Raw genomic sequence first — 66,822 nt, forward strand, 5'->3', positions numbered from 1 at the left:
GTCCACCTTTTGACTATTACAACAACAATCTAAACCCCAAAATCGTGATGTTCTTGATAATACTGCTGGAGATGACGGTGGTGTTGGTGAAACTGTTGTTAGCACTGGTGAATCTATTGCATCAAAATCATATTCTTCATCTGACGATGATTCGTATATTTCTGTTTCAGCATCGGATATTGCTTCAGTGTTAACCTCGTAGTGTTCTTCTTTCTCAAAGAGATGCATGGTGTCTCTATATATATTTTCCGGTATGACTCGTATTTAAAGTATTTTCATAGCCACAAGGCAATCACGTGTTCATCATTCGCCGCGCAAAACTTCTTTTCTATTACCAATTAGCATAGGGGCATGATTCAACATGTTTACCTACCACAACCTCAATCTTCTTTGTATTCTTCGCCGACAATGTCTTGTGTTCACCTACCCTGGCGCCAAACTTGTTTTTATTACTCTGTCGGCACTCTGTGATGTGTACTAAACGTGTCGTCGGTTTTCCTTTGTATTTGTCTTCATGTTTTAACACGCACCTGTTACCCAACAACGCCATCTTTCCCTGTTGCACAACGAGTTTCCAAAAAAGCGCGCGAAAAGTTCAGTTCATGTCTTAAGTTCGGCAGCAAAAGACGTACGAAAACCACGCTCTGTATATGTACCAGCAATGCTTATCATACCGCAGTATACATATTCTATACACGAAATTTCTAGTATGCTCACCGAGTATGCTATGCATACGATCCGTCAAATTAAAAAGTCCCGCATGAATAAAGTTTATTCCCTCCAATTTATTAGGAAAATACAAATAAGAAAGACCTTCTAATGAAGCGAAAGAATAAAGAATTAATATAATCACAATCAAATTTAACAACGAGTTTGCACAGCAAACAATCCAATAAATAAGCAGAGTATGCTTTAGCATACGATTTGTGAAAAAAAAATAATAAGGAGCTTGCTTAGCAAGCAATCCAATAGAAATTGTTCCAATTAATTTATTAGGAGAATGCAAATAAGAATGAGCTTCTAATGAAGCGAATTAATTAATATAATCACAATCAGAGATTGTTCTATGGAGTATGCTTTAGCATACAATCCAATAAATAAGGAGCTTGCTTAGCAAGCGAACCAATACAAATTGTTCCAATTAATTTATTAAAAAATACAAATAAAAGAATAATTAATTTGATCATAGCATAGCTGTTAGAAACAACCTTATCAAAATCACGTGATACATGTCCTTCAACCTCTTTTCTAGAAACTACTCCATCCCTCCTAACACTCAACCTTTTCCAGGAACCCGTCTAACCACCTAACAAACAGGGTAATAAAACCACCTCCCCCTAAAACCTCCCCAAGGCCGACACGGCCATATTGACATCAAATGTACACTGTCATAAAAGCAATTAAGGGGGCAATAAAATCTATTGTGGTGTACAATCCTAGACAAGGCTACTCACTATTAATATATATGAGGCTTTTCAGATTATGCGGCCACGGTGCGCCCCTTTCGGCAGCCGTAAACATCACGGCACCCGTCAAGACACGGTGCCGTGCCGTGCAGAATGTGTTGATTACTATTGTCACTTATGGTTCTCTGCAGATTAGATGGCGTGCGCCTGACAAAATTCTATTTGCTAGTTTTTTTTTAAAGATGCTTGAAGTAGTTCTTTTGTTTATAAATGGATTGCATGAAAGATATAGAAATATTAATAGATTGTAGAGGAAAGGCCCATACTGTGGGACAATTTTTTGTATTCATACAAGTCCGAAGTAGCTCAAGTGGTAGAGCGTTGGCTTCGCATTCGGGAGGTCGTGGGTTCGAATGCCGCTGCCGACCATCCTGACTGAGGTTTTCCAGGGTTTCCCTCAGTTTTACCAGGCAAATGCCGGGATGGTACCTACTAAACAGGCCCTGGCCAATACCTTCCCAAATCCTTTCCATTGTTGTTGTTGTTGTTGTTGTTGGATATCCAGTGTAAAATGGCCTCTGAGCTGTATCTGGTGATTGTTAAATAAATAAAATAAATAAATAAACAAAGTCCAAGAAGGAACGAACAGTTTCTTGGAGGGAGGTTTGCAGCAGATTGAATTCCAATTTTGAGAATTTGAGCGACAGTGAGAAAAACAAATAATGTTCTTTTGATGAAGTACAATGTGTGTTTTGTATTGCATTTATTCTTTGCATAAATTACGCAAAAATTAAGAAAAGTATATTATACCATTTAGTTTAATCTTGTAGGCTATTATTAATACTTAGGAGAATGTGGTTTACAACCTTTTTTAAAAATTAAATTTGATATTGTATTACTTGAGATATATATTTTCAAAACCAAGTTACAATTGGATTCAAATGTGTAAATATGAAGATCAAACACTTTCGAAACGTAGAATTTCCAATTACTTTACTTAGAGTTATATCAAGTCTATCAGTCGGTGAAATGGCTTATCTTAATTAAGTGGGCATTTTGCCTTAAATTGTGTCTTTTGTTTTCACTAACAACTCATGAAAGGTTGCTATCGACATACGAAAAAAATTTTAAAAACTTCGTTTCATTACTTATTAAGTCACTAAATAATAGCACAAATGCACCAGCTGCAGGTATTTGAATATTCAAGAAATGAACCCATTTTCTTCCTCTGTGCCTTTGTCTTTTAGATTTTAAGTAGATCCAGTACAAATGTAGTTACATATCTCGATTATCAATACTGTCTCCATTGTAGAAACGAAAAATCATTTTAGCCAGCAAAAAAAAAAAAAACTGCCGTAATGTTCATGACAAAAGCCATATGTTTCACGGTTCGGTACACACGGTGTGGCGCCGTAAACGACACAGCGTGTAGTGTGAAACAGGCCTAAAAGGAAAAGAAAGAAATGCTGAAGTTAATTATTTAAAATGCAACATATGCATATACATCATGTCTTTTAGATCAGAAAAGTAGTATTAGATATTTAAGGCCGCGAAGAAAACCAAAAATTTTAAGTTTCGTTGCCGGAAATCAATAGATAATGATACTTATAATCTATCCAAAAATGGCGCGCTAAATTTAACTCAAAATGTAGGTAAATTTATACCTAACATAACTCAAGAATATTATTTTTATTTCGCTGTTATGTACCAACAGATTGTAAGGAACATAGATTTTGTCGCAGTGGAAATTAGAGATTCAAGTTGGATTCGGCAATCATTTTACCCGAACATTTTCAAAACCATTAAACTGTGACGCTTCCAATATAATCTATCAAATTAATGGAATATAAGTGGAATTACTGTTTTGAAATATGGTACAAATGAATAAAGAATTGTTTTGTTAGGGAAATGTTCAATAGATTTGTATCTATAGTAATTTGTAGTGATAATAGAAAAAATTCTTATTGTTGCACGTAATGAATACACATTTGAAACTCAAGAAGAAATTATGTAATATATTTTCTTACTGAAAATGTACTTAATTTAGTCTAGCTTATTATCATCCGTTCTGTAAATAAATGTTTCCAGCTTACAGGGGACTCAAGTACACACGACACGTCGGTAACCATTAATAAATCCAATTACAAAGCTTAAAGTAAAATACGGTAGTACAATCATTACAAAATTACAAACATTAATAAAATAATAGCAGCACAGATTACACCAAAAATACGTACATGGTTTACGATTTTCAAAAACACTGAGATTTATATAGAGAAAATACATTATACTTGAATTTCTTTGTGTTCTTTAATATTCTTAAGATAGATACTGAGGTAAGTGATAATATAATCTTATACCCCATGTCAGGTCACATACCATGATACATGAGGTATACACTATTTTTTGTTGAGGAATAATTTTGTTTGGAAATTTGTACATGCATGACTTGTCTTGTTTTATGTGAATGCATATCAGAAGAACGGTAAAAGCGTCATTTCGCTTTGTGAAGACAATGTTTATGTATATGTACAGAGATAAAAGCGTTAGTATTTTATGGAATTTAAATATCTCTCTATAAGATTTTGATTTCAAGTTTAAAATAATTCATTTGGCTTTTTTCTATATGCAAAAGGTAGATAAAGCAAGGTGCGATGATCATCAAAAGATCATTCCGAAACCAAGAAATGAATAAGAAATAAACTATCTTGTCATAGTAGGCTATAATAAAAGCAAAGTATGACAGTACCTTCAGCCTGTATAAAACCATACTTAAAATGCATAGTTTACTGATTAATTTTTGAAATGTGTTCTTCGCAGACTAATCTATCTTGAATGGTTGATCCCAAGAAATTTACCGAGTACTATAAGTAATTTGACATGAAAGAATGGTTTTCATGAATGGCGCTTTTGACATTCTAGGTGATAAATGAAAGTATAGCACATTGGATTTCTCTACATTTATCTTTAAGTTGTTACCCGATTCCCACGTTGTCAATTTCAAAATAATTTGTTTGAGATTATTATCTACTTGGATGTTACTTCCTTTCACTAAAATATTTACATCAATAACATCGAAAATAGTCTCAATCGTTTTGTGACGTTTATGACGTTTGTGACTGTTGTACAACTCGAATTTTCCTTTGTGCTATAGACTAGAATAAATGACGAATGTCTAGCCAAAATAGGTACTCTAACAATTATCAGAAATAGTCTCAATCGTTTGTGACGGATTGTTCCGTTCATTTTTTTTTTTTAGCTATCAACTAGAATAAATAAAACGAAATAAAGTAGCGATGCTGATTTGATCGTCAAGTGGGAATCTCCACAAATCAAAATATTTCTGAATGTATTTAAAATTACGTTTAATTAGTTGTACCACGTTTGTATAAGTTCGTTGCTTGATGGTAATAAGCAATTATCCCCCAAGTTTTTTTTTTTTTTTTTAGCCGTTTGCATTAGCGCAACGCAAATTCATGATCCCTTTACCATCATAGTTGTTAAACCCTTCTCACATGTACCTAAACAGAGACCTCAACCCGGTTTACAACTTGACAGTAATCTTAAATGTTATTGTTTTTCTATTTCGCAATATGAGTTCATCCTCAGTATGACTTGGCCAAATATGTAAATGAGGGCAGTTATCAGGCGCGAAAAGCTAAAATAAAGGAGGAAGAGCAATTTTCTAGTTTAGGTACTGAGGGTATCCGCTCCGCTCTCTACCTACATGTCCCATAAAGTAAACTTATACCTCGCCGGAGACGACCCGCTCGGGAGAGTAATACTCCCGGAAGTACGTTTCTCCGCGTGCTACTCTAGCCAGCTGTTTTACGCGCTATCCTAGCCAGTAGTTTTAAGTTGGTCACAACATTTATATAATGAAGTACAAGGGGAACAAAACGTGCCCTATATCATGGAGTACAAGGGCATAAGTACTACAACTACTTATCTGCACAAAAGTAAATAAATCACTTTTTTAAGTATTATTTTCATATTATTTTAATTTAATAAGTGTTATAAAAAATGTAAAAAAAAATGTAAAAACTCGGGCCGGCCAAAAGAGACCTTTATTGCTAGCATATAGCGGTAGCACACTCGACCACGAATGCCAACAGCAGCAAGCGTCTAATTTCTGGTATTTTAATGCAACGTGGGAAGAAGTGGATAACGCCAACCAATCAGAACTGTGTTTCTCGTTTCTACTTCCGGGAGCATTACTCTCCCGAGCTAGTCCTAGCCGGAGGTCCTTCTTATGCACTACAGCGGACTTCTTGTATTGCGCCAGTATTCTATAACCGTTCCCTAAAATTGCACGAAGACCACACAACACTGATGACAATTAACTCTCGTTGTTTCTTTTTTTTTTAAAAAAAAAAAAAACATGCTTTAACGTTTTGTTTGGTACACAAATTGGACACTCCTTACTTCACTGCATACCTTCTCTAAGTCTTCTATTGTTGCATTTTTTATCATATAAATCGTGCTTCACGTTATATAAAAAAAATCATTTGACTCTATTAATACAATTGATTCTTTCCTTGTCCAGGTTGTCATGTTTTGAAATGACAGCGAGAAATAAAGTTGAATGTCATCAGGCACTACTGTTTTCTAATTTGTAGTTGTATTCAAGTTCAGGAAAAAACAGGAACTGTTTCTATTTCTTACAAGTCAGGGTCCAAATAAGGACAGTAGAAAATTTCAACCTGGAGTAAGTACAAGTTACTTCTCGCACGATCAAGTCGTGACTCTAGATTATGAATCGCATCCTTACTTCAGGCCCTTCTGAGACAAGCTTTATAATTGATTTTTGCATATATTATGTTGCACTACGCTTCGCAATTATGTGGTAACTGATTTGGAATACTGCCGTCTATGATGTTCATTATTAGAAAGAGAAAACCAAATTTTGCTTGCGTTGATGCAAACAGCCACGTGAAATGATTTTTGAGGTTTAATAATTGAGATTCTTGTAGTTTGAATAGAGCCGAGCTCCGAGGAGACAGAAACTTTTATTATCACCGTTCGTGATTGTGACTGTGATTCACTGTCCACTGTCGTTCTGCTCTGTTATTGTGCAGCAAATAAGTCAGTAGGATTAGAAGTGTTTATCTTTCTCACATAATTAAATTTCCAAGTGTCCTCTTACACATTTAAAAATGAATAGACTTTTTGGAAGACCTAAAGCGAAAGAGCCTCCACCAAATATTACAGACTGTATTGCAGGCGTAAGTGTTTACCAGATATTTGTTCTAGATAATGGCACTGTTACTCAATATGTTGAAACGTATTCTTAGATGTCAAGAAGTAAACTTAACTAGAGTATATTTCAACCATTATGTGGAAAATTCAATGTGTCCTATCCCTTTTTATGGGGGTATAGTTATATTCCTGAAGTTTTGTATTTCTTAGCAGGAAGTGCACTCTTACTGCCTTAAATAGTGTTCCTTAAGGGAGAAGTTGCCTTAATTGTACGGATTGGCTTAAAGAAGGTTGTTTATAAGTACAAAGTGAACATTTTTCATAGAAGCTGCATGTGTAAGAGCAGAATCGACTTAAACAACTAACTTGTGCTAGGTGGGCACTAAAAGCACAAGTTCTAAGTCACAACAGGAGCACAGCAGGGGGGCCGAGCGTTAGCGATGCGGTGTGTACGTAGGGGAGAAACGCGTTAGCGATGGTATGTATATGTATAAACTAGGCGCAAAAACGGGAAGATTCTAGGGCTTAAGTTTAGAGTTGCCCCTCCAGTCTGAAGTTGCCCTTGGACTTTGCAACATACAAAAAACAGTGCTTAAAGTATTAAACATTGTTACATTTCACCTAATTTCAGTACTCCGTGTGATTCACAAAAATTTAAAAGGTTTTCTTCATAATTTTTGCGCATCCGTTACACCTGTTCGCCATATTCGCCATATTTTACAACTACCATGCTGCTGAAACTTTCCGCAATGCTTCCGCATCCGGCAAATAGTACTAACTTCCACATATCTTTTCTCGTATTAAACATAACTCTCCTGCCGAACTTACATTCCTAAACATCAAATAAAAACTTCAAATTATCATTTCTTACCTCATTTCTCCTGTAAATTTTCCTGATTTTTATAAAAAGCGGAGGGGTAACTCTAAACTTACCGGTAACCCGATTCTAGAACTCAGGTTCCCCATATAAGTTAGTAGGCAGGTTGATACTTTTCTGTACCATAGTACAATACCTAATTCGCACAGTATTCCCGAGCAAGGGACAGCGATTGAAGGCGGGTTAGAAGTCTCGCAGGGCACGTTGTTTCCTTTCTTTATTACAACTCAATAGAGAGGAGGACCAGTGTTCTAGAATCCTACCCGTAAAAACAAACGTGGATATGACACAGCTTTGCGACACTTCTATGATTACCTTTTTCTCTACCTTCGCACAGCAATGTACACTCATGTCCAAAATGATTGTTGTATATCTATAACTGTCTTCTTGTAAAAATATAATTTGATAACGATTTTGCAGGGTACTTTTAATTAGAGATGCAAGGGCTCGAAAAACAAAAAAGGTTTTATTGAAAAAAAAACTCGTTATTTTCTGCTTCGCTATTTTGCTTGGGAAATTTTGGTTTTTTTTGTAAATTTTGCTTTAAACTGATAAAGTGGACTATGTTTCGCTTTTCTACAAAAAAAAAAAAAAAAAAAAATTATTTAGTGGTTGATGCAGATAATAATATGAAACCTCGAAAATAAACCATGAATTTCAAAAAGATTTTTTAAAATTCTTAACATATTTCCATTTCCAAGGGATTAACCAATATATGTAATAACATTTTAACCTCTTATATACAATAAGTACTTAAAAACAATGATACACAAATAACTACCAAAATTGTATATAGTATTTTTACTTCAAAATATCACACACCTTCTTTTTGAAGCAAAATAAAGAAAAACTTAAGAGAAATTGCACATCAAGAGCTTCGTTCCGGTTGTTCTGTACATTCTTGAAATTTTTCAGTTAAGTTTTAATTTTCATATACATTGTATGAACATTTCGAACAAATTTTTCACTGATTGATCACAAACGTAAAATAATCTGTTACCACCTATCAGGTGCTTCAGATCTGCAAAATCGATAAAGCTCTAAATTCTGTAATGCACTGACTGTTCCTTAAGCTTGTTCAGAATCGGGAAAGTATCAAATTTTCTGTTCATGGATCATATATGTAATAGACGGTTCATCTTAGCGTACGGTTTCCTAGGCTGTAGAATATATAAGCATCATCACGGTTTACCCAGTCCTGAAGGTTTTTGAATTTTTAACAAGAAAATTCAATATATCGTTACGATTTTTTAACATATATATATATAAGAAAAACCATGAAATACATTTAAAAAGAGTGGAAGAATTAATCACTGTTCCAATTCACAAGAAAGACGACAAAATTGATTGTAATAATTATCGAGACATTTTTCTTAACATTCTGTTAATAAGATTGACCCCTACGATGATGAAATTATTGGAGATTATCAGTGTGGATTTAGATTAAATCGACCAGATATTTACCATTCGACAAATACTCGAAAGGAAATGGGAATATATTACCCAGCACATCAACTGTTCATAGATTTTAGAAAGGCTTACAACTCGGTAAGGAGGGAAACATTGTACAACATTCTTACAGAATTTGGAATACCGAAAAAAGCTAGGTTTATTAAGTGTTTAAATGAATCCCAGAGTAAAGTCCGAGTAGAAAAATGGGAGCTTCGTCGTCGAGATTGGTCTGAAACAAGGATACACGTTCTCGCCGTTATTATTCAGCTTTGTTCAGGAGTACGCTGTAAGAAAAATCAAAGATAGGAACCAGGGCCTAGAGTTGAATGGTATTCACCAGGTTATGGTGTATGCTGATGATGTAAATCTGATAGGAGAACAATCGAAAGATATGCAGAGGCCTTATTAAACGCTTGTAGGGACATAAGTAAATGTAGAGAAATCTAAATACAAGGAAGTTCACAAGGATCGTAATACGGCAAATTATGAATGCATTAAAATATCAATTAATACTTTCGTCACAGTGGATACTTTCAAATATCTTGGATCAGTATTACAAGATCAAAATCAGACCCACAGAGAAATTAAATGTCGACTGAAATCAGGAAATTCTTATTATTATTCAGTTCAAAATATTTTGTCGTCGCGAATTCTGTCAAGGAATTTAAAGCTTAAAATATATAAAATGATAATCATGCCTGGTATGCTTTATGGTTGTGAAACATGGTCGCTTACGCTGAGGGAAGAACGCAGACTGAAATTATTTGAGAATAAAATTCTGAAACTAATATTTGGACCCAAGAGGAAGGGGAATGGGGAGTGGCGGAAACTTCATAACGAGGAACTACATAATTTATACGGTTTACCAAACATCGTTAGAGTCATCAAGTCTAGAAGGCTTAGGTGGGCAGGTCATGTAGCCAGAATGGAACAAAGTAGGAACGCTTTCAAAGTTTTAACTGGAAATCCCATGTTGTTTTTCTATTAAAGTAACCAGATATTAATGTTGAAAAGGGATTGTCTTCTCAGCAATACTAAGAAGGTTAATTATTTGTACTTATATTATCATTTGTTCCTTAAAAACGTTCTATAAGTAATTAAAGTTGTGATATTTTATGCAAATCAGTCATTTTGTCTGCACAGATAGCCTACTTCACATTGTAACTAATTTAGGTAGCAGCAGCTATATATTATCGTACTGAGTGTTAACAGAGTTATTGAAACTGTGTGCAACTATTTTGCTTCAGGGGTGTTAGAAATGAATCTTTCCGATATATTATATATTCTATCATAAATACCACGTATAACATCTAATATAATAGTATGTTTTTTCCTCTTCCTACTAAACCATTTTCTCTTCGTGATTGTCAAGACTAAGAAATGCTACTGCAGACAAAAAACACTTTTATTTAGAGGAGAATAAATGTTAAAATATTAAAGTAAATTAACATCAAATTGGGCTTTATTTAATAGACATTGCTGTTACATACGATTTAGTTAATATATATACCTAAGGTACCGGGATCGTTATCCGACGCCTCCACCATATGTCTTACCAGGTAGAGATAGTAACAATCCAGGATTTATCCCTTCACCTAATTTATTTTATAAAATATTAAAAACAGTCTTTCTACAAAGAGAATATATCAGAATCTTTCTTATAACAAGTGAGGTAAAGCAAGGAAATGTTCTGTACGGGAACCCTTTAGCTCAGCGTTTCCCAACCGGTGTGCCGCGAATGGGCCGCTAGTGTGCCGCGAGGAAATCGAAACTAAATTATTAATTCTATAGCAATCAAATTGCAAGATATTGGGAAAAATGTATATTTGTATTTAACATTAACATGAACCTCTACTATGAATCTACAATTTTGAGTTTCACACTGCTACTTTTCTGTACATTTTTAATGTTGAAAATAGTATTTGTTATCATTGTTATGGCCATTATTGCTTCTTTATTGTTGTAGACTATTTCGTAACTTGAAATTTTAAAATACATTCAGTCCTTTCGAGAAAGCAAACATGCATACAAATTACCTACATTTGTGTTTTAAAACTAAAAGAGATTTGTGTGTCCATTCGTTATTTAATGATCTTCCTTCTTAGTGAAAGGTTGGATACAGTTTTCAAGAAAAAATGTATTTTTAAAAGCCTTGGTCCCATATCTCATTGCAGTTGTTTTCTATTTTTAAATTAGAATGAAAAAAATAAGCATAACGATTTACCACGGGGGAAAATCAGTGATCGAGTTTTCTTCTCTGTGAGAAGGGGATCAGTAATCAAAGAAAAAATTACCACTATATTTTATATTTACAAATAATAATAATATCAATATGAGTGTGCCGCGAGAATTCAAGTTACACCTGTAGTGTGCCGCAAGTTGAAAAAGGTTGGGAAACGCTGCTTTAGCTCATGGCAACCTCCAGGGTGTCTATAGCGACTTCAAGATACGGTACTTTGGTAACCCCCTTGGTTCATGTCAGCCTCCAGAAATTTGGGCAAGGCAATACTCCTTCACCCTGGGCGACCTCAAGAACAGGTGTAGCTTAAGTGGTCAGTGGTCAACTGATAATTCTTTCCTCTTCGGGTCCATTTTTATAGCTGATTTCTGGGTGGGTCGTTCATCCTCGTACTGGATACTGTATGTGTATCGTCTGCTTTACTGATGATTGTAAACAATAGCAGGTGGTGTATGGATAACATGTGCTCGCACTGAAAGATGGGGATCCTCACTCTATATATACTCTAGCAAGATTTTGACATACAATTGTTCCTTACTCCTGTTCATAAGTGAGAGAATGAAGACCTATTTTGCATAGCCTGGCTAAGCGGTTAGCGTACGCGCCTTTGGCGTGGAAGACCCGGGTTCGATTCCCGGCGGGAGCTCATGTGGTTTAGATTCCACGTTAATCAGTAGGTCCACGTCTCATATAGCCTCGCTGCTGAACGGGACGTTAAACTCAAAATCAACTGAACTCATCCATTTTGCATAGCCCTTCATATTCAAATATTGATGGAGTATCGTATCAATTCTAAGAACGCTAGTGTCAGTTTTTATACCCAAAATCTCCGGTTGTATTTCGATTTTTTTCACCTTTAACGGCCTTATCTTGAGAGTTGTTTTATCGTTCTTCTTGAGATCGACCAGCGAGGATCATCTTTCACACCCCCTCTCTCTTCTGGTCAGATGATGGAATTCATCTGGTAGTGGTGTCAAATAAACACAGTTGGTTCCCATAAACTGCTTTCAAATAATCGGGGCTGTAGTGTGCTGGTGGTAAAGCATTCACCTCTGGAGCGTGGGGTCCTTGGTTTGATCACAGATCGCGCCAGGTGAGTTTTATGGTGGACAGACACCATGTACGTGGGTTTTCTCGTCGTTCTCTCATTTTTTTTCATTCCACCATTTCATTTATTCTTATCATCGCCGTTTCCTTTAGCATACACGGAACAGCCATGAGACGTGAAACTGAAACACTGCATTGATTTCAAGTCCTAATGGATTTTATTAGCGTTCTCATCTAGTTCGTAAAGTGTGTAAATGTAACATCGAGTGTTTTCCTTTCAAAAATCCATGCATAACCACCAGCTATTCTAACTAGAAAACTCGCAAATCTGTTCCACTCTAAGTAACCAAGATTGAACTTGCGCTGATAAATGTGTTTATAGGTCAAAGTCCACTGAATCCAGTGATGTTAATTAAAATCCCATGCTCGTTGTTGTTTCTACAGTGTGGTCAGCACTTGCAGCCGTCATAGTTTGGACTGTAAAGTTCTACTTCTTACGAATGGCTTGATCGATTTAGAAAAAAATGGATGAAGGACATTGATTGCCTACTTAAGTGACTACCAAACACCAAAAGGAAGGGGGGGGGAGGGGAGAAATGAGTCCAAAGGTCTAAACTGGTATTGGTGAATGTGAACCAAAATTAGTGTGAATATCATTGGTGGTCTAAAATTCTGACCTACAAAATTTAGTTGAGATCAGTAAAATCTAAAGGAAAAATTCAGTCATGGACATCATGGCCAGAGGAGCTCCTAGTTACAAAGTCACACGCCTTCCTAACTAATACGAAAAGTGAAAAAGTAACGAACAGTTAGACATTTATTCTTGTGTACGAATAAGGAACGACCAAACGCAAATTTTAGTTATTTTACTTGTAAGTTATAACTCTGCAACCCTGATTGATGTTTGTGAGAGATTTGGCCAACACAGCGTAAGTCACGATGCATCATGTTATCTTGTGTTCACGTGTTCTGGCTTCATGCATTCGCCTGCCTCTAAGAACAGTTCTTTAAACGCCTGTCGTTACGAGCAGTATAATCACGCTCTCAGAGGGACTGCAGAAATCATAACATTTTGTGAAAATATTAGCGAACATTTCTTCTCTTTCAGATACTTCCTTGGTAATTTTACATGTACAAGTGTGTCCATAGTGAAGTATCACAAGTTGCAAATAAATAATTTTCCTTCGATCAGTAAGATGTGTATTTTGTTTGCAATAGTCACATCATTAATACCACTAAGTCAACTGAATCAATGCTTGACCCTGTATATGGACGTTTTCTATGCCCCATGTATGCTTGTAAAAGTATGGAGTTGTGCATTTTCTATTAAATTTGCAATTGGCTTTCTGAGTTACTGTATTGTAATATTGTAGGTGGACAGTAGAGCTGAATCGGTAGAAAAGAAAATAAGCCGTCTCGATGCTGAGCTGGTGAAGTACAAGGATCAAATGAAGAAAATGAGAGAAGGGCCAGCAAAGAATTCGGTAAAGCAGAAAGCATTGCGGGTTCTAAAACAGAAAAAAATGTAAGTATTTTATGCATATTTGTTCGAAATGCCCTTCATTTGAACATTATTATTTGGGTGTAATATATGCAAAACAATATAATCCGATTCGTGTATAATTTTAAACATGTATAACTTTATGTTCTTCCTTGAGAGTTCATAACTACTTAAATCAGTGAAATATTTTTCTCCGTTTCTTTTTAAGTCAATTTTGAATATGCCATTAGAACAATTATAGTTAGCAAGAAAGTGACTTACCTTGTGTCTCCGTGTTCATTACTCTTCTTCCTCTCTGGGAACGTTATCAGCACAATTTTAATTATTGTGATTGCCGTGTCACCGGATCCTTGTTTTCACTCCCTCTGTTAAAGAAAACTTAGTGCAGATTGTTCCGTGACTTAATTTCGATTTTGAATTACGCTTTATGACTATCCCTGCACTCTCCGTTAATTCATTTTTTTTTTTATTTTTTTTTTACAAAAACACTATTTATATTAATAATTTATGCGGAGGGAGAAGGTAATCCCTTTTTCTTATAAATATGTGCCCTATAGCACCAATAAATAGATATTAACAACAGAATAATGTTTCTTCTTTTCTTTATTGTCACCTGCTGAAGTTCTACGCGTATAGAAGTAATATTCAGGATAAACGAAGTTGAAATACAGAGCAAATACTTACATTAAGAGCACTTGCGCAAATCCCGGGGGGATGAGGGGACATGTCCCCTTCAATCTTGGAACTGGGGACTGTTTTCCCCAGTAATCCGATTTGAAATGTGTTTTGGGGGGAGAAATGTGATGATTTGTGTCCGATTGCCACAAAGAAAAGTGAGATGAAATTGATGTCCCTTGGTTTGTTTCATTTTTAAAAAATAATCGTATTCTTTACCTATATCTTGGTAAACGGCAGTAATTACTTTGTATTTCCTTTTTTCTTTTCAATAAAGTCCAAACATGCCTAATTAAAAGATTAGATGTATATTATAAATTGAAAACCTTCATCAGCAGCCTTTAATTTCATTGGTTTCTCCACAGTGATCTTCGTATCGTCACTTAAATTCCCAAAGCAAATGTTTTTTTTTTTTTTTTTTTGTTTTGTTTTTTGTTTTTTTTTAACTAAAATCGCTTTCCTTATTGTGGATGAATCGTCACGTGTATGTTTACAATTATTTTAAACAATTTGTTTACAATTACATTTCAAACATACATTATACACAAGTTACATTTCAAATACAAACATTAGAAGCAACAATGCTTCGCGTCTTGTATGCCTATGCTACTGAGACTTACGTGGGCTCAGAGACACAACATACATTAAACGCTTTTTTTTTTTTATTATTATTTTTTTATTTTTTTATTTTTAAGATGAGGTTTTAATACCTACAAATTTAGAACGTATTTTTATACTTATGCTATTAGGGAACTTATTTGGTAAATAAAAGATACACAAATTTTGTGGAGGAAATGTAAGTAAAAGGAAACATCTATTAATAGCAAAGGTAGTGTGTCAGGCTCAATGCGAGTATCTTTGTTCTTAAAATGAGTCTAATTTGAAATTTAGTATTTGGGAAAATTTTGATAAGTGTCGGACTGAAGACAACACATAGCTTAAAAACAAACATTCAGGCGGGAGAGCAGAATTGGTAGGCATTTGTAAAAGAAACTGCAATAGACTTAGATGTGCCAATAAACGATTACTACTTACGGATATAAGTTTCTTCGTTTCAGTTTGTCGTAATTGACACAAACACTTCACTAATAACATAGTTGGTAGAAGTTGTTTGGCGGGCACTTGGTTAGTCCACAAAGTAGCACAGAACGTTTTCTAATTTATTTGGCATTAAAATTAATTGAAGAACAGTTCTAGGCGATGACCAATGAGAGATTGAGGCTCCGGCATCGTAGTCGGCTAACGAATGCAGTTTTCTTCTTTTCTGCGAGGGCGACGTGTTTTGGTGAAACTTCCCTCTTTTTGGAAGGCCACAAGGGCTCCTTCTGATTATTTTGATGAAACCAACAATGTTAAAATATTAGTCCTAGTTAGTCCTTTTACGATATATTAGGACATTAGTACAATATGACGGAATACAATGTTGTCCCAAATGTAGTAACTCAAATTCATAAGGAAACTTCTTTTTTAAACGAGCACTAATCAAGGAAGATTCAAAATTTCATAGGAGAAAGCCGATGATCTGTCTTCATAGTTGGCCTTGTCTATCTCAATTGTATTGTTTCTCTTTCACTATTTCGTAGTGTTTAATGCAATTCGAATTGTGTAAAATTAGATTCGTTATTTTTCTATCAAAACTTTATCATTAATATGAGCCAAGGCACTGCATCTACAATGAAAATTTTCTTCCTTTCTTGTTTACTAAATGCGTAGATGGTTGCATATATAGCCCAGTAAATTTAGGCCAAAAATAGAGTGGAGATGAAACAAATTCATAATTAGCTGAAATTTGCAGGATTAGCTCGTAGAGATGTGTAGATCGAATCCTGGAAAGTCTCCTAATTTTCAATATCCACTTCCATCCAAAATGGTGGATCAAAGATGACCGCCAAGCTAAACTCATCCTAGAGGGTTTCCTCCATATCTCAGTCAAAAAACATCATTTTTCGATTGTATAAAAACTTATGTACTCTTGAAGGATGACTGTTGTGATTTAAACCTAGTTATCCAATAGAAGTAGTGTAAACGAGCTGAAGGCCTAGTATAGATTGATATTTAATGTAAAAATGTGATTTTTTTCTGGCTTACAATTTAATGTTAATCTGTTTAGTCTCATAAATTTGAAACAATTGGTAAATCGTAAGAAGTGATTCGAAAGTTCTTTGTATATTTGTTTTCGGACGAATGTCTAAAAAAGTGAAGCTCCGTTGAAAAATGGCTGACATATTTGATTCTTACCGAAATGGCCATTGTTATCTCAAAGTTGAAATTTTTGTGTTCAGTTGGGTACTTGATAGATAACTATAAATGTTTCTACGTTACTTTTTCATACGTCACTTCTGATTGAAGTGGCTTCCTAAACAACATAAATTAAATCTAAAAATATTGCAATCTCTCTTCCCACTCACATTGCACTTCTTTCACTGTTTACATCGTGTTATCTATTCTACTAAAAGAGGTTCCGTTTTGTAGTTGTTCAAGAAGCACTCCGCAATAAGTAGAATTTTAGGAAGTTTCCAAACTTTCTATGGTGTCTGCAATGTGGTAATATCATCTATGAAAGTTTCTTATATATTCCAGTGAAAACTGCATCATGTTTGAAGAAAATGTAACTGAACTACAAACATTTTTTTTTTTTTTTTAATTTCCCATAAGAATAACATTGGTTGTAAACAGTGTAGAATTAGTAGTTTATATTGAAGTGAATTTAAGCTTAGACGACAAACTGTAGTTTATTTTAATAATTTTAGTGCACGTATATTCATATTTTTTTAAAGTTATCTTGTCAAAATAGATTAAAGCACTGAATTTAATAATTTGCGACGCCATTAAAGTGGCTGCTCTACTTTATTTCAGACTTTGAGGAATCGGGTTGTGTCGTATCTCCGATGAAAAAAATGAAATGAAATCTTTGAGTTTTACGTCCCACGGTTATGCCGGTTAGGCTAAATGAGACGGTGATGATGAGTAATGAACGAAATGGTGGAATGAAGAAAGTGGGAGGAAACGGGAGAACCCTGAGAAAACCCACGCATACGGTGTTTGTCCACCAATAAGTTCACTTGGCGGGGGCTGGGATCGAACCCGGGACCCCAAGTACCAGAGTGGGGCCGCGGTGGCTCAGTGGTAGAGCGTTCACCTCTGGTGCTAGGGGTCTCGGGTTCAAACCCTGCTCCCGCCAAGTGAACTTTGTGGTGGACAAACACCGTGTGCGTGGGTTTTCTCGGGGTTCTCCCGTTTCCTCCCACTTTCTTCATTCCACCATTTCATTCATTATTCATTATCACCGTCTCCTTTAGCCTAACCGGCATAACCGTGGGACGTAAAACTAAAAATTCCATTCCATTCCCAAGTACCAGAGATAAACGCTCCATCAGTGAGCCACCGTGGCCCCTATCTCCGATGAAACGTTTAACTGGGTTAAGTAGGTGCAGTAATATTATCTATTCATAAATACAATCTATTCAACACTGGTTTATGCAGCAGAAGAATAAAATAAAACTAGGGAAAAAGAATGCATAATGATGGTCAACCCTTGTTTTGGAAAGTTGTTAAAATCGTTACCGCAGCAAAACAAGGGACTGATCTGTCAAAAATTGTTGTTAGGTTTGGTGGTTTCTAGGTGGGTCTTACCTAGGCACTATTGGGTACCTAATGTCAGGCAATGGAATCGAGAAGCTGTGGAGTTTGTTGTATATACAGTTGGGAAAATGATGAATGGTCGTGATTATTCCAAAGCCCTAATAGCTCATTTTCTGACATTCATTGTTTTGTATGTGATACTTCTTGAAGATTCTCTAAACGAGTTGAATGAAGAATTAAGAATGAAGAATATTATCCATATTACTATCCATGAACGTAGGGCGACAAATACATACAAAAACTATTGAATATTTTCAAGGGAACATCAGCATTAAATAACTAATCGACAGTGTAAAAAGGGCTGCAGAAGATGGAAACTTCTCGAGAACTGCCAAGTTGTGATTACATTATACGGAACAGGTCAAACTTATCCTTCTCTACATTCAAGCAGATCGATTTGGGGACTGGGAACTACATTTGTATTGTATTAAATCAATAATGCCTTACTTTCACGCAGCAGGTTACATTTTTTTTTTTTTTTTTTATGTAAAATGTGCCCATTTATATGTACAGCAAATGGAATAGTTGAATGGAAAACTGGACATCGTTGAATTCAGAAAATTTACTGAAGGTTATTTTACTCTTCGAAGAAAAGACAAAAGTATGGAGTGGAGTATCGCCAGCAGTGTATTACGAAATCCATGAAAGTAACCAGGGTAATAACACAAAGTCAAAGAATGACTGTTTCTACTTTATCAAGATTGGTTTCCTCATGCCCTATAAAATGAAAGTATCAGAAGTTTTGAAAGACTTTTGTGAACCTTTTGCATCCTCAGAACATGTTGAATTTTGGCCATTTAGACAGTCACGAGATGACTCTGATCTGACAAAGCTATCTAATTGGCTACTGCTTCACAATCCTTTCAACTACAATTGCCCTAAGCACTTATTGATAAATATAGCTACCGGGTTGGTTGCTGATAAAACGAATTGTGACAGTGCAAAAGAAGTTGGTGAAAACTACTATCCGCTATTGCAGGAGATTGCTTTGGGAAAGTTAAACTTCAAAGGAAAAAGAGTTATGCCAATATCTGCCACAAGCAATACATTGATGATCAAGAATAAAAGTGTAATACTCAATCTTCTGCAGTTGTTTATCAGGATTGTTGCTGTGCTCAAGTCAAATGAAAATTTACGTGATCATCTCAGATATGAACTAGCTGCTCAAACACCCTGGCTCTTTGATTAAGTTTCCTTGAGGAAGAATGCAAAATCAGCTTTGGCAGCTATCATTGAATCCGTTCAGTCATGTATGAACGCACCATCAACCCACTCGTCCATTGTAGATGAAAGATTTCTTCTGCGTATTGACTTAAAATGAATCTGACACCTACAGATATCCTATATATGCCTAAAATATGTCAGATTTGTGCAGAGACGTTTCTCTCCATGTGAGACAGTGAGTTTTGACAAATATACCTGCGCTTTATCAACTAAAAGTGTGGAGAGGCAACGAACGATGATGTCAAAAATGTCTGCAACTATTACCTTTGACGAAAATATGACGGCAACTACTATTTTTTTTTTTTTTTTTTTTTTTTTCCAAAATTCCAAGAACAAATCAAGACTAATTCAAATGATGATGGGCTATTTCCAATCTGAAGGAATAACTGTTATGGAAGCGGATAGAGACGAAGATTCACTAATCTGCTCAACTCCAATAAATTCAAGTCAAACTAGTGCCAGATCAGTTCCAGTAATATGTACTGATACAAATCTACTTACAATTCTAATTGCACGAGATATCCCAGTAGGATCACTGTATTTTTACGACCCCAATCAACTAACTACGATGATAAAAAAAAAAAAAAAAAAATGCTACGACATAACCAAAACACAAGAAGCTCTGGGGCCGATGAAGGACGTCCTTCTCTTCTTGTACACAGCCACTGGATGTGACACTACGTCTGCAATATACAGAAAGGGGAAATCTACAGCTTTGAAGTTGATAAAGCAAAATGAAGAACTGCGTTCTTTGATTTCACAGTTCAACATTCCTCAGCTTTATCACTAAAATGTAATTGAAATTAGAGAAACATTTCTGTTTTTTGAGGAAAACAAATTAATTCTGGATAACCTGCGATACATCCGGTACAATAAGAAAGTAACCAAAACTCTTTCTTCGAAATTTAACCTGGCAACTCTTTCACCAACAAGTGCAGCAGTTCACAACATTCACTTCGGGGTTATCTTCAAGTTCAACAGTGGCTAGGAAACAATCTGGATCCTACTGAATGGGGATCGTTCATGAAGGAAGGTAGATTGGACCCAGTGCCTTCAACGCTTCCCGCAGCTTCCGAAGAACTTCTAAAATTAATATCCTGTGACTTGTGATATAACAGCAAGAAGGGACTGTGACGAAACATGCCGATGCAAAAAGACAAATATTCAGTGTTCCAATTTTGTACCTCTTGCTTGGGAGAAATTAGTAAAAATTAAATTCCTCCCTCTTACGGTTTCGATGATGTGATGTTCAATGACTGGCCAATATTTTTCGTGTACAAACTGTAATTAAAAAAAAAAAAAAAAGACCTACAAGAAACATTTCAATAACATTTTTCTCGATTTATAAATGTATCCAACTTATAAGTTCAGATAAAACTTAAGAGCACAAAAATGTTGCCTTTCGGCATCAATAAAATTAATATACACACAGATAAAATTGTTTTATTGGTCATTTTATGGTATACATCGAAATTGTAATGCTTTTAGAGTATATAGGTTTTTCCATAATTGAAATATGTTTATTTTAAACTTAGATATATGGAAAAATATCAACCAAGGTAAAAGTGCTTGGCGGCCATCGTGGATCCGCCATTTTAAATGGAAGCGGACATGTAAATTAGGGGACTTTTCAGGATTCGTTTTGAATGTAAAGAGGATCTAATCCTGAGATTTTCAGCTAATTATGAAATATTTTCACATTAAATCCTAAATTTACTGGGCTAATATAGGTATTTTCGATTCCAGGGGCTTCAAGTTTAGTGTGTCAGCTGGAGATGTCAGTTACTGAAGTCTTCCCTGTTAACTGACCTCTGTAGATGAAATAGAGGCTCCAAATACATAAAAACACATTAATCCTTGATTAGAAACAGCCATTAAAGCAGCAGAAAATATAGCTCCACCATGACTTCTTATTTTCTGGCGTGTCTGAATCTATATCGAAGATTATTCCGTCTAGTTCTAATTCTGGAATATCATGTAGAAAGCTACCTTCAGTTCTTTCGGTTCTGCTTTCGTCTGAGTCAAGGGTGGTAAGAGAGTTAGAAATGTGCAGAAAGTATAAGAAGGTGTTGTTCGAAGGTAATTCACCAATTTCTTTAACATCGTCACCTGCTTCATCTGTAAGTAACGAGCTCGAAGATTCATTGCAGTGTAAGCGAGACAGTCGTGACTGGCATCCAGCCTATGTATTTCAACAAAAGATCTCAAATCAGATCGAATACTAACATACGGAAGTATTCCAGTCACAGACATTTCTTGTAGAGAAATCTAGAATATGGCATACGCTCGCAGAGTGAATATGAAATATTTTGTGACTACTTGAAACTCCATATAAAATTACCATTACTGTCCTTACTTTGGTATTCGGTACACCTCCTATCGCAACTGATGGTATCGATAATATCGTCTATGTAAGGAAAATGTGCTTTGTACTTCGCAATGTAAGAACTTCGAAACCAATTCTCCATATTTACTTACGAGCAATTTCTATATACGTATTTTCGATAATACGTAAGTTGCACCACTGAATTTTCCTGCTCTTAGCAACGACAACACTAAGCACAAGAATAGAAACTAAAATTTTATCAACAATGATTTAGAATATTCATAATATTCTAGGCATAAAGTTCGAGAATAAACAAAAAAATATACAGTTAAAAACAAACATTTTTATAGTTTAACGTCCCTCTATTGTGCACCGAGGCTAAGACGATGATGAGATGGATGATTATGATGGAATGACGAAAGTAAGAGAAAACAGGGGAACTCCCGAGACACAGTGTATGTCCATCACGAAGCACATTTACCGAAAGCTGGGATCGAACCAGGTATCTTACCAGTGGGGTAAAAGATTATGGATTGAAATGCATGTTTGAGGGGTTACTATGATAAAAATAATATTTAGGTATATTTAAGAAGTGCCTTATTTTAAATTCATTTTAATCTTTCCATCAAAATGTGAGTTAAAGAAATGCAGAAAGTAGCTTGTAATACAGCTACGGAGAATACATATCATTTCTGTGAAATTTTACACTAATGGCAACTTGACCACACTGTTTTGTGGTGAAATTTTACACCATTGATCACTAAACAGTGTGGACGTAAAAAAAGGAAACCCAAGATTGTGCAGGGCAATCAAAAGGATTGCTAAACAAGAGAGAAATTAAGTGCAAGGCAGGTTGCTGCAAAGATAAAGGAAGACTTAGGTCAGAGTATTTCACATCAAACAGTGTTAAGATGTCTCTCGGACATGAATATTAAAAAGAAACCGCCCATAAGGAGGTCTCGTTTGACACAGAAGTACATCAAGGACAGAAGAAGATTCGTGGATATGTTTGGAAAGTGAACAATTGATGATCGGAAAATGGTAGTTTCTCAGATGACAAGAAATTCAACGTTTCCGGTAATGATGGTGTAAAACTGTGGATGGAGCCGGGAGAAGAGTTAAAGCAAGAGTGCGTCACGGAGACAGAAAACTTAATGAAAGTGTAATGCTATGGGGAGCAATGTGTTCCAAAGGTATGAGAAGAAATAAAATCTGCATAGGTCCAATCGATGGTTTATCGTACTGAGATACTAAAGAAGGAACTTTTGAATACAGCTAGGGACCGTTTCAGTGGTTTAAACTTTGGACCATTCATTTTTCAAGATTATAATGCAACGTGCTACCGGTCTAGGATTGTCCAACAGGGTGAGTCAGAATTAGGTATTTAGAGGTTATGGTGGCCGGCCAATTCACCTGATATGAACCTCATCGAAAATTTGTGAGCTATTAGGTCTTCCAAATTGAGCAAATGTTGTAATAACAGGACAGAATTAATTAAAAAAGTTGTTCTTGTTTGGTGTTATGAAATCGAGCCTGGTACAGTCCGCAGCAGAAAACCTGCAACATGAGCATGTAAGTTTATAGTGAAACGACGAAGTCTTTTGCTCCAAAATAAGTGTGCACGGGAGGACGCCGAGGTTTCTCCTAGCTTCATTCGTGCCAGTTGGACGTTATGTTGATTCCCTGCGCTCTTAGACGTAGTTTGATAATAAACTTACATGTTCATGTTGCAGGTTTTTTGCTGCTGACTGTACATCTGAGAAACTTGTTGCATCAATGCCAAACAGAATTCAGGCTTTTAAAAAGACTAATGGATGACACACAAAATTTTGAAACACTGTTCATTTGTATGTTAAATAATGTAAACTGTATTTCAAAGCAATAACATAAAGATATATTACATATAAGTAAATAGCCTCTCATTAAAGTCATGAACAAAGCTTTTCCAGAAAACATACGGGTGGACCGAACCGTATAAACCAATGTATGCGCTATAATCCAAACATTAGTGCATTCCGTCTCCGAGGCTTCCAATAAGTCAGGATATAATAAGGCATTAGTAGAGAATAGCGCAGGAGGTTGTGTAAGGCGAGTATAACATCAGCTACTGCCTGACATTCAGTAAAACAATGTAGGGTTGTCTCAGGGACTCGCAGTACAGAGAGGAATAATATTATGTATTATGATATACCACATAATATACTTGGGATATAGACTGGTAAAACTGGGACATGCAAATTGCATCAGATACGACTCCAGTCTTTACTTGGTAGATGAGAGGTGAAATATGACGGTTCTCCTCCTTTTCTTAAAAAGTTCAATACAGTACCTTTACTGATCCACTCACCTGGAAAGTCCTGGAGTCCACATAAGCCATAAGGATGATTAGAGTTAGCACATATTTTGTACAAAACCGTGCCAACCGTGGTAGATTATTAATGTGAAAGGTATCACTCGGTAAGAGTGCAAGGGTCTCCGATTCAGGGTGTGTATCGGTCACGAAAGTCAAGAAAAAGTCACGAAATCAGAAGACGATCATGAAAGTCAAGAAAAAGTATTGAACTAACACTAACATTGAATGTAAATAAAAAGCCAAACTCAGTAAACGTCACCTTTTGAAAACACGCTATATCGACGTTTATCTAAAGAACAAAAGCCTTGGTTAGTCTTAAATTAGCGGGACGTAAGTTTCTGCGTGCCCCATGTGTAGATTTTGTGAATGATCATCACTTGTCAGAAGAGTTTTTCATTTTTTAAACTGTGATGACACTGGTCGTTCTGCTAAGTTGACATCAACTTAGTGGCTTAATTTCAAATCACTTGTAGCGGACGTAGTCGACGGAATACAAAGGTTCTTGAAGGTTTTGTTTTCATCCTCAGTTTACTTTTAATTCTCTGTTATGTTCCACTCCTCTTCTGTTGTGTATATATTTGTCTTAATGCTTGGAGCCATTGGTACCCAGGCGAGAACACAAGTAGAAATTTTTCAAATATAGAACGACCGGCTTTCAGGGTTAAAATGAATGTGAAATCGTAATACTTACATACAGCTCTACCGGTGCGAAAGATATTGGAGATTCAGACTAGACTGCATGCATAAAAGGGGTTGGAAGTTCAACTAGACTTGAGGGACATTCTGGTACCTGCGGTTAAGAGATTCCGCATTATTTTCAGCTGCAATATAGCAACAGGTTTCTACTTACCACTTTTCAACTAAATTAATGTACACTAAGGATATATTATTCCTTGGTTTACAACAATGGTGGTTAAATGGCCTGGGAATGAAAATGATAATATATTATTTGTTCCCAATTTTTAACTCCATCTGTGAAAAGGAGTGTGTTGCTGGCCATCGTCATATATCTCAAACGAGATTTGATTTTCAACTGTGAAAATATTTTCTTAACCTTTTGACTACCAAATGCCCATTGTACAAAATAAGGCCGTTGGTGCCGGGCCGATTTTTACAAAAAAATCAGATTTCATGTAGTTACTTTCAACTGTTCGCGCTTAGGCTCTAATTGGCCTAGACATATGAAATAGGAAGCAGGAGACGCACATAGAACAGCAATGCAGAAAATGTATGACTTAACGCACATTGAGTAAACCATAATCACATGAGAGAAGGAAAGTGGAACATGGCCTATATATTTGGTTCTTATTTTCTTGTGATCCACATTGCGTTAGATATTGACCATCACTGGTTTATATTATCTTAAATGTTCCTCTGACTAGTTGTTCGTGTTTGAGGAGATACAAAGTTGGTACAAGATAAATATAGCTTCCTAATGGCGTGAAGATTGAAAGTAAATTCAAATGTCACATGAGAGCAGAAATGTTATTCACGGCAAGAACGAAACATTGTAATCAGTAATAAGAATAAGTGTTAGGAAGCAACAGTGTAATGATCCTATACAGCTAAATAAGATCTGCGGTTATACTTCTGTTCATGTGACGTTGTATATTTGGAGGGTTCATATGGTAGTTAGAATTCTCATTATTCTTAAATCAATTAATTATTTTGCGTGTGTGTATTTGGTAGGATGTGCGAGGTAAACAACTTAATTGTGTACTCTCTACATTTCAGGTATGAACAGCAAATTGATAATTTACGGCAGCAGGCTTTCAATATGGAACAAGCTAATTTTGCATGCCAAACGTTAAAAGATACACATTCTACTGTCCAGGCTATGAAAACGGGAATGAAACAAATGCAGAAAGAATTTAAGAAGATCAATATTGATGATATTGAGGTAAGAATCATTTAATCTGTCTTAGCATTAACGTTGTTTCACTTCTATTTGTTCTCAACTACAGGTTGTTCTTGGAACTGTAGTTTATAAAGAAATAAATTCCATATGTGGACCGTATAAAATTCTTACGAATTTTAACTCGACGTGTTAGGAGTTATTGTTTGATTGATATGTACTGATGGAAGAAAAATGTAGGATAAAATAAAACTTATATAATATGAGCAAAGGGAAAATTTCTGAAGTCGAAGAGTAGCTCGGGGTTGAGAGATCTGAGGCACCACGATTGCTTAGATTGCTTAAATGTATAAATTTAGGATCAATGTTGAGATCTGATGACAGTCAGTCTAATAAGAGCAAGAGCTTGTGTGAATTTGCGAAAGTAATATTCGTAATAGTGGGTTATAACTTTTTATTTACATTATATATATAATATTATTTCTTTTAGTCTTTTAGTTCAACCTCCCGCGATTATGTCCCGTGGCTAAGAGAGATGATAGTAATAATTGTGATGGATGACAGTGGGAAGAAACGGAGAATTTCGAAAAAACGTATGCACATGGTGTTCGTCCACCACAAAGACCACTTAGTGGGAGCTGGAATCGAACCAGTGACACTGCACACTAGTATGTGAGTGCTCTAGTACTGAGCCATCGACACTCAAATAAAACTTAGAATTGGTGCTCCGTGAATGAGGTGACCACATGATAGTTTCTAAGTGAAATCTCTTATATCCCATATAGAAATGAGCTTTAGTAAAAACGAACAAACATATTGGTCTCTGGGCTGTTAGAAATCATCTTCCTGTTATCTGCTAACGGGACAGAAATTGATTAATTTACCACTGAGCTTTCAAGACACTATTTTAGTTGGTTAGTAAGTTACGGATAATACACCTCAAAGCATATTTCCTTCTTCTACTTCACTCGGCGCAAGTAATAAGCCGAGACGTTGGCTGTATTTCAGAATTCCCACTCCATTTCAAAAACGTTGTATTAAATATTTGATGTCTCTAAATAAAACTAATTCGTTTGTGTAAGAAGACATTCATATATACAAACTAGTAACATCTGTAATAATAATTAACCCTGCATTAGGCGCGTACGTTTGGGTTGGACCATTGTGCGCGTGGGTGACAGGTGTCACTCACCTATTAAAATGTATCTAGAATAAGTAAAATCATCTTTAAATAACAATTCTTTCATTTCTTTGATAAAATGTTAATCACAGGTTATAGTTTTGGTTGTACACAGTGGTGTATTGAATATAACAGACTTGTTTCATGACTACTAGACTGATTCCAAACATGTTACACAAATGTCTTTAAAATGTCCTCCACTCATCCATCTCTTACATTTCAAGCACCTTTTAGTTTTGTCTCTTCCTCTTTCACAAGCATGCCAACATCCTCTGGAGCATGATGGCTTCTCAACATTGACCATTTCTTGTTCCTCAATACCAAGTAACGGTCAGAGTCGCCTCTCTTCTTAATTACAAGTGGAATTTGGGGAATACAGCATAGACATTGTATCTGAAGTTTAAGCATTTACCAGGCAATATCCTTATATATATATGTATATATATATATATATATATATATATATATAACCTCCTTCGTGACAATTGAGGTGAACTGGCATTGGATTTCAGCATTCAAAGTGCATTAATTGCATATATCTTTAGAAGATCAAAATAATACATGGGCCATCTTGTTCCGACTCAGTGCTGTGGTCACTTGAACTCACGTGATAAATTTCATAATCACTTTCATCAGAACACACCTCCAACTCCTCTTCCTCCTCAAGCCACAGCAGAACGGCATTCTTATTTTTTTACCATCTCTGTCTTCCGGCGTTTTGACATTTTACTTGTTACGAAGCGCGCGGTTGACAATTGTCACCCAAACACGCTGCTGCAGAGAGAACTTATTTGTTATAAACTGTACACGGTAAACAGAAGTGTACTACTGCCGCCACAACAAACATCAGCAACTAAGTTCAGCTACTGAAAGGCGCGACTCTGACTACCAACACACAGTCTTGCAAATTTGAGACAAAAGTCATTGGGTAACACCTGTCACCCACGCGCCTAATGTAGGGTTAAGTGCAAAATGTGCTGTGTCCTGAACAAGGTTGGCTGGTTTAAACCAAGATGGTTTAAACTAGGGATGGGCAAAACCGTTTTTTTATAAAAACGGAAACCTGTTTCTAGAAAAACCGAAACCCGAAAAACCGGCATTTCGGGTTCTCCCAAACCGGTTCTATTTTTCACCGAAACTAGTTTCGGTTTTCTCCAAAAACCGGTTCGTTTTTCACCGAAACGTTTCGGTTTTCTCCAAGACCGGTGTCGGTTTTCTTCAAAGTCGGTTCGGTTTTCGGCCAGTTTCGGTGAAAACTTTTGGAAAACACACAAAACTATTTCTGTGGAAACGGAATCGGTTTCCGGAGAACAACGAAACACTATTCTGGTCAGAAATAGAACAAATTTTGGAAAAAGCCGGAACCGGTTTTGAAGAAAGCCGAAACCGGTTCCGGTGAAAAACCGAACCGGTTTCAGAGAAAACCAATAACTCTTTTTGGTGAAAAACGAACCGATTTTGGAGAAAACCGAAAAACCGGTTTTTGTGCCCACCACTATTTTAAACCAGCTGTTTTTTTAAAAAAAGAACAACTGGTTTAAACAAAAAAAAAAAAAAAACGAAAAATGCATTAAATCGTGTGAACTTAATGGTGACGTCTCCTGATAACAGACCGTCTCCTTTTCACTTTTTAATCAAGGCGTCCCATGTTCAGTTCTCGGTCGAACCACAACCCTTCTGCCAAGTGTAAATCAATAGCGGTTGGGATGTCACGTAACGTGAAAATCATCTTCTTGATAACCTCGTTATTACGTAAGGATGTTAAGCATAAACATACGAAACGAAACCCAATTGTATATTTCTGCTTGCCTGAATGCCTGTTTTATAAAGAAGCCAAGGTTACTTAAATATATTGATAGAAATTGGCAAAATTTATCGGTTGTCTACGTAGCTTCCAGCATTAGCTTGGATTAGACTTTCTCTTAATTATATTGAATGATATATGCATACTAAATTTGTAATGTAATACCTCAGTTTTAGCGAACTGATTATGATACGTTGACCTTAAAATTTTACATGCAAAGCAATAACGGGATGTTTTGCATTTAAAGTAATAACAGGATTTTCCCAATGGCTAAGGCGGGAGTTTCCCGATTTACATATAATTCTGTATAGTGTTTTCACGTGTGTAACTTTATTTTTTTGCCCTTCTGAAATGACTCTTGACAATTATATTAACAACTATGTAAGGGCCAGTACAACGTATTTTTATCAGGAGCCCTTCGTGAGTGAGTCGGTAGAATTCTGGCATTTGTGGCCGATTAGTCCCAATTTCAAGTCCAAATGGAGGACAGCTTCTCTCGGATGTAAGCCGAGAAGCGGTTTTGATTTCGCTTTAAGCTTATGTGACCCCTTCCAGCATAACCCTGTTGTTGCATAGTAACACCAAGGCGAAACAAACTTATTTCTGTCCATATGTAATATAAATATATAGAGCAAATTATTTAACCCCCCCCAAAAAAAAACTGGTTTAAAAAAACAGGTTTAAACCTAAAAAACCGGGTTTTTTGGTTTTTTCAATAAAAACCATGGTTTTCGCCAACCCTGGTCCTGAACGGTTTCGACAAGTAAGTTATATTGCATTTTGTGTAACAGAACTGAAGAAAGGCGAGATCGTACGTCTTGATAGCCAAATTTCGTGCTTTTCCAATCTCTTGGAATTGAATACTAGTTTCTGTAAAAACTAAGCATTTTTTAAGTATTACTGTAAGTATCGTAACGGTTTAGATATATATTATCGTAGGACGCAATAAGTGGTAAATGCTAATGTGTTATAAACTGCGTCAATTTCTGTCATTAAATTGGATGTAACAGGTAATTTCTTCTGATACCAAAATCACTTTAATAACAACAAGTAACAAAATTAGTTTACAATTTCGCCTTATTTACATGAACTTTTTTTTTTTTTTTAAATCCAAGTTCTATACTTAAACAGCCAAAAATGGCACAGATTTAGGTATACGTACTTTATATAGAAAATGCAGCGGTATCGTTTAACAGTTCTATTTGTTGCAACATGGAATCTTTGTTATTGGCAGCCCTACTTAAAAGCAAAACAAACTACAATATGACCAACACGTGGAATAGTAGGTTACGCGAGTGGAGATAAAAATACTACAGATGGTGACTCAGAGATTTCAGTTGAAAATAATGTTTGGTGTATATTTCTACAATCTTACTAAACCACATGTCTTTTGTTGTATTTTTTTTCCCCTTTTGATATTTAGAATGAGGATTATTTCTGTAGTGAGCACTATATATCGTAAAAATATTTTGCTTACGATATCAAAGTATCTTTCTTTGGTTCTTTTATCGTGTTTTATTTAGTTTCAAAAATCTGGCTAACCTTCTCTTTGAAAAGCATTGTATTAATTTGGAACGTGGAATTAAATTAAATTAATAGATGGTAATCGTCTTTGACCGATTTAGAACTGTTTCAGGCCAGAGTATTAACATTTTCCAAGTGCGTTATGCACGTGACTTGGATGTCGATCGATTAATAAACAGATGACCAGTTTTTATAATTTTTCTTCATTATGTTTTCTTTTGGAGCGTTTTCTAGCAACATATACTGTTCAGTTATTATTATTATTATTATTATTATTATTATTATTATTATTATTATTATTATTATTATTATTATTATTAAAATTAAAAGAAGCAAGGTGGCTCAGGATTAGAGCTTCATCTCGTACGAGAAGGTCTCCTAGTTCGATCCTATCATCTTATGTAAACTTACGTTAAAACAGCATTAGAGGTTTCGGTCTCTTCCTATTATTAACTCCAGTTCCTTCATCATCTTTCCCTTAAGATCCGTGTCGTTTAGGGTGAGGTAAGCATCCTATGACATTAAATTCCAGCCTATTCATTTTATATGTTGTAACCAATAGATCATTGTCCTCGAAGGACTGGGATTTAGAGAAAGAAAGATTATTTTGTATTATTTTACAGGATCTGCAAGATGAAATGGCAGACATGTTGGAACAAGCCGATGAGGTTCAGGAAGCCCTGGGGCGATCGTATGGAATGCCTGAAATAGATGACGATGAACTTGAGGCTGAGTTAGACGCTCTGGGTGATGAAATTGCTCTGGATACTGACACTAGTTATCTTGATGATGCAGTTAAAGCACCAACTGTTCCGGACAAAGAACCTGGCGCTGAAAGTGTAAAGAATAAGGTATGTTTTTAGCAAGAAAGGAAGAAAAGAGTAATCCAAGTTATGAGTGAAATGTATTCGTAAACAAATGTCACGTGCACACGTGAAATAGTTTTATTTGCATGGGGTGGTATTTTCTCAGTTATTATTGAAATCGGAACTGGTGGTTAATTGCGACTTCCAGTTTTAATAGAGAGATTAGAGTGCAGATCGAATATATTCTTGGGACATTTAGTTAATTGTACACAATCGCGTCTTGCTATTTGATATCGTTTTTGCTCCATAAGATCATAGTTAAAAACGGAAGAGGTTGATTTCAGCCACTTCTGGTTTTAGAAGAGAGGTTGATAATATTCTCCGAGATGCTTAATTGATTGCTCAAACCCGCTTCTCGCTTTCTATTACCGTTTTTAATCTATAGCAATCAACGTTAAAACCGGAAGTGATTAACTTCTTCCACTTTCAGTTTGAACAGAGAGATGAGAGAAATGATAATACTCGTTCTTAGAATGCGAAATCGACTGCAGGAAACTGTTTCTCAGTATCTTTTTGTCACATACCCGCCAGGAAGGACGAAGAAAAATTTTGTCATTAAATGTTAAAAAAGATTTTTAAAATAGTAAATGACTCTAAAAGCTACGTTTCAAGAAAACATTAAATAGCAATAAATAAAAACCAAAATTGAACTGAACTAAACCTGACCCCGCATATAAACACCCAATCTTTAGATTAATAACTATTAAAGTGAATTTTAAAAACAAGATAAAAACTAAACGTCAAAATAAACTTTCAAATAAAAAAGATTGGTGAAAGCAGCAGGGATCATTACATCATCTTACAACAGTCAAGTATACAAGCTAACAAAGATCAAACTACTTCTGGAAGAATGATACTGGAGGTTGTGGTGTAAGTTACTTTTCCTTTTTTTCCCATCTTGAGCTGTGAATAGGGTGATAAAATTGGTATTCCGTGAGGAGACAATTCATACTATTGATACTACCACTATACTATTTGTTGATTTTGTAAAAGAACGAAAGCTGCAACCATTAATAAAGCATATTTTGTTTAAATTGAATTTGTAACTCAATAGCTGACCTTTGGTCCTGATTATCAAAATAAAGTTAATAGTCAAAAATATTGTATCGCAGAAAGATTTACAATCAATTATTTAAAGATTGAAACATTTTATAGTTTTGCTGTATGTAGATTAATATTGAAACCAGAAGTGTTAGTGAGTTTCTATCACTTCCAGTTAAAGATGGAAATGTATTTTTCAGACGCGTAATCGATTGCAGCAAATAACTTATTGCTATCTAATACTATTGTTGATCTATAGGGATAAACGTAAAAACTGGAAATGGTTTGTTTCTACCACTTTCCAGTATATGGATCATCTTCATCAACGAACTCGATTCTTAACTTTTGATTCTTTACATCCTCGTAAAAACTGGAAATGGTTTGTTTCTACCACTTTCCAGTATATGGATCATCTTCATCAGCGAACTCGATTCTTAACTCTGTACATCCTCGTAAAAGCTGGAAATGGTTTGATTCTACCACTTTCCAGTATATGGATCATCTTCATCAACGAACTCGATTCTTAACTTTTCCTCTTTACATCCTCGTAAAAACTGGAAATGGTTTGTTTTTACCACTTTCCAGTATATGGATCATCTTCATCAGCGAACTCGATTCTTAACTTTTGACTCTTTACATCTTCGTAAAAACTGGAAATGGTTTATTTTTACCGCTTTCCAGTATATGGATCACCTTCATCAGCGAACTCGATTCTTAACTTTTTACTCTTTACATCCTCGTAAAAACTGGAAATGGTTTGTTTTTACCACTTTCCAGTATATGGATCATCTTCATCAACGAACTCGATTCTTAACTTTTGACTCTTTACATCCTCGTAAAAACTGGAAATGGTTTGTTTCTACCACTTTCCAGTATATGGATCATCTTCATCAACGAACTCGATTCTTAACTCTGTACATCCTCGTAAAAACTGGAAATGGTTTGTTTTTACCACTTTCCAGTATATGGATCATCTTCATCAACGAACTCGATTCTTAACTTTTGACTCTTTACATTCTCGTAAAAACTGGAAATGGTTTGTTTTTACCGCTCTCCAGTATATGGATCACCTTCATCAGCGAACTCGATTCTTAACTTTTGACTCTTTACATCCTCGTAAAAACTGGAAATGGTTTGTTTTTACCGCTTTCCAGTATATGGATCACCTTCATCAGCGAACTCGATTCTTAACTTTTGACTCTTTACATCCTCGTAAAAACTGGAAATGGTTTGTTTTTACCACTTTCCAGTATATGGATCATCTTCATCAACGAACTCGATTCTTAACTTTTGACTCTTTACATTCTCGTAAAAACTGGAAATGGTTTGTTTCTACCACTTTCCAGCATATGGATCATCTTCATCAGCGAACTCGATTCTTAACTTTTGACTCTTTACATCCTCGTAAAAACTGGAAATGGTTTGTTTTTACCGCTTTCCAGTATATGGATCATCTTCATCAGCGAACTCGATTCTTAACTCTGTACATCCTCGTAAAAGCTGGAAATGGTTTGTTTTTACCACTTTCCAGTATATGGATCATATTCATCAACGAACTCGATTCTTAACTTTTCCTCTTTACATCCTCGTAAAAACTGGAAATGGTTTGTTTTTACCACTTTCCAGTATATGGATCATCTTCATCAGCGAACTCGATTCTTAACTTTTGACTCTTTACATCCTCGTAAAAACTGGAAATGGTTTATTTTTACCGCTTTCCAGTATATGGATCACCTTCATCAGCGAACTCGATTCTTAACTTTTTACTCTTTACATCCTCGTAAAAACTGGAAATGGTTTGTTTTTACCACTTTCCAGTATATGGATCATCTTCATCAACGAACTCGATTCTTAACTTTTGACTCTTTACATCCTCGTAAAAACTGGAAATGGTTTGTTTCTACCACTTTCCAGTATATGGATCATCTTCATCAACGAACTCGATTCTTAACTCTGTACATCCTCGTAAAAACTGGAAATGGTTTGTTTTTACCACTTTCCAGTATATGGATCATCTTCATCAACGAACTCGATTCTTAACTTTTGACTCTTTACATTCTCGTAAAAACTGGAAATGGTTTGTTTTTACCGCTCTCCAGTATATGGATCACCTTCATCAGCGAACTCGATTCTTAACTTTTGACTCTTTACATCCTCGTAAAAACTGGAAATGGTTTGTTTTTACCGCTTTCCAGTATATGGATCACCTTCATCAGCGAACTCGATTCTTAACTTTTGACTCTTTACATCCTCGTAAAAACTGGAAATGGTTTGTTTTTACCACTTTCCAGTATATGGATCACCTTCATCAGCGAACTCGATTCTTAACTTTTGACTCTTTACATCCTCGTAAAAACTGGAAATGGTTTGTTTCTACCACTTTCCAGTATATGGATCATCTTCATCAGCGAACTCGATTCTTAACTTTTGACTCTTTACATCCTCGTAAAAACTGGAAATGGTTTGTTTCTACCACTTTCCAGTATATGGATCATCTTCATCAGCGAACTCGATTCTTAACTTTTGACTCTTTACATCTTCGTAAAAACTGGAAATGGTTTGTTTTTACCGCTTTTCAGTATATGGATCACCTTCATCAGCGAACTCGATTCTTAACTTTTGACTCTTTACATCCTCGTAAAAACTGGAAATGGTTTGTTTTTACCACTTTCCAGTATATGGATCATCTTCATCAACGAACTCGATTCTTAACTTTTGACTCTTTACATCCTTGTAAAAACTGGAAATGGTTTGTTTCTACCACTTTCCAGCATATGGATCATCTTCATCAGCGAACTCGATTCTTAACTTTTGACTCTTTACATCCTCGTAAAAACTGGAAATGGTTTGTTTTTACCGCTTTCCAGTATATGGATCATCTTCATCAGCGAACTCGATTCTTAACTCTGTACATCCTCGTAAAAGCTGGAAATGGTTTGTTTTTACCACTTTCCAGTATATGGATCATATTCATGAACGAACTCGATTCTTAACTTTTCCTCTTTACATCCTCGTAAAAACTGGAAATGGTTTGTTTTTACCACTTTCCAGTATATGGATCATCTTCATCAGCGAACTCGATTCTTAACTTTTGACTCTTTACATCCTCGTAAACACTGGAAATGGTTTATTTTTACCGCTTTCCAGTATATGGATCACCTTCATCAGCGAACTCGATTCTTAACTTTTTACTCTTTACATCCTCGTAAAAACTGGAAATGGTTTGTTTTTACCACTTTCCAGTATATGGATCATCTTCATCAACGAACTCGATTCTTAACTTTTGACTCTTTACATCCTCGTAAAAACTGGAAATGGTTTGTTTTTACCGCTTTCCAGTATATGGATCATCTTCATCAGCGAACTCGATTCTTAACTTTTTACTCTTTACATCCTCGTAAAAACTGGAAATGGTTTGTTTTTACCACTTTCCAGTATATGGATCACCTTCATCAGCGAACTCGATTCTTAACTTTTGACTCTTTACATCCTCGTAAAAACTGGAAATGGTTTGTTTTTACCGCTTTCCAGTATATGGATCACCTTCATCAGCGAACTCGATTCTTAACTTTTTACTCTTTACATCCTCGTAAAAACTGGAAATGGTTTGTTTTTACCGCTTTCCAGTATATGGATCACCTTCATCAGCGAACTCGATTCTTAACTTTTGACTCTTTACATCCTCGTAAAAACTGGAAATGGTTTGTTTTTACCGCTTTCCAGTATATGGATCATCTTCATCAGCGAACTCGATTCTTAACTCTGTACATCCTCGTAAAAGCTGGAAATGGTTTGTTTTTACCACTTTCCAGTATATGGATCATATTCATGAACGAACTCGATTCTTAACTTTTCCTCTTTACATCCTCGTAAAAACTGGAAATGGTTTGTTTTTACCACTTTCCAGTATATGGATCATCTTCATCAGCGAACTCGATTCTTAACTTTTGACTCTTTACATCCTCGTAAAAACTGGAAATGGTTTATTTTTACCGCTTTCCAGTATATGGATCACCTTCATCAGCGAACTCGATTCTTAACTTTTTACTCTTTACATCCTTGTAAAAACTGGAAATGGTTTGTTTTTACCACTTTCCAGTATATGGATCATCTTCATCAACGAACTCGATTCTTAACTTTTGACTCTTTACATCCTCGTAAAAACTGGAAATGGTTTGTTTCTACCACTTTCCAGTATATGGATCATCTTCATCAACGAACTCGATTCTTAACTCTGTACATCCTCGTAAAAACTGGAAATGGTTTGTTTTTACCACTTTCCAGTATATGGATCATCTTCATCAACGAACTCGATTCTTAACTTTTGACTCTTTACATTCTCGTAAAAACTGGAAATGGTTTGTTTTTACCGCTCTCCAGTATATGGATCACCTTCATCAGCGAACTCGATTCTTAACTTTTGACTCTTTACATCCTCGTAAAAACTGGAAATGGTTTGTTTTTACCGCTTTCCAGTATATGGATCACCTTCATCAGCGAACTCGATTCTTAACTTTTGACTCTTTACATCCTCGTAAAAACTGGAAATGGTTTGTTTTTACCACTTTCCAGTATATGGATCACCTTCATCAGCGAACTCGATTCTTAACTTTTGACTCTTTACATTCTCGTAAAAACTGGAAATGGTTTGTTTCTACCACTTTCCAGCATATGGATCATCTTCATCAGCGAACTCGATTCTTAACTTTTGACTCTTTACATCCTTGTAAAAACTGGAAATGGTTTGTTTTTACCACTTTCCAGTATATGGATCATCTTCATCAACGAACTCGATTCTTAACTTTTGACTCTTTACATCCTCGTAAAAACTGGAAATGGTTTGTTTTTACCACTTTCCAGTATATGGATCATCTTCATCAGCGAACTCGATTCTTAACTTTTGACTCTTTACATCCTCGTAAAAACTGGAAATGGTTTGTTTTTACCACTTTCCAGTATATGGATCATCTTCATCAGCGAACTCGATTCTTAACTTTTGACTCTTTACATCTTCGTAAAAACTGGAAATGGTTTGTTTTTACCGCTTTTCAGTATATGGATCACCTTCATCAGCGAACTCGATTCTTAACTTTTGACTCTTTACATCCTCGTAAAAACTGGAGATGGTTTGTTTTTACCACTTTCCAGTATATGGATCATCTTCATCAACGAACTCGATTCTTAACTTTTGACTCTTTACATCTTCGTAAAAACTGGAAATGGTTTGTTTCTACCACTTTCCAGTATATGGATCATCTTCATCAACGAACTCGATTCTTAACTTTTGATTCTTTACATCCTCGTAAAAACTGGAAATGGTTTGTTTCTACCACTTTCCAGTATATGGATCATCTTCATCAGCGAAGTCGATTCTTAACTCTGTACATCCTCGTAAAAGCTGGAAATGGTTTGATTCTACCACTTTCCAGTATATGGATCATCTTCATCAACGAACTCGATTCTTAACTTTTCCTCTTTACATCCTCGTAAAAACTGGAAATGGTTTGTTTTTACCACTTTCCAGTATATGGATCATCTTCATCAGCGAACTCGATTCTTAACTTTTGACTCTTTACATCTTCGTAAAAACTGGAAATGGTTTATTTTTACCGCTTTCCAGTATATGGATCACCTTCATCAGCGAACTCGATTCTTAACTTTTTACTCTTTACATCCTCGTAAAAACTGGAAATGGTTTGTTTTTACCACTTTCCAGTATATGGATCATCTTCATCAACGAACTCGATTCTTAACTTTTGACTCTTTACATCCTCGTAAAAACTGGAAATGGTTTGTTTCTACCACTTTCCAGTATATGGATCATCTTCATCAACGAACTCGATTCTTAACTCTGTACATCCTCGTAAAAACTGGAAATGGTTTGTTTTTACCACTTTCCAGTATATGGATCATCTTCATCAACGAACTCGATTCTTAACTTTTGACTCTTTACATTCTCGTAAAAACTGGAAATGGTTTGTTTTTACCGCTCTCCAGTATATGGATCACCTTCATCAGCGAACTCGATTCTTAACTTTTGACTCTTTACATCCTCGTAAAAACTGGAAATGGTTTGTTTTTACCGCTTTCCAGTATATGGATCACCTTCATCAGCGAACTCGATTCTTAACTTTTGACTCTTTACATCCTCGTAAAAACTGGAAATGGTTTGTTTTTACCACTTTCCAGTATATGGATCATCTTCATCAACGAACTCGATTCTTAACTTTTGACTCTTTACATTCTCGTAAAAACTGGAAATGGTTTGTTTCTACCACTTTCCAGCATATGGATCATCTTCATCAGCGAACTCGATTCTTAACTTTTGACTCTTTACATCCTCGTAAAAACTGGAAATGGTTTGTTTTTACCGCTTTCCAGTATATGGATCATCTTCATCAGCGAACTCGATTCTTAACTCTGTACATCCTCGTAAAAGCTGGAAATGGTTTGTTTTTACCACTTTCCAGTATATGGATCATATTCATCAACGAACTCGATTCTTAACTTTTCCTCTTTACATCCTCGTAAAAACTGGAAATGGTTTGTTTCTACCGCTCTCCAGTATATGGATCACCTTCATCAGCGAACTCGATTCTTAACTTTTGACTCTTTACATCCTCGTAAAAACTGGAAATGGTTTGTTTTTACCGCTTTCCAGTATATGGATCACCTTCATCAGCGAACTCGATTCTTAACTTTTGACTCTTTACATCCTCGTAAAAACTGGAAATGGTTTGTTTTTACCACTTTCCAGTATATGGATCACCTTCATCAGCGAACTCGATTCTTAACTTTTGACTCTTTACATCCTCGTAAAAACTGGAAATGGTTTGTTTCTACCACTTTCCAGTATATGGATCATCTTCATCAGCGAACTCGATTCTTAACTTTTGACTCTTTACATCCTCGTAAAAACTGGAAATGGTTTGTTTCTACCACTTTCCAGTATATGGATCATCTTCATCAGCGAACTCGATTCTTAACTTTTGACTCTTTACATCTTCGTAAAAACTGGAAATGGTTTGTTTTTACCGCTTTTCAGTATATGGATCACCTTCATCAGCGAACTCGATTCTTAACTTTTGACTCTTTACATCCTCGTAAAAACTGGAAATGGTTTGTTTTTACCACTTTCCAGTATATGGATCATCTTCATCAACGAACTCGATTCTTAACTTTTGACTCTTTACATCTTCGTAAAAACTGGAAATGGTTTGTTTCTACCACTTTCCAGCATATGGATCATCTTCATCAGCGAACTCGATTCTTAACTTTTGACTCTTTACATCCTTGTAAAAACTGGAAATGGTTTGTTTTTACCACTTTCCAGTATATGGATCATCTTCATCAACGAACTCGATTCTTAACTTTTGACTCTTTACATCCTTGTAAAAACTGGAAATGGTTTGTTTTTACCACTTTCCAGCATATGGATCATCTTCATCAGCGAACTCGATTCTTAACTTTTGACTCTTTACATCCTCGTAAAAACTGGAAATGGTTTGTTTTTACCGCTTTCCAGTATATGGATCATCTTCATCAGCGAACTCGATTCTTAACTCTGTACATCCTCGTAAAAGCTGGAAATGGTTTGTTTTTACCACTTTCCAGTATATGGATCATATTCATGAACGAACTCGATTCTTAACTTTTCCTCTTTACATCCTCGTAAAAACTGGAAATGGTTTGTTTTTACCACTTTCCAGTATATGGATCATCTTCATCAGCGAACTCGATTCTTAACTTTTGACTCTTTACATCCTCGTAAAAACTGGAAATGGTTTATTTTTACCGCTTTCCAGTATATGGATCACCTTCATCAGCGAACTCGATTCTTAACTTTTTACTCTTTACATCCTCGTAAAAACTGGAAATGGTTTGTTTTTACCACTTTCCAGTATATGGATCATCTTCATCAACGAACTCGATTCTTAACTTTTGACTCTTTACATCCTCGTAAAAACTGGAAATGGTTTGTTTCTACCACTTTTCAGTATATGGATCATCTTCATCAACGAACTCGATTCTTAACTCTGTACATCCTCGTAAAAACTGGAAATGGTTTGTTTTTACCACTTTCCAGTATATGGATCATCTTCATCAACGAACTCGATTCTTAACTTTTGACTCTTTACATTCTCGTAAAAACTGGAAATGGTTTGTTTTTACCGCTCTCCAGTATATGGATCACCTTCATCAGCGAACTCGATTCTTAACTTTTGACTCTTTACATCCTCGTAAAAACTGGAAATGGTTTGTTTTTACCGCTTTCCAGTATATGGATCACCTTCATCAGCGAACTCGATTCTTAACTTTTGGCTCTTTACATCCTCGTAAAAACTGGAAATGGTTTGTTTTTACCACTTTCCAGTATATGGATCATCTTCATCAACGAACTCGATTCTTAACTTTTGACTCTTTACATCCTCGTAAAAACTGGAAATGGTTTGTTTCTACCACTTTTCAGTATATGGATCATCTTCATCAACGAACTCGATTCTTAACTCTGTACATCCTCGTAAAAACTGGAAATGGTTTGTTTTTACCACTTTCCAGTATATGGATCATCTTCATCAACGAACTCGATTCTTAACTTTTGACTCTTTACATTCTCGTAAAAACTGGAAATGGTTTGTTTTTACCGCTCTCCAGTATATGGATCACCTTCATCAGCGAACTCGATTCTTAACTTTTGACTCTTTACATCCTCGTAAAAACTGGAAATGGTTTGTTTTTACCGCTTTCCAGTATATGGATCACCTTCATCAGCGAACTCGATTCTTAACTTTTGGCTCTTTACATCCTCGTAAAAACTGGAAATGGTTTGTTTTTACCACTTTCCAGTATATGGATCACCTTCATCAGCGAACTCGATTCTTAACTTTTGACTCTTTACATTCTCGTAAAAACTGGAAATGGTTTGTTTTTACCACTTTCCAGTATATGGATCATCTTCATCAACGAACTCGATTCTTAACTTTTGACTCTTTACATTCTCGTAAAAACTGGAAATGGTTTGTTTTTACCACTTTCCAGTATATGGATCATCTTCATCAACGAACTCGATTCTTAACTTTTGACTCTTTACATCCTCGTAAAAACTGGAAATGGTTTGTTTTTACCGCTTTCCAGTATATGGATCACCTTCATCAGCGAACTCGATTCTTAACTTTTGACTCTTTACATCCTCGTAAAAACTGGAAATGGTTTGTTTTTACCACTTTCCAGTATATGGATCACCTTCATCAGCGAACTCGATTCTTAACTTTTGACTCTTTACATTCTCGTAAAAACTGGAAATGGTTTGTTTCTACCACTTTCCAGCATATGGATCATCTTCATCAGCGAACTCGATTCTTAACTTTTGACTCTTTACATCCTTGTAAAAACTGGAAATGGTTTGTTTTTACCACTTTCCAGTATATGGATCATCTTCATCAACGAACTCGATTCTTAACTTTTGACTCTTTACATCCTCGTAAAAACTGGAAATGGTTTGTTTTTACCACTTTCCAGTATATGGATCATCTTCATCAGCGAACTCGATTCTTAACTTTTGACTCTTTACATCCTCGTAAAAACTGGAAATGGTTTGTTTTTACCACTTTCCAGTATATGGATCATCTTCATCAGCGAACTCGATTCTTAACTTTTGACTCTTTACATCTTCGTAAAAACTGGAAATGGTTTGTTTTTACCGCTTTTCAGTATATGGATCACCTTCATCAGCGAACTCGATTCTTAACTTTTGACTCTTTACATCCTCGTAAAAACTGGAGATGGTTTGTTTTTACCACTTTCCAGTATATGGATCATCTTCATCAACGAACTCGATTCTTAACTTTTGACTCTTTACATCTTCGTAAAAACTGGAAATGGTTTGTTTCTACCACTTTCCAGTATATGGATCATCTTCATCAACGAACTCGATTCTTAACTTTTGATTCTTTACATCCTCGTAAAAACTGGAAATGGTTTGTTTCTACCACTTTCCAGTATATGGATCATCTTCATCAGCGAAGTCGATTCTTAACTCTGTACATCCTCGTAAAAGCTGGAAATGGTTTGATTCTACCACTTTCCAGTATATGGATCATCTTCATCAACGAACTCGATTCTTAACTTTTCCTCTTTACATCCTCGTAAAAACTGGAAATGGTTTGTTTTTACCACTTTCCAGTATATGGATCATCTTCATCAGCGAACTCGATTCTTAACTTTTGACTCTTTACATCTTCGTAAAAACTGGAAATGGTTTATTTTTACCGCTTTCCAGTATATGGATCACCTTCATCAGCGAACTCGATTCTTAACTTTTTACTCTTTACATCCTCGTAAAAACTGGAAATGGTTTGTTTTTACCACTTTCCAGTATATGGATCATCTTCATCAACGAACTCGATTCTTAACTTTTGACTCTTTACATCCTCGTAAAAACTGGAAATGGTTTGTTTCTACCACTTTCCAGTATATGGATCATCTTCATCAACGAACTCGATTCTTAACTCTGTACATCCTCGTAAAAACTGGAAATGGTTTGTTTTTACCACTTTCCAGTATATGGATCATCTTCATCAACGAACTCGATTCTTAACTTTTGACTCTTTACATTCTCGTAAAAACTGGAAATGGTTTGTTTTTACCGCTCTCCAGTATATGGATCACCTTCATCAGCGAACTCGATTCTTAACTTTTGACTCTTTACATCCTCGTAAAAACTGGAAATGGTTTGTTTTTACCGCTTTCCAGTATATGGATCACCTTCATCAGCGAACTCGATTCTTAACTTTTGACTCTTTACATCCTCGTAAAAACTGGAAATGGTTTGTTTTTACCACTTTCCAGTATATGGATCATCTTCATCAACGAACTCGATTCTTAACTTTTGACTCTTTACATTCTCGTAAAAACTGGAAATGGTTTGTTTCTACCACTTTCCAGCATATGGATCATCTTCATCAGCGAACTCGATTCTTAACTTTTGACTCTTTACATCCTCGTAAAAACTGGAAATGGTTTGTTTTTACCGCTTTCCAGTATATGGATCATCTTCATCAGCGAACTCGATTCTTAACTCTGTACATCCTCGTAAAAGCTGGAAATGGTTTGTTTTTACCACTTTCCAGTATATGGATCATATTCATCAACGAACTCGATTCTTAACTTTTCCTCTTTACATCCTCGTAAAAACTGGAAATGGTTTGTTTCTACCGCTCTCCAGTATATGGATCACCTTCATCAGCGAACTCGATTCTTAACTTTTGACTCTTTACATCCTCGTAAAAACTGGAAATGGTTTGTTTTTACCGCTTTCCAGTATATGGATCACCTTCATCAGCGAACTCGATTCTTAACTTTTGACTCTTTACATCCTCGTAAAAACTGGAAATGGTTTGTTTTTACCACTTTCCAGTATATGGATCACCTTCATCAGCGAACTCGATTCTTAACTTTTGACTCTTTACATCCTCGTAAAAACTGGAAATGGTTTGTTTCTACCACTTTCCAGTATATGGATCATCTTCATCAGCGAACTCGATTCTTAACTTTTGACTCTTTACATCCTCGTAAAAACTGGAAATGGTTTGTTTCTACCACTTTCCAGTATATGGATCATCTTCATCAGCGAACTCGATTCTTAACTTTTGACTCTTTACATCTTCGTAAAAACTGGAAATGGTTTGTTTTTACCGCTTTTCAGTATATGGATCACCTTCATCAGCGAACTCGATTCTTAACTTTTGACTCTTTACATCCTCGTAAAAACTGGAAATGGTTTGTTTTTACCACTTTCCAGTATATGGATCATCTTCATCAACGAACTCGATTCTTAACTTTTGACTCTTTACATCTTCGTAAAAACTGGAAATGGTTTGTTTCTACCACTTTCCAGCATATGGATCATCTTCATCAGCGAACTCGATTCTTAACTTTTGACTCTTTACATCCTTGTAAAAACTGGAAATGGTTTGTTTTTACCACTTTCCAGTATATGGATCATCTTCATCAACGAACTCGATTCTTAACTTTTGACTCTTTACATCCTTGTAAAAACTGGAAATGGTTTGTTTTTACCACTTTCCAGCATATGGATCATCTTCATCAGCGAACTCGATTCTTAACTTTTGACTCTTTACATCCTCGTAAAAACTGGAAATGGTTTGTTTTTACCGCTTTCCAGTATATGGATCATCTTCATCAGCGAACTCGATTCTTAACTCTGTACATCCTCGTAAAAGCTGGAAATGGTTTGTTTTTACCACTTTCCAGTATATGGATCATATTCATGAACGAACTCGATTCTTAACTTTTCCTCTTTACATCCTCGTAAAAACTGGAAATGGTTTGTTTTTACCACTTTCCAGTATATGGATCATCTTCATCAGCGAACTCGATTCTTAACTTTTGACTCTTTACATCCTCGTAAAAACTGGAAATGGTTTATTTTTACCGCTTTCCAGTATATGGATCACCTTCATCAGCGAACTCGATTCTTAACTTTTTACTCTTTACATCCTCGTAAAAACTGGAAATGGTTTGTTTTTACCACTTTCCAGTATATGGATCATCTTCATCAACGAACTCGATTCTTAACTTTTGACTCTTTACATCCTCGTAAAAACTGGAAATGGTTTGTTTCTACCACTTTTCAGTATATGGATCATCTTCATCAACGAACTCGATTCTTAACTCTGTACATCCTCGTAAAAACTGGAAATGGTTTGTTTTTACCACTTTCCAGTATATGGATCATCTTCATCAACGAACTCGATTCTTAACTTTTGACTCTTTACATTCTCGTAAAAACTGGAAATGGTTTGTTTTTACCGCTCTCCAGTATATGGATCACCTTCATCAGCGAACTCGATTCTTAACTTTTGACTCTTTACATCCTCGTAAAAACTGGAAATGGTTTGTTTTTACCGCTTTCCAGTATATGGATCACCTTCATCAGCGAACTCGATTCTTAACTTTTGGCTCTTTACATCCTCGTAAAAACTGGAAATGGTTTGTTTTTACCACTTTCCAGTATATGGATCACCTTCATCAGCGAACTCGATTCTTAACTTTTGACTCTTTACATTCTCGTAAAAACTGGAAATGGTTTGTTTTTACCACTTTCCAGTATATGGATCATCTTCATCAGCGAACTCGATTCTTAACTTTTGACTCTTTACATCCTTGTAAAAACTGGAAATGGTTTGTTTTTACCACTTTCCAGTATATGGATCATCTTCATCAACGAACTCGATTCTTAACTTTTGACTCTTTACATCCTCGTAAAAACTGGAAATGGTTTGTTTTTACCACTTTCCAGTATATGGATCATCTTCATCAGCGAACTCGATTCTTAACTTTTGACTCTTTACATCCTCGTAAAAACTGGAAATGGTTTGTTTTTACCACTTTCCAGTATATGGATCATCTTCATCAGCGAACTCGATTCTTAACTTTTGACTCTTTACATCCTCGTAAAAACTGGAAATGGTTTGTTTTTACCACTTTCCAGTATATGGATCATCTTCATCAGCGAACTCGATTCTTAACTTTTGACTCTTTACATCTTCGTAAAAACTGGAAATGGTTTGTTTTTACCGCTTTTCAGTATATGGATCACCTTCATCAGCGAACTCGATTCTTAACTTTTGACTCTTTACATCCTCGTAAAAACTGGAAATGGTTTGTTTTTACCACTTTCCAGTATATGGATCATCTTCATCAACGAACTCGATTCTTAACTTTTGACTCTTTACATCTTCGTAAAAACTGGAAATGGTTTGTTTCTACCACTTTCCAGCATATGGATCATCTTCATCAGCGAACTCGATTCTTAACTTTTGACTCTTTACATCCTTGTAAAAACTGGAAATGGTTTGTTTTTACCACTTTCCAGTATATGGATCATCTTCATCAACGAACTCGATTCTTAACTTTTGACTCTTTACATCCTTGTAAAAACTGGAAATGGTTTGTTTTTACCACTTTCCAGTATATGGATCATCTTCATCAACGAACTCGATTCTTAACTTTTGACTCTTTACATCCTCGTAAAAACTGGAAATGGTTTGTTTTTACCACTTTCCAGTATATGGATCATCTTCATCAGCGAACTCGATTCTTAACTTTTGACTCTTTACATCCTTGTAAAAACTGGAAATGGTTTGTTTTTAGCACTTTCCAGTATATGGATCATCTTCATCGGCGAACTCGATTCTTAACTTTTGACTCTTTACATCCTCGCAAAAATTGATGATCCATCAAGTAGTTGTTGAGATTGTCTCCCAGACGGACACACGGGTAGGCAGTAGATATATGAAGGAGATTTTGGTAAACTACATTGTTTAAACATGCATCAACTTGCGAGTAGGTATTCTACTTACAGGCGAGAAAGGCATGACAGAAACTCGTATTAAAATATATAATTCATCATTTAAAAAATATTCAACAAACCCAGCAAATTAGAAAATATTGGAACCTTGCATCCGCCAGTTTCGCTCTCAGTCTGTTTCAGAGCGGTGAATAAACACAGTCTGAAACACAATGGGACGCTATGAAAGGAAACAATATGGACCCAAGTCAATCCAATCCGTTAAAATATGCAATAAGCTAATAATTGAATGTCAGTAATACCCCAAAAAGAATTGGCGATAATGATAGTAAGGTGAAGCCAGACCTTGATTTTTTTCTTTATTTCTTATGCCCGAATGTTTGTTGTGTGTCGTAATAAAAGTCCCTTGAAAGAAATTAACTGTTTCGCTTAGTTATTTTGAGTTTCTTTTTTTTTTTTTTTTTTTTTTTTTGTTTGTTTCGTGTGTGTGTTTTGGGAATCCCAACAGCAATCACTCACAGGAGTAAAATCTGGATGATCGATAATACTAAACGAATATTTATTTTATTGTTATTTCAACATTGAGGTTAAGTGACGTAACATGTACGCTAAATTACGTTATTCGGTACGAGATCCATACTCACGCCTCCATACATGTGACCGTGTCACTATGGCAGATGTGACTGCAATACCAAGCCAGGGGTACTAAATCAGAGACGAATCACAATGTCCATTTGTGACACAAGAACGTTGCAGCAAATATTTTATAGTTCAAACTACTGTGTAGTATTTCGCTGCTCCTGCAAGTCATGTGACATACTCAGTTTAGCATGGGACACCCGGGCAAGTGGTTTTACGATGTGAGTCCTTACCAAAGCGATTTCTAAACGCCATCATTGTTTGCTCGTGTGTGTGGTCTTGTGTGAACCCTTACACATACCGTACACAGTGTCACTACAGCCACTTACATCAGCCATGGGTTCACAACTGAAATGCCCCGCCAGACTTTGGACAGATAGATATCAGACAGTGCTTGAAAACAGGAAAAGTAGACTACTATCTGTGACCATGAAAGCAATGTTACCAATATCACAACTAAAATTACACTGACACTATTTCTTTGTGATAATCAAACCTGGGGTATGGGAACTTCCCAGAATGCTGAATATTTTTTTGTTAAAAACAACGAACCAGATAAACTATTATAGGCAGTGTTATAAGAGAAACATACGAAGGTGGGTCAAAAAGTAACGCACAATCCACTTAAGCTCAGTAGTGGAAGCTGTAGAGAAGTGCAATTTGGTAGGCAGAAGTATTGGTTTTTGTCCTTTGGAAATATCACTCAATATATGATCCATTTGCTTCACTGCACTGCAACCACCTTTGTTTCCACGATACGAATACACGATTGTAATATTCTTGAGATTGGTAATCACATTATCTACACACACACACACATTCAGCTCGTTGTCATCTCGGAACTGTTTCCTACGCAAATGAGCCCTTAGGCGTCCAAACAGATTGAAATCCGTTGGCGCTAGTTTGAGACTATATGTGGGTTGTGATTCACTGCGCATCCAATATTCTGAACTGTGATGTGTGCATTGTACTCGTACTGTTCTTTCGTTATTGTGATGCAACTTCATGTCCCTTGCTTCTAACTCTGGTGTCTGTTCATAAAGTACGCTGTAGCTTGTCCGAGGACGAACAGTAATAGTTGTCTTTGTAGGCGAGGTTCTCAATCCCTCATGCGCTTTTATTGCTCGTGACGGTGGATGGTCTACTTGACCGTGGCGAGTCCTGAAATCCTGCAATCATCACGCAGAAACCTCTGAAGTCATAGTTACACATGACTTCGCCTCATTGTGTTTTAACCCCCCTTAAACTGGCAATAGCTTACTATGAAACGATGTTGCTGAATTATTCCCGAGTTTGTAGAGGAATTCAATCACAGCACGTTGATGTAATAGGGCGTCACGTTGGTTATCTGTAGTGGCTTTACCTGCAACAACAGGAAATAATAATGGCGTGTAGGCTAGGTGGTAAAGGACCAATGCTTCTACCTATAAAATTTCATTTCTTCATTGCTTATCGAGCTACAGTGGATTGTGCTTTACTTCTTGACCGACCTGTATACATATTTCAACATATATATTAATACAGGGTGTCTACTGATACTGGAAATACTTGAATTATACTGGAATTTAATTTTGATACTGGAAATATACTGAAAATTTGATCCACATACAGGAAAAATAATGAAACTGGTTATTTGTCAAAATACTTATTTGTAATTGTTTCAATAGTCTTAGAAACAATTTTGTATTCATTGAGATTGTAAATTTTTCCAAAGCAAGAGTTGTATACATTTTGTAATTAGACATTTAAAACAATGAGTGGAGTGGACGCAGTGAGAGAAGTTGGGAAGCCGTTTAAAAAACTGTTTTAAAAAAATCATTTGTATTTCAAAAAATTCAAGGCTAACTAAATTTATTGAAAATTAAATATTCTTTTGATGGTAAAACAATTACAAACCTGAAATCATCAAGAGTGAGATTATTCTTAAAGAACTTTAAAAATATCATTGTAATAGGTACTGGAATTTTGCTGATAGTTATACTGAATGTATTGGAAATATACTGGAATTTTGAAAATGAAACTCAGTAGACACCCTGTAATGACGAGATAATTAGTCTGTTATACATTATAATTAGTCAGTGGCAGATTGTCTATATGCAATGATATACAGAGAGTGAAGATATGCAGGACTGGACCGGGATACGAACTCTGGTCTTTGGCTTACCGTGCCAATTCGTTAACCTCTATGCTACCCAATCCACTTCCATATATTCTATCATTCTTGAAGTCGGTGCTCAGTTACTCACTCGTTCAACGTGTATCATTAAATTTGCGCCTATAGAGAAATTGGTTTGATATTAAATTGGTAATTTATCACATGTATATTGTTTAGTTCGAATTTTGGAAATCTTTTCAGTAAATTTTTATTTGATAAGTGGATTCATTATGTCATCATTTGGCAGATATATTTTGGAATATGTATGCTTCTATTGTACTGTTCTATACAAAAAATATTCATTACTTTATTGTTAATAAGAAATAATTTTAGTCCATGTTCAAAAAACACCCTTTTTGTGTCAGTTGACACCAGGGTACTACTGGCTCTGAAAAAGAATTATGTCGATAATTACTTGTATCGTATAAGAATTCATTTATTGTAATGTAATGTATCTCTGAATGAAATATAATTGTTAGAAAGATAAATGGAACATTTATTTCGTTGAAGTTTTCCTGTACAGCTTCAGCCACTTATTTCTACGACGATGTTCATCAAGTTAAGTCATTCACGCGAAGATTGAATCACTGTATAAACACATTTTACATCAAATGTGATTTTGATTTTCGTACTACTGACTTAACCTAGTGAACAAGGCCATAAAGTAAGTGGATGAAAGTATGCACGGAAGATCTTACAACGCAGTCAGTCAAGTCAGTGTTATCTTTTTAACATTTTAGATTCAAGTATGCATTACATACTGTCTTCATGTAAATGTCTGAATAAAATAATTTATTTTCTTTTCACAGGATGGAGTATTAGTGGATGAATTCGGATTGCCACAAATACCTACGTCCTAACTCGCTTCATGAATCGTGCGCAGATACTTGACTGAAAAAAACTGAGCATGCCACAGATTAATTATGAAGACTTTAACAGCTTTACCTGCACATAGAGAAAGTTTGTAAACTGAATCAGTGACTTTTTTTTTTTTTTTTTGGAAAGTTTTATTTTTCAGTATAATTACTTTCTGCAACAAACAGTGCATTAAAAACAAGAAAAAGTAGTGATTGAAATCAGTTTCAGAATGCAACTCAAATTGCCTTACATCGGAAACAATTACATTTTAATGTAAATTTTTAGCATTAATCATGCTGTCATTTAAATAGCCATTTAAATGGAAGTAGAGAAACCTCAAAATGGAAGACAGAACATTGACAAAGTATTACGGTGCTAAAAGTACACTTCTACATAATTTGTATCTATGTATATGTATTCTTTCTTTCCTAATTTGTAAATAAATATAGAACAAATCTTCTTTATGTTTTTTTGAAAAAATTCAAGTGTGTCTCATAAGAGGAGGTGAACATAACATCTATTTGGCCCTAAGTTCGTTATATCAAAATTTCTGGAACTAGTTTAAGCGTAGTTTACTCACTAAATGTTCAAAGATAACACTCAAGATATATTTAAACTGATGCATTTTCCGAAGATTTTCTGTTTTTTTTACAAAATTACTTCTTTATAATTGAGAATACATCCACTATTATAGCTTCTCTACTGCTTAAACATGCATGTTTATACATGTCTGGCCACTTCACAGCCTAAATGTTCAGATCTGGCGATTTATTAATGTTATCGTTATATGGGGTCATAATGATACTGCTATTTACAGGATAACTGAAAATTAAAGTACAATATAAATTTAAAGTGGTACTAGTTCGCTGAATTCGTTTTCAATATAATACAATGATACAACAAAATTTTCTTTCAGTTAACAATATACTAATGTTAATCTTATGGAGATCTAGTATGTTTAAAATCTTGTAAAACAAACTGTATTAAAGTTTTACTTTAAAGTTTTGCATCGTTTTGTTTTAAACTACAGGGAACGTTGATTCTAAGAAAAATGTGAACACATTTCTGATATTTTCCCAATACTCATGTCCAAGTCCTGTATTTTTAGTTTTTTCTATGTACACTAAATTTTTGCACTGACTTTTTTTTTTATTATTTTTATTTTTTTTATGATAAACACCCTCTGTTTACTACTTCCAGTAGTCGTGTCAATGTTGTTTTAGAGTTGCCAATTTCTAACTCCATTCTTTTCCGTTTTAATGAGAAGAAAAATTACTGAAAATGTCAGTTGTGTTCAATTTGAATTCCTGAACGAACTTAATTATATTTTCCCTATTTATCTAATATGCTGTTATCTCCATTTAATTTTTGTTCCATTGTTCTAATAAAATACGGTTTCATATGCGTATCTTTCAATTTAAAAGAAGTCGTGTGATGTATTTCCAGCTTATTATTGGAATGTTTGGTTTCTATCAGATGCTTTATTAAATCAGATACCGCAAGAACTTGTTTTTCAGATTCTCTTATATGTTCTTTAAATCATGTGCTACATTTCGTTTGTCATGCCCATGTAATTAAATTTACATTGGTATTTTATCTATGTAATAATTTTTATATTCCGTTAAGTACTTTTCCAAATACATGGGGGATTTCAGTGCTGCTCTGAAACCATACTTTTTTTTTTTTTTTTTTTTTGCTACTTTCTGCATTCTATACGATATTTTAGCCCATATTTGATAAAGCTATCCAATTCTTACTGGTAATTTTTTTGCCTTGTTTTGTTTCTTCCTCTTCCCAGGTTCTCCCGTTGAAAAAAAAAATCAAGATAAGCATGACAAAGAAAGAATGTAGTAACAATTATTAAAGAACACATGTTGTGGTGTGTCAGGTTTATCAAAGCATCTAATGGAAACCAAACATTCCATAAACAAGATGGAAATACTTCCTAAGACGTCTTTGCAAATTGAAAGATATCCGTATGAGTCATACTTTATTTAGAACCATGGAATCAGAAGTAAACCAAGACATTGTTATATTAGATAAACAATGAAATAGTATAATTAAATGCAGAAAATTTTATAATTGACTGTTTTGTTCAATAAAAAGAAATTGTTCCAGTTTAACGGACAACTTCGGTCATTATCAACAGGTCCACGGATTTTTTTTTTTTTTTTTTTTTAAATATAGACCGTGACCTAACGTTTCGATTTGTAAAAACATCTATAAACTTGTGCGAGTATTACGAAGAAACTGCAAAATTAGGTCCATAAGAAAAGGAAAAAAAAAAAGAAAAATAACCATTTTAACATCAAAGTTATTCAACTTTTGTGTATACCGAGAGAGACTGATCTGGTGCATCCCTTTAAATTATGTTGTGTTAGTTTGTATAAAACAGTAGTAATTACTCTGAAAACAGTGATAACAATTTTCTTAGAAAAATTGTGTTCTGGAACATTGGAAAACACGCAGTAACAAAACTAATTCATTGTTAACAAAAGATAGGTTCGATTTTCGGTGCCAAATCCATGTAACTGAAAGGTCGAAGTCTAGCTTGAAGATAATTTCGATTTTCGTTACCACATTCACTAGTTTCTTGCCTTCAAAATCATTACGCTTTGCACTTCGTTTACGTCTTTCTCTCGTCTTGCTAAAAAAAAATAGAAAGTTCCTCACTACTGTATCTTGAATTCGACTATGGATTTTTTAAACTTTTTGTTATTGCGTGCTTTCAATATGTTCCAGAACACAATTTTTCTAAAATATCTATTAGTATTATTCATATTTTGTATAAACCTCCACAAAGGAATTTTAAGAGATTCATCAGACTACTTTCTTTCAGATGGATACTACATTTGAATGAGTTTGGTCATAGAGTGACCGATTTTTATTTCAAAAATACATGTTTTGTCATTCTTTTTCTCATGATACTAATTTTTCATTTTCTTCAATTACGCAAGTTGATAAATGTTTTTAACCCTTCTTTGTTGTTGTTCATTCATAACTACACTGGGGCCAATATAGTGCATAGATGTTCATTTTACTCCGACCTCATTCACCCTCGCCCTCGCAAAGGGAAGGTTGAGAAAATTAAAGTATGCCAATTGTCGGGAATTGTATATTGGCTTAACCTGTAGGAGCTATGTAATTGCAGATAACGAACAATGTTATGAAGTTGTTTGTTGACTCATGTACGGTATTTCGCATAATTTCCAGGGATAATTTTTAGAAGTCATATTTGGCACTACATTTTATACAGTACCAGCCCTCATTAGAAAAAACTTACTTTCTAATATTGCTACTCTTTTGTTTATATATATATATATATATATATATATATATATATATATATATATATATATATAAAACGTAGATAGCCTTCCAAAGTTTTAAGTCCAAAATATTGAGCCTAGATCCTTCCTGATTTCCACAGGTCTGCAGATAGGAAGTTCAGTTTCCCTATATTCTATCAAAGAGCAACATGCTCACTATGTTACAGAAGCAGTAATATTGATGTTGGCTCTAATAATTATCAGTCAAGAAACTAGTTTTATTAAAGTATATTATTAGTCAAGAAACTAGTTTTAAAAAAATGTCAGAAAGGACGTCAAAACTGGCATACCGGGTGTTAAATGATTAAAAAATGTGAAGGGCACAAGATCACCAAGACAACAAGAGTGAAAAGCAGAAATGTTTCACAGTAGTGTCTTGAATGATATGGTCAATAAAGTCACGTATCAGATTTTCATTTTAACATGGGTTCTAATTCTGCCTATGAAAATTAATTTTTCATAAATAATCTAGCAAAAATCATGCATCTAGCAATATAAGAAAATTAAAAAGATATACCAAGTGTAACTTAATGTAACAAATGTCAGGAGATGATTCCTGACATCTAGAAAAGAAAACAAAATTGTATGAATATATACCATATTGGGAATATTGACAGAGTTAACGAGGGCCGAAAGCAAGGGAACAATATGTTCGAAACGGTAGGTGCCGATGTACAGAGAGACACAAACGTACGTTCGTCGTACACATCACAGGATATGTACCAAGTGTTCGCCATGGACATCAGTGTTGCATGACAACATCGGATCATGGATTGGCGAACCCGTTCGAAGATGCCTGGGTAGTTGTAACAGTTGCACAGGTGTTATGAATACACTGTTCCAAGTTGAATTGAGTTGATTTTGAATGTAACGTCCCTTTTAGCAACGAGGTTATATGAGACGGGACCTACTGATTAACGTGGAATCCGAACCACATGAGTTCCCACCGGGAATCGAACCCGGGTCTCCCACTACGCTGTTCCAAGTCCTTGACATAGTTAACAGGAGTAGTATACACCATACTTTTCATGTGTCCCTACAGATAAAAATCCAGTATCATCAGGTTCGGAGACTGGGTAGGCTAATGCACTGGACCGCCACTCTCGAGCCAACATCTTGGGAAGTTATCGTTCAACCACCGGCGGAGATTCACACTGAAGTGCACGGAAGCCCCATCATGCATATACCTTATGTTGCGGCGAATCGTTTCGGGAACATCTTCCAGTAATTCGGGCAGTGTGTCCTGCAGGAAGGTCAAATACTGTGCTTTCCTTAGTCTTCGAGGTAACGTGCATGAGCCGATGGGTTAATTATGGACAATATGGCATCTGCCAACATGTGTGTGTTATGCATGTTGAAGATACCATCCTTGCGAAACATGATCTCGTCAGTAAAGAGTACTTATGCCTAAAACAGCATGATGGTAGTGGTCTGCTGAATGAACCACTGACAGAATGTTTTACTTGGTTGGAAATCCGCTTCTGTCAGTCCTTGTACCCTTTGCAGATGTTATGGATAAAAGACATTTTTACGTAATGTACTCCACACAGTCGTGACTAACATGCATTTCACGACCAAGTTACCTCGTACTCGTACCTGGCTCATTGTAAACGACTTCTAACACACGTTCATCCATAGCAGGTGTTCGTACATGAAGGGGTCGACCACATGAGTAAATAGTACGGTTCCTGTTTCACGCTACGTGCCGATAAATTGCTGGAAACATCCTCTATGATGATTGGCGTCTGTTAGGAAAACGCTCCTAATGGAGTCGAACTGCTTCACGCCCATTGCCATCTATAAGACCATACATGAATAGCATGTCGGGCTGTTCACGGTTTGAATAACGCACCATGTTTTAGTAGAGCACTGCCACTTGTCCTATTCAACACTCGCAGTACAATGACCCCCACTCCTGTACTAAATACAAGGGCCACCTCTGTATGTATCTGGCCTAGTTACCCATCAAAGAGAAGTAAGATGCTTATTCATAGAACCATAAACATACATCATAGAGGACAAATAACGTCAAAACATTCAAATTTTGAATTTTAGGAAATATTTTACTATAGAATTTTTTGGGAACCAGTCGTATCCAAGCAATCACAGGGTTACATAGTTGGTTTTTGATACCCATGAAAGAGAGTAAGGTATCCCTCCATAGGTCAATAAACACCCATACATGAGTATAGGACCATAAGTACCCATCTTAGAGCATAGCGGGTATATGGTTGGCCCACTCCCATATCAAAGAGAACGAAGATATTATCTGATCCTAAAAGTCTGTAAGAGTGAGATACTCCTCCATAGGACTAGAAGCACCCATTATAGAGGACAAATAACGTCAGAAACCTTGAAAATTTCAGTTTTACTTTTTTATTTTTATTTATTTATTTATTTATTTATTTATTTTACCTATTCAAAGGAACTAGCTAGAACCTCTAAATTTTCAGAGGTACATATTTAGAAATGATAAACCCTACGAAATGTTTACTTTCCCAAATTTAAGGGAAACCAATGCATACCTCCCAAAATTTTTGAGATAGGTTGTTGTAACACCATAATCTAGAGATCAATGACCTGTGACATCATACCACGTGACTTTCGACAGCCAATCAGACTGATTTACCTGTATGTGGTGGATTATTACTGCTGTACCTTGGTGGCTCGATGTTCCTGCAAAACTGAGCATCAGAATGGAAGAATAATAAGTCGAGGGTCGAATATAGGACATCAAATTTCTGGAGGGCATGTTTTCTGTTTAACACAGGCATCGTGTTGTGGAATTACTTTAATGACACTCACATTGGAGAAAACAAAGTTCAGAAATTTAGCGTTTCGTTCGTTTTTGGTAATTAAATTATCCTATTTGTCGTAATGATCCTTTTCTAAGTGTTGCAATTGGTTTTGTTCCAGTACCTGGATCTGCATGGTATATGGATGCTAAAAGTGATCTTTTCAATTTCCTCTCTACTTTAAAGCTGTAGTTGACCGTTGGAATTGATGGTTTAGCATAATTTTCTCTTCCTATGTGTTTGTGTTGCCAAGAAGAGTGTAGAATTATTGAATTAAGACTATACTTTTCCAGTGTAGGATTTATTCCCGTTGAAAAAAAAAAAAAAAAAAAATTGAAAGGGGCAACGAATAGCAATGTATAGTGTTAGAGTTTGCTTTACTTTCTTTTTATTTATTTTTTCCTTTTCTTCCAAAATTTGGAAAAGCACACAAGTTTACTTTTATTATGAGAATTCTTAAATTGTGGGACATATGACGATGTATTTATTGATGGCAGTATTAAGATGTTATTCTTTTCTTATATGATATTCACATTACTCTCTGTGTCAGAATTCAAGGAAAATGGTTTTTCCTGTGGGAATCGGGAAGGATCTACTTTTTTTTTGTTTGTTTGTTTGTTTGTTTGTTTTTGACGATCGTCTTTTGCTCTTTCTTTTTAGATTAGAAGTGTGCAACCATTCTTCCTACAGAAATAGAATTTTTATTGTTTTAGTCTAAAATAAATGTAATTAGTGAAGAATGATTGGTAGTATATATGAATACAATTTGTGTATGAGTATATGATTTCATATAGTCGATTGAATAACGCACATGTTCTTAATGTGCGTAACTTCGGGTTCAATTACTGTTAAATGTATGGAATTTTCGGTGTTGACACAACATCGTGAGATACTTTCTAAGTTACTTCAGTTAATAAGTGCAGGATTCATTGGCGTTAGGAACTGACGAGTGGAATTTTCCTCATGGCACCCCTTTTTAAATTTCGAAGAATTCAAAAAGATCAAAAAATAAACCAATAGCAGGGTCAAGTGTATACCACGTGAAGGAATTTGGTTTCTATTGCATGACACTTTTCGATTAATATTAAAACCGTATGTGATAGCAGATTTCTACCACTTCTGGTTTCAGTAGAGTCAAGGATGGAGATGACGTGTATACTTCGGACTCTTAATCGATTACAGGTATTTGCTTCTGACTATCTATTACAGCTTTTGCTGTATACTGATCAACGTTAAAACGGGAAATGGCTTATTTCTCTATTTCCGGTTTGATTATCGGCTCCATTAAAGAACTCGATCAAGTAGTTCTTGGAATTTTTTTTGCCTTTCGGATCAACAGGCAGACTAAATACATAAAAGAGTTTTAATAAACCAAAGTCCTTAAAATGAATAAGTGTTCTGCAATCCTCAAGGCAGTCGAGGAAATCAGCAGAGCCTGGAGTAGACACTAGTAAGAAAATAATCGAGATAGTCGATATCCAGCAGCCGCCAGCATATACAGGCGTCTCATAATCCAGAAATGATCCTTAGTATAACACTAACTTACTCCTAACAGGTTATGAAATTGAATATAATTATCAAATAAATACGTGACACCAGGACTAAACAACAAATCTTTATTAATAATTGAAAAGAAAGAATCGTAAAGTAACAACTTTTGTTCAACATATTTACCTTTAATATGACCTTATATATTAAATATGCCAACATTTTGAACATTTCATGTTTGTCAGAGCACCAATATTGTGTAACAAAACATACTATTTATAACCAACAAATTATCCTCCTAATAATAAAGTTTTTTTTTTTTTTTCGATTATTTACAAGATTTTTGTCATTAATAATTTTTAGACTGCAAATGCTAAATATTCGATAAGCACAAAAAATGCATAACAGAAGATCCTCTTAAGTCAATAATTGAATGCATATATACATAATGCAAAAAGCCACTATTACTTTTTCACCTATTATCAGATATTTAATAAAAATATAAATTGATAGTAAATTTATCATTGATTTATTAACTTCAAACTTCCAAGTTAATTCTTGATTGGACATTAAAATTACTGGTCTTTGGACAAATATAAAGTTTATATATTGGATCACATTTGCCCGGAAAGTTCAGAACTTTTATGTGTATGTCTTGAGGTAAGGCGGACGCATTGTCACTTGTGAAGATTGCTAATTCTTAAGAAATTTATTTTTCCGTGATCCTTCTTTTCTACTGTGAACAAAGACCTGTTTATGTGTGTTCTTTGTAGAATAAATATTGTAATTAAGATCGTGTTGATGTAAAAGATTCAGTATCATTTACATATCGAAAACATTTTTTGGACTGTAGACATTGAGATGTGAATATGTCACATTCGTAATGGTTCATTTCTATGTTGGCTAGTAAAAGTAACAATGGACTCTCCGCGAAACACAGCTTCAAGTACAATTCATATACACATTATACTGTTCAAATACAAATAGAAATAAAGTTTGCTAATAGAATTTTCCTTCAAACTCGGAGCAGTCTTTTGGGAAACATACTTCTGAAATACTTGTAATTTTATTTCAACCAAACTTAAGTGCAGTTAATGGCTAAATTTGTCGGTATGGAGAAACGGATACCTATTATATTTATTAATGCCATTATTATATTGTTGACTGCCAGAGACAAACCTTTTTTATTTGTTTAACTGGAACTGTCGTTTATCGCATATTAGAGCTTTTTCGTGCTTAAATTAATATGCCCTTGTATACACAGGTGAGGGTCTTATAGCATTATGTTTGTTTACTTTATACAGCTCATAGATGACTGGAAAAGATGAAGCTGTTTTCGTCTAACATTAGAATTTTCTTTTCAAATTAATATCGCAACGGTGTCCTCAAATTAACTCATCCAAACTTCCTGAAACTCAGCATCTTTACCTGCTTAGTATGCAAGTACTGTAATATAATATTTTGCTATGCAAACCTTTGATCCCGAGGTATGGTCCGTCTAAGTTAAAATTTGGACTTCTCAATAAAAAAAAAGAAAAGATTGAACATCCTCAGGTAGACTTATCCGATCTTCAGACGTTTGGAAAACACGAATATTTTCCTGTGGAGACTTTTGGTTCTCGAGTTGGGGTTTGGAATAGTCAATTTTTAAAAGAAGAAAAAAACGAACTGTAAACGCCCACCCTGCTTATTTCCTTCCCAAACCTTTCGTACCCGAGTTATAGGCTATCAAAATTGAGGGGTTAACTTTACACTGCCCGCTCCAGTTGGTATCCTTACGGAGAGACAAGAAACTGCACTCTAATTATTTTAACAAAATGGATCCAAACTTCCCTAACCTTAAGCTAACTCGACCTTACCCTACCTCACTTATCCCTACATTACTCCACTCTACCCTACCCTACTTTACCACACCCTTTTAAAGCGGTCCTTCTTATCGATGCGCAGCTGGAGCGTGTATTGTAAGGTTTACCTAAGTTGTTTAATGGATTTAGAGTAAGCTTTTCATTAAAAAATTCTCTATTTGCTATATAGAACAAAGCATACGTGGAACAAACTTGTTAAATATATTAATTTGAGGAATAATAAAATAAATTATGAAACAATTGTTTACCAACGTTGATAAATAAAAGCTGTCCATTGATTTTAGCAGAACTCTATTAGAAGTACATATTACATTAGGAAAAATAATTTACTTTGTTCATCCATTTACCGAGACTCATCTAACAATAGTTTCCTGATGAAGATTTTGTTTCAACTCTACGTAACTTGAACCCTGTATTTTTTCTAGTATTACTCGGTAAGATACTTTTGTTAGAATTGCGCTTGTTTTATGAAGCAATAATAATTAATATTATTATTAAAGAAAATTTTGAATTAAAAAAAAAAAAAAAAAAAAAAAAAAAAAAACGTGGATATGTTTCTTCAAAATTTCCGTTTAGTAAGTTTCTTAAGAGCTTAAACTGAAGCAGCGGAACAATGTTGTAAAAAGTTTTCTGTTCGGAATACTCTCTAAGTGTATGGCCGTGTGTTCGTAGGTTTCCGTAAGAAAATTTCCCTCAACTGACCCAAAATTTTCCCTTTTCTTTTCAAATTTTCCCTAATTTGTTGAGAGTCGAATTCCTATGACAGAAGTTATGTCCCCTTCATTTTTATTTTATTATTATTATTATTATTATTATTATTATTATTATTATTATTATTATTATTATTATTTTTTTACAAAACACACACACAGATTCATCTAGCCAATAATGGGTACAAATTATGTTACTTTGAACACACACACACACACACACACACACACATCACGACATACACACAATCTATTGCTGCGCTCCTTCATGACTTAGCGATTAGCGTACGCACCTTTGGTGTGGAAGACCCGGATTCGATTCCCAGCGGGATCTCATGTTCGGATTCCACGTTAATCAGTAGGTCCACGTCTCATATTAGCCTCTCAGTTGAACGGGACGTTAAATTCAACTCAACAACAACAATCTATTGCTACTGTATTGGTTTATTTCTAAAGAATAAAGCAAAATTTTAGCATTTATTTTTATCAATCAGTCAGTGCGAAAATTTCCCTGGATTTTTACATTTTATCGAAAAAATTCCCTTTCCCGTTTTGTTAAATTTATCTACGAAATTTTCCTACGGAATTTTTCTAGATTAGGGAAATTTTCCTCAAACTACGAACACTGGTACGGCCTCTTTTTGTGAACTACAAGTGAATTCTGTCAACGAAGATAAAGAGGGCACGGAACTGTGTTTGAAGCCGAAATCAAATGACAATTGAAATTCATCTGTAGTTGTTAGTTCAATGAAGTTTACCACATTATAGTATTTTGAGGCGTCTTATTTAGTGTAGGATCGACGGTAACCGAAGACTCTTACTTCTAAATGTAGTTATTTTAATGTACTTCATGAATCCTATAAAGCAGGGGTAGCCAACTTTTTTTTTTTTTTTTTTTTTAAAGGTTTGAGGACTATTTTTCATTTCAGAAATCCGTCAGTCTACTTCTCTTAAAATAGACCAGTGGTGTCTAATTATAATGAACGTGTTTAATAGCAGGGTGGAAGGATAAGATAATAAGAAAGATTACTACATTCCCTTGTCTTCCTTCCAATCTCTCCCGCAATACTTCATATTTAATAAATCTCATAGATTTTCCATATTGACGCAAACAATGTGTTCTCACACAAAAAACTAACTTTTACAATCCCACTGATGCGCAGGATTTTTTTTTTTTTTTTTAATTCAAACCAGTAACGTATTCTGAAAATCTGAACGTATTTACCGCGACTTATACAAGATTACAATATAACAGCATTTTCGATAGCCTACATACCGGTATTATATTTTGCTATTTTATAATGCATGCATAAGTAGCCTACTGTCTTCGCAATATTCATTTATGTGCTCTACATAAGTTCTAAATTAAGCATTTTAGCTCAAGCTATCAAGACCAAATGCAGAAAGTAAAGTCCGGAAGATGTATCTTATTTATTTAAAGCAATAATAATAATAATAGCTAATAACTTTGAAACAGACTTTGATGCAGTTTTATACAGTGTAAATTTAAGATATTTTTGTAGAGTTTCTCTCTCAATAGCTTTTGTAGATAGGCCTTGTATATTCTGAACTTTTTTTCTCTCATCTTCTGAATAACATATCACAATTAACGTTACATTTTAAAGAGGTACGCTGACGCAGAAGAGCTTGAATTTGATATTGAAGCTTGAACAGACTAATAAGGATCTCTACCGCCACAATACACAATCAGTACAAGTTTACAGTCACAAATTCTACTGTAGGTCTGGTTTTAAGTTTCTTTAGTTTTGTTCTTAGTCCAGTGGCCAGAGTCGTACTATTGGTTCTTCGGGTCCCGAATAAAACGCACTAATGTGGTCAAATCCCACTTTTAAACGTAGATCTCATTTTGTACACCTTCGTTGTTAATCTAGGACGTAAATACAAATCAATCAATTATTTGTATCGTTTCACCCCACTATCCTCCATCCAAGGACGCCGATTTCTCTGTAAATTTGAGGGGGGGGGCACTTAGACGCAGAAGGTATATATATGACAAATTGCATTCAAATTATGCCAAATATTGTATATTCATAAATACACTAGGGGGCACACATGAGCTCTGGGGGCCCGGGCCCCCTGGCCCCCAAAATCATCGCCCTTGCCTTCATCTATGCTGTTTTGAACGGTAATATCCAAAACAACTCAATGCTCTACATGGAAAGACACGTTTAAAAGGAACACATTTCTACAAGCTCCAGAATTAAATAGTTAGTAATGCAGCTGTATTTTATGTTTTTAAGTATAGAGTAACTAGCGTAAAATCATTACAAGTGCTTTACAATGATTAAAATAAATGAATGTATATGAAAGATGATTGTATTAGATATTATTTTCCGCCGGTGGAATATTTCTGCAGCGCAAATCTTTTGGAGTACAATAACGAGGAACTTAGTGAAATTATTATACTTTTTCAACAATTATTTCAAGTAGTATGCCTAAACGAGACCTGCACAATATACCCTTAAGGTGACAACACTGTTCACGTTGCGTGCATATGTATTAGTGAGCACCTCACATATTTATCTTTTAGCAGCAATATTAATTTGCTTTGAACATGTAAAGCCTGATTTTCAAAATTAACAAGTGGATGAGTTCAGAGACTCCTTGCATTGGTTTATTTATTATCTATTTATAAGAAGTAAGTGTCGGGTGATGTATTTATGTACTTGAGTTCCTCCTGTCCTGGTTTGGGCGCAATCTCTGGGATACTTCATTCCCAATACCACAGCTTAAGCATATCTATCTATCTATCTATCTATCTATCTATCTATCTGTCTATATCTATCTATCTATCTATCTATCTATCTATATATATATATATATATATATATATATATATATATATATATATATATATATATATATATATATATTGTAGTTTGTAATTTAACAATTCATGAATATATAACATTTATTATAATATCAACATGTACCAAATCACACTGTTTTTCTTTCATAACTCTTTAGAGCAGAGTTTTACGTTTAGCTGAAGCAAAACCTATCACCAAAACAGCTGCACCATTCGTGATAATTCTTGTTTAATGATGCATTGTTTTCGATCCACAAAAATGTAAGTTGTTTTTATTTTTTTAAAACAAAGACAATGATCTAAATTAATCATTACATTAAGCAACAAAAGATAAGCAATCAGCGAACTGTGAGCTGTGTTAGGAAGTCTCGTTCATGGGATAAGAGATGGCGCTGTAAACACTAATTATTGGGGAGCTTTGCTCTGAGTTTTTATTCAGTTTTTACTATTTACATTTCAATATTTTTGACAATTTTGTTATTTGTTACAATTTTAATATACTATGATTCAATTTCAATATGTTCATGCGCTGCTTGTCCTTCCTTATTACATTAACAATGTGAAAAACAATTATAATTAAAACAGGCTAATTTGGCCATTTTGGCACGGCCATCTTAATACAAAATCTTATTTCAAACAATTTTCATTTAAACAACATTAGTGAAACAGTCCACAGGGCTCTAAGGCCGGGACTTCCTTTATATAAATCTCCCGTAAGGGAGGGAACTGGAACTGGAACTGGAAGTCTCGTTATTTTTTATAACTTTCCTTCCTACTACTTCGAGTGCGTTGTTGCCAAACTGATACTTTTAAGGGACTTCGAAAAATTCAGGCGCGCAATTATATTTTGGAGAAGTATACAACGAAAGTCCGGAACTTAAACTTCTGTAGATAAAACAATGGCCAGTACAGATTTACATTAGTATATTTTACTGCAGGGATTTTATGAAATATAAATTCTTGTGAATGCTAATTTGTTAACTAATAATTGTGTAGTGAACCCATTTATGAATTACTAATTTTCAGCTGTAATCTCAGTGTATGGTGATGAAATCTCTGGAGCGTTTAAAGCAAACAACCTTTACAAATACAAATGGTACTGAAATAAATAACGAATGAATTTTGTAGTCAAGTTATAACAATACTTGTATTTCATCACTCTTTATTATATCTTTATTAGTATTTGTGGACAGAAGTACTTTTAAATTATACACAAGCTGCTCTAGAAATGAAGAAGAAGATTATTAAAAAGAGAAAAGATATAGATTTAATTTCTTTTCTAGTTGTCATAGCAACGAAGAATATATAAAAAAGGATCCATCTTGTGTACACTGCATGTACAATTTTTAAAGAGTGTAAAAGCTTAATGTGTCACATACCATAATAAAAGGTAATATCATGATGTCGTGTGTAAATAATTTTGTTAAATCAGTAGCCTTAGTTATATATAAATATATGAACTGGTGATTTCGTCGTTATATAATTTGGTGGTCCTCGCCGCAGGATTGTCATTATAAAGTATTCTGTCTTGTGACTTTGAAATTTATGTTGTACAATTTAATATAATGCAATAAAATATGAAGGTGATTTGATGTAAATTTTACTTATTTAATATTATCTATAAAATTTTGTTATACATATGTATCAATAAAGGACTCAGGAAGATATGGGCGAATTTGGTAAATAACGTTTGATTTAAAATAAACAATAATAGAAATGGGAACAAATTAAGTGGAACTTAACTAGAATATGGTTACGTTTGAAGAAGTACATTTTACCTGGTTTTTTTTTTTTTTTTTTTTTATTGTACAAAATGAATGTTAGTATTATATATGTTAATTATGTTATACACTCCTGATATAAAATATTCTATTAACAGTGCATCATGAATGTAGTTCCTTATGTCTTATTGCGCGCCATGTATAGTATATGTACAAAATTTATTTATCGACAGTTTTTGTTATCTTGAGCTTCTATTGATATATCTTTTAATATCGAATGTTAGATTACTTAAAAAAATATCCGTAGCTTATAATTGCAACTTCACTGAGTTTTGTAAACTCAATTTGTTGGTTATTCAGCGTATGAAACGCATAACAATAATTAAAACTAGCTAACCTAAATAATGTTCCTTTCATTTTTCAAGCCTATTTCAAATGCTTCTCGTAGGCACTTTTCATCAAGGCTTAGCCTCAAGGCTTTCTTCTATGAGGTCTAAATATAGTTTTTATAACAACAATAGGTGTGTATATACACATTTTTTCAATATAATATGATTTGGTTAGTGCACTAACATCCAAATCAAACCTGTTTCTTGTATCATATTTTTTTCTTGTAAGAAATTTTATCATATAATTTTCTACGTTGCATATGACTTCCAACACGATGTAGTTCAAGATCTTGATACATTCTCCATAGGAATATCGAATATCTCGATTATTTTTGCCACGAAAAAATACTGTAATTATTGACTCTGCGATAACCAGAATACATAATGTGAATAAAATGGGTGATCATCACCAGAAATTTTTCAAATTGACTATTTAAATTTTATATATTAAAAAAAAAAAAAAAAAAAAAAAAAGCTGTGTTGAAGGTGTTAATTAAAGACGTGAAGGTTTATTTGGAAAAACAAGATTATCCTTTGAGCTTTATATATGTAGCAGTATGAGCACACACACACACACATATATATATATATATATATATAAACAACGTGCGACACATCTTTCCTTTACAGCATGTCCGGGAATCCCTCCGTATCTTTGGGAAATCCCATGTGCACGCACAGCTGCGTTTTCAAATATGCATTTTTCAATAGAATAGTATGACTTTCTAAGTGACGTTTTTAACCGCACTCTCTACGATGTATTTTTTTTTAAGCTGTTGGCCTCTGAAGTTCATGTTCCCAAGCTTTCGACACTCTGTCACTCATAAACGAGACGGAATTTCCCCCATTTTCACTAGGATATTTTTGTTCTTTTTAGACGTACTATTACCCGTCCAAGTTTGTCCACGTAGTTACCGTACACCCTATATATATATACCCTATATACCGTATATACGAACTTTCAGTTTCACTCATACTGCTATAAACGAAACGCTACCAGAAAAGTGGAAACTTGAATTAAATGCCATCCTTGGTACGTATATATTGGAAGTGGCCACGATAATTCGAATTTGGAGCTTAATAATTTGAATTTTAGTGTAAAATTGAACAGCAATAAATCGGGAACCGCGACATTCGAAATATTTATATATTTTAATATATGAACAGTAAAAGTTAGTCTCTTCCCAATATTTGGCTGTTTCATAGACAGAATTTAAAAACAATTTCTAGCTTTAAAAAATGTTTCTTAGTAATACGGATTTCGTTCACAACAACATGTTAGTTTAAAGTATTTATATTATTATTAGTAGCAGTATTTAAGAAAAACACATTTTGTTTGCTTGTATTCCTAATCAAAGAATCGGACCGTGAACGTCCAAGGTTCGACCACTGGCTCTTCAAGCCGCAGAAGTGTTGGACTGGTTTCTGAAACTAAAGTTGTAGCAGAAGTCTTTGCGCTAGCTGAGAGGAATGGTGGTATCATAAAAGAGTCATATTATC

General features: G+C 34.9%; 1 protein-coding gene across 1 annotated transcript; it reads left to right on the plus strand.

Annotated features, from left to right (window-relative positions):
- Positions 1 to 6,439: 6,439 nt before the first annotated feature.
- Positions 6,440 to 50,654, plus strand: Vps60 (vacuolar protein sorting 60). Its single transcript, XM_081749201.1, has 5 exons — positions 6,440 to 6,631; positions 13,594 to 13,745; positions 25,676 to 25,841; positions 30,928 to 31,155; positions 50,147 to 50,654. The coding sequence occupies exons 1-5, from the start codon at positions 6,563 to 6,565 to the stop codon at positions 50,195 to 50,197; spliced, it is 666 nt and encodes a 221-aa protein (XP_081605327.1). The 5' UTR covers positions 6,440 to 6,562; the 3' UTR covers positions 50,198 to 50,654.
- Positions 50,655 to 66,822: the final 16,168 nt, after the last annotated feature.

The sequence above is a fragment of the Thermobia domestica genome, chromosome 2 (genome assembly GCF_964235325.1).
Source record: "Thermobia domestica chromosome 2, izTheDome1.hap1.1, whole genome shotgun sequence".
NCBI lineage: Eukaryota > Metazoa > Arthropoda > Insecta > Zygentoma > Lepismatidae > Thermobia > Thermobia domestica.

Excerpts from the sequence above, each read along its gene's own strand:
- Vps60 (XM_081749201.1), top strand. The coding sequence starts at position 6,563 with ATGAATAGACTTTTTGGAAGACCTAAAGCGAAAGAGCCTCCACCAAAT. Across the intron at positions 6,632-13,593 it reads TTACAGACTGTATTGCAGGC|GTGGACAGTAGAGCTGAATC; the intron begins GTAAGTGTTTAC and ends GTAATATTGTAG. Across the intron at positions 31,156-50,146 it reads CTGAAAGTGTAAAGAATAAG|GATGGAGTATTAGTGGATGA; the intron begins GTATGTTTTTAG and ends TTCTTTTCACAG.